At 42.3% G+C, this 72,089-nt stretch overlaps 1 protein-coding gene across 1 annotated transcript; it reads right to left on the bottom strand.

The window, feature by feature from the left end:
* Nucleotides 1-26,822: 26,822 nt before the first annotated feature.
* LOC115458170 (vomeronasal type-2 receptor 26-like) lies at nucleotides 26,823-61,876 on the bottom strand. Its single transcript, XM_030188028.1, has 5 exons — nucleotides 61,175-61,876; nucleotides 50,266-51,087; nucleotides 36,337-36,564; nucleotides 35,456-35,579; nucleotides 26,823-27,739 (listed from the first exon to the last, which is right to left on the bottom strand). The coding sequence occupies exons 1-5, from the start codon at nucleotides 61,874-61,876 to the stop codon at nucleotides 26,823-26,825; spliced, it is 2,793 nt and encodes a 930-aa protein (XP_030043888.1).
* Nucleotides 61,877-72,089: the final 10,213 nt, after the last annotated feature.

The following is a 72,089-nucleotide window of genomic DNA, read 5'->3' as shown; positions in this document are numbered from 1 at the left end:
GAGAGCCAGAAAGAGATGGGGAGACAAAGAGGGGCCATGGAAAGGAGCAGGGGAGAGCCAGGGACATGGAAAAAAGCAGGGGAGAGCCAGGAAGAGATGGGGAGACAAAGAGGGGCCATGGAAAGGAGCAGGGGAGAGCCAGGGACATGGAAAAAAGCAGGGGAGAGCCAGAAAGAGATGGGGAGACAAAGAGGGGCCATGGAAAAACGCAGGGGAGAGCCAGGGACATGGAAAAAAGCAGGGGAGAGCCAGGAAGAGATGGGGAGAGAAAGAGGGGCCATGGAAAGGAGCAGGGGAGAGCCAGGGACATGGAAAAAAGCAGGGGAGAGCCAGAAAGAGATGGGGAGACAAAGAGGGGCCATGGAAAGGAGCAGGGGAGAGCCAGGGACATGGAAAAACGCAGGGGAGAGCCAGGGACATGGAAAAAAGCAGGGGAGAGCCAGAAAGAGATGGGGAGACCAAAGAGGGGCCATGGAAAGGAGCAGGGGAGAGCCAGGGACATGGAAAAAAGCAGGGGAGAGCCAGCAAGAGATGGGGAGAGAAGAGGGGCCATGGAAAGGAGCAGGGGAGAGCCAGGGACATGGAAAAAAGCAGGGGAGAGCCAGAAAGAGATGGGGAGACAAAGAGGGGCCATGGAAAGGAGCAGGGAGAGCCAAGGACATGGAAAAAGCAGGGGAGAGCCAGGAAAAGATGGGGAGAGAAAGAGGGGCCATGGAAAGGAGCAGGGGAGAGCCAGGGACATGGAAAAACGCAGGGGAGAGCCAGGGACGTGGAAAAACGCAGGGGAGAGCCAGAGACATGGAAAAAAGCAGGGGAGAGCCAGAAAGAGATGGGGAGACAAAGAGGGGCCATGGAAAGGAGCAGGGGAGAGCCAGGGACATGGAAAAAAGCAGGGGAGAGCCAGGAAGAGATGGGGAGAGAAAGAGGGACCATGGAAAGGAGCAGGGGAGAGCCAGGGACATGGAATAAAGCAGGGGAGAGCCAGGAAGAGATGGGGAGACAAAGAGGGGCCATGGAAAGGAGCAGGGGAGAGCCAGGGACATGGAAAAAAGCAGGGGAGAGCCAGAAAGAGATGGGGAGACAAAGAGGGGCCATGGAAAAACGCAGGGGAGAGCCAGGGACATGGAAGAAAGCAGGGGAGAGCCAGGGACATGGAAAAAAGCAGGGGAGAGCCAGCAAGAGATGGGGAGAGAAAGAGGGGCCATGGAAAGGAGCAGGGGAGAGCCAGGGACATGGAAAAAAGCAGGGGAGAGCCAGAAAGAGATGGGGAGACAAAGAGGGGCCATGGAAAGGAGCAGGGGAGAGCCAAGGACATGGAAAAAGCAGGGGAGAGCCAGGAAAAGATGGGGAGAGAAAGAGGGGCCATGGAAGGAGCAGGGGAGAGCCAGGGACATGGAAAAACGCAGGGGAGAGCCAGGGACGTGGAAAAACGCAGGGGAGAGCCAGAGACATGGAAAAAAGCAGGGGAGAGCCAGAAAGAGATGGGGAGACAAAGAGGGGCCATGGAAAGGAGCAGGGGAGAGCCAGGGACATGGAAAAACGCAGGGGAGAGCCAGGAAGAGATGGGGAGACAAAGAGGGGCCATGGAAAGGAGCAGGGGAGAGCCAGGGACATGGAAAAACGCAGGGGAGAGCCAGGGACATGGAAAAAAGCAGGGGAGAGCCAGAAAGAGATGGGGAGACAAAGAGGGGCCATGGAAAGGAGCAGGGGAGAGCCAGGGACATGGAAAAAAGAAGGGGAGAGCCAGGAAGAGATGGGGAGAGAAAGAGGGGCCATGGAAAGGAGCAGGGGAGAGCCAGGGACATGGAAAAAAGCAGGGGAGAGCCAGAAAGAGATGGGGGAGACAAAGAGGGGCCATGGAAAGGAGCAGGGGAAAGCCAGGGACATGGAAAAACGCAGGGGAGAGCCAGAAAGAGATGGGGAGACAAAGAGGGGCCATGGAAAGGAGCAGGGGAGAGCCAGGGACATGGAAAAAAGCAGGGGAGAGCCAGGAAGAGATGGGGAGAGAAAGAGGGGCCATGGAAAGGAGCAGGGGAGAGCCAGGGACATGGAAAAACGCAGGGGAGATCCAGGGACATGGAAAAACGCAGGGGAGAGCCAGAGACATGGAAAAAAGCAGGGGAGAGCCAGAAAGAGATGGGGAGACAAAGAGGGGCCATGGAAAGGAGCAGGGGAGAGCCAGGGACATGGAAAAAAGCAGGGGAGAGCCAGGAAGAGATGGGGAGAGAAAGAGGGGCCATGGAAAGGAGCAGGGGAGAGCCAGGGACATGGAAAAAAAGCAGGGGAGAGCCAGAAAGAGATGGGAAGAGAAAGAGGGACCATGGAAAGGAGCAGGGGAGAGCCAGGGACATGGAATAAAGCAGGAGAGAGCCAGAAAGAGATGGGGAGAGAAAGAGGGGACATGGGCAGGAGAGAGAGAGAGAGAAGCTGCTGGGGAGAAACTGGGGGAGACCCTAGCTGTCAGACTGAGAAATGCTGGCTGGATGAAAGGAGGGAGAAAGAGGAAAAATGCTGGAAGGAGGGGGCAGAATGAGGGAAGACGCTGGTAGGGAGGGAAAGAGGAAAGACACTGGAAGGATGGGGTGAGAGAGGACATGCTGAATGGAAAAGGGTCAAGAGAGAGAACTGTCTAGAAGGAAGGGGAGCTAGAGGGAGACAATGGACGGAAGGATTGGGGGAGGGTAATGGGTGGAAGGATGGAGATAGAAAGAGGGATGACACTGGATGGAAGGGTAGGAGAGAAAGAAGGAAGGTGCTGGACATGGATGGAGGGGAGGGAAGTATATGCACATGGATGGAGGGGAGTGAGGAGAAATGCTGGATATGGATGGAGGGAAAACTGTTGAATTTAAGAGCTGGATCAGGATACTGAAGGATAGGGACAGGGCTACAGATGGTAGACAGGACGCATAAGGACACAGGAGGATGGTGGACATGGTGAGAGAAAAAAATATCAAATGGAAAGAAGACGCTGCATAAAACAGAAGACACTGGGACCAAAGCGAATAGAAAAACTAAATGATCAGACAACAAAGGTAGAAAAAAGTATTTTATTCAGAATTTATTAACTGGAATATGTCAGCTTTTGGAAATGTGCATCTGTGATGTTTTGCATGTAAGTTTCAATTTTTCTAGTATTGCTACATGCTGAGTCTGACTTCTTGAGGTAACTTTCCAGTTCAGTATTTTGCCTTCATATCTGTTGTGTCATGTGTTTTTCATGTGATCAAGGTGCAGTATTCTGCTAGCGTGTAGTATTTTCAGCCCTTTTTGGGTTTTTTTTTGTTTCACTAGGTTGTGCACTGGTGTTTTAGAGCCCGGTGTAATTACAGTGCTACCTTTCCATGCATAAGGTTGTAGCTTGTCCCTGTCCTTGGAATTAGTACTGTTATGGTTTGGTAAGGTTATGAGTGTGCTTTTGCACAAGTTTGTGTATAGTGTTTTGCAGTGGAGAGATTGTGTATTGGCCTTACTGAGATGGCACCAAATCATCAGAAAGGGTTTTAGAGCCAAAATCATGACACACTACCTCTTGAAGGATCTACATATAGTCATTCATAAAAGGAGCTAATTGTGAACACTTTCCACCCTAAAAGGGTGTTTTGTGGCTCTACATGATGATATTATGATCCCTTGTTTCATATTGTTGACAGTCTGCATTTTCCGTATGGGTGGTATATTGGTTTATTAGGGTCTGCCCAGTGTTATGGTACAGTAAGGTTTATGAGTGTGTTTTTGCACAAATTTGTGCATAGTGTTTTGCAGTTGAGCAATTGTGGTTAGTACATGCTTTGAGCAACCACTTTATTCTTTGACATACGATACATATTTAATATCTAAATTTAATAAAAGGTATTAATTGTGACTTATTTTTTACTTTTTTTTTCTATGTTGTCAGACAATTATGGATGTAAGCCCCACCCCTGGCCCCACCCCTAACCCCGCCCCCTTTAGCCTCCCCAAACAGTTGGGCCACCGACCGCCTATGTGTTTGGATGAGGTAAGTTCACATGTATGTTACATTATAATTTTTGTGTCCTTAGTAGTCATTGCTCATGTCAGATATTGATGTTGATTCTGCTTTAGCAGGCAGAAATAAGGTCCCAAAATATCCTTGGCTGAATGCAGCAGTTTATTATACAAAGTACCATATTGCTTAGGGATGTGTTACAGAGACAACGATGACAAAATCCTGAGGTCTGCTCTCTTCCCAGAGGTTATTTCAGGTCCCAAAACTATATAGGAATTATATAATTGCTAAAAGATTCAGAGGGCAATTAATACGGCCTGCGTGTCCAGGGATCAGATCTCAAATGGTGCCATAAACCAATATAACCCCTCTACACTCATCAGGCTCTTCCTAGCTTGGCAGAGTTTAAAAAGGGGTTGGACAAGTCCATATACTGCTACTAAATGGACTTGGGAAAAATCCACAATTTCGAGGAATAACTTCTATAAAATGTTTGTACGTTTGGGTAGCTTGCCAGGTGCCCTTGACCTGGATTGGCCGCTGTTGGGGACAGGATGCTGGGCTCGATGGACCTTTGGTTTTTCCCAGTATGGCATTACTTATGTACTTATTCTTTAACAGAACCTGGGCGCCCAAATGATGCCAGAGAATTGGTTCTCACTCAAAGCATTGAGGGATATAAAAGGAGGTGACCACATATAAAATTGCCCACTTAGAACTAACTAGATTCCATTTGGCTCAGAAAAAATATGCCTAGTCTTACTCTATAAACTGTAGTTAACTTTAGGTGTAGTTTATAGAATATACCTAGTGGCGACTAAATGTAGGCATGGACATTTACACCAAGTAAAACTTGTTTTAAATTCCCACTCCTAAGTTAGGCATGGAGCGGGTGTATTCTATAACACTGTCCAGCTTATTTTAGAAAGTGATTGCCGGCCATCTTCTGACATAAATCGAGAGATGGCCAGCGATCTCTCAAAAGCGGCCAAATCGGTATAATCGAAAGCTGCTTTTTTGACACCATTGCCGCTTTCCCGTCGCCGAGCTGGCGAAAGTTCAAGGGGGCGTGTTGGTGGCATAGCTAAGGCGGGAAATGGGCAGCCATGGGCGGGGCTACCAGATGGCCGGCTTCACCTGATAATGGAAAAAAGAAAGCCGGCCATAACGAGAATTTGGTCCACTTTATTTGCACTTTAAAAATGGCCGCCGAGACGTCCAGAGGCGGCCTCGCGAGACTTCTGCTGAAGTCTTGGAGGCCACTCTTGTAAGTCTCAGCAGCCATTTTGAAGCGCGATCCGGCAGCGGGGGAGAGTCAGCGCTGGCAGCGGGCAGGCAAGACTGCCTGCCCCGAAGAATTCGAAGGACAAGGCAGGGTGACTCAGAGTCAGGTCGGTGAGGGACCGGATCTGGAGGGAGGGAGGAGAATTCACTGAACAACTCAGCAGGGGGTGGCAGGGGAGAGAAGGGTCGCTGGGTATGGGTGCATGCAGGGCAGGGGAGAGGAGGGTCACTACTGGAATTGGGTGGATGGAGGGCAGGGGAAAGCAGGGTCACTGGGTATGGGTGCATGCAGGGCAGGGGAGAGGAGGGTCGCTGGGTATGGGTGCAAGCAGGGCATGGGAGATGAGGGTCACTGGACATGGGTGGATGGAGGGCAGGGCAGGGGAGAGGAGGGTCACTGGGTACAGGTGCATGCAGGGCAGGGGAGAGGAGGGTCGCTGGGTATGGGTGCATGGAGGGCAGGGGAGAGGAGGGTCACTGGGTATGGATGAATGGAGGGCAGGGGAGAGGAGGGTCACTGGACATGGGTGGATGGAGGGCAGGGGAGAGGAGGGTCACTGGGTATGGGTGCATGCAGGACAGGGGAGAAGAGGGTCATTGGACGGGTGGATGGAGGGCAGGGGAAAGGAGGGTCACTGGGTATGGGTGCATGCAGGGCAGGGGAGAGGAGGGTCGCTGGGTATGGGTGGATGGAGGGCAGGGTGAGGAGGGTCGCTGGGTATCGGTGCATGGAGGGCAGGGCAGGGGAGAGGAGGGTCACTGGGTACGGGTGCATGCAGGGCAGGGGAGAGGAGGGTCGCTGGGTATGGATGCATGGAGGGCAGGGGAGAGGAGGGTCGCTGGGTATGGGTGCATGCAGGGCAGGGTGAGAGAAGGGTCGCTGGACATGGGTGGTTGGAGGGCAGGGGGAGAGAAGGGTCTCTGGACATGGGTGGATGGAGGGCAGGGGAGTGGAGGGGAGAGAGAAGAAATGCTGGACATGGATGGAGGGTAGGGAAGAGTGAGGAAGGAGATGAGATGAGGGAAAAGGAAGAGAGGAGAAAAAGTGCACATGGATGAAGAAAATAGGCAGAAGCTGAGGACCAGAAATGAAGACGAAAGGAGGAAAGGAAAGAAATAAATGGAAAGGAAGCCCTGGGAACGGAGTTAAGAGGACAGATAGCAGCAGAATCGGATAATGGGCCAGCATGATCAGAAAAACAGTCACCAGACAACAAAGGTAGAAAAAAAATCATTTTATTTTCATTATAGTGTTTGGAATATGTTCACTTTGTGAATCAGGTGCTCAACATTAAAGGTTTATATTTATTTAGTTATTTATGGCATTTTATCGCACATTAAACATGAGATTGGAACCTGGGATCATTTAATTTTTTTTCCTGGAGTAATGCATTGACACCCCCCCCCCCCCCCAGGCTCTCTCCCCGGCTATAGCCAGCTCTGCAATTTGGGGGGGGGGGCGCAGAGGGGGACCGGGGGGGCACAGAGGGGAACTGGGGAGAGAGCCTGTTGTTAAACATTTACCAGCACACCATTGTGGGGGGGGGGGGGGGGGGGCTTGATTGGTCATTATGGGGTGGGAGGGAGAGGAATCATGACCAATATTCAGACTGGTGCCCAGTTAGTTTTGTGGTTAAAGTTAGGACAGCAATTAATTTTCTGGTTGCACACACACAAGGATTAACACCGACTGCACATACTGTAGCAGGACTTGCTTACCCATTCCTACCCCAGATGATATTATATTTATGCACCCTTCTGACTTCAAGTGCAACTTTCATTAAATTATACCCCCCTTTATTTCTAATTCCTGCTACTCTATTTTATCTATCTATATGCTCCAGCTTTGCTTACACCCTATGCTGTCTATTTAGATTTTTTATTGTGTATCATATTGACATTGTAAGTAGCTTACTATGTTATGTTATATATTGTTAAGGCCCCCCTCCCTCCCAGTTCCAAGGCCCCAGGCCCTCCCCAGCTCCCAAGGCCCCCTTCCCTCCCTCCCTCCCAGTTCCAAGGCTCCCTGCTCTCCCTCACAACTGTAAGGGCCCCCCTGCCCTCCCTCCCAGCTCCAAGGCTCCAGTCCTCCCCCCTTCCCAGCTGCAAGGCCCCCCTGCCTGCCCTCCCTCCCTCCCAGTTCCAAGGCCCCAGGCCCTCCCCCCAGCTCCCAAGGCCCCCTTCCCTCCCTCCCTCCCAGTTCCAAGGCCCCAGGCCCTCCCCCCCAGCTCCAACTGTAAGGGGCCCCATTCCCTCACAACTGTAAGTGCCCCCCTGCCCTCCCTCCCAGCTCCGGCTCCAGTCCTCCCCCTTCCCAGCTGCAAGGCCCCCTGCCCGCCCGCCCTCCCTCCCTCCCAGTTCCAAGGCCCCAGGCCCTCCCCCCAGCTCCCAAGGCCCCCTGCCCTCCCTCCCTCCCAGTTCCAAGGCCCCAGGCCCTCCCCCCCAGCTCCCAAGGCCCCCTTCCCTCCCTTCCTCCCAGTTCCAAGGCCCCCTGCTCTCCCTCACAACTGTAAGGGCCCCCCTGCCCTCCCTCCCAGCTCCAAGGCTCCAGTCCTCCCCCCTTCCCAGCTGCCAGGCCCCCCGCCCTCCCTCCCTCCCAGTTCCAAGGCCCCAGGCCCTCCCCCCAGCTCCCAAGGCCCCCCTCCCTCCCTCCCTCCCCCCCAGTTCCAAGGCCCCAGGCCCCCCCAGCTCCCAAGGCCCCCTTCCCTCCCTCCCTCCCAGTTCCAAGGCCCCCCCTGTGCCTTCTTCCCAGCCAGCTGGAAGGCCCCCTTCAGTCCAGCCCTCCCAGCTCCAAGGCCCCCCTCCTTCTGAGACCTCCCATGTCCCCTCCCCCCCCCCAAGGTAGCCGCTACCGCCCCCCCACCCCGGAGTCGCCACCACCCCCCCTTCACCCGGCCCGGGCCCTCTCTTTGTTATTCAACTTACAGCAGCGCCAAAACAGCAGCAAGCAGCAGCTCCCGTTGGCCTTCCTTCACTGCCTGTGCCTCGCCCTCATGTGACGTCACGTCGGCGAGGGCGGGGCACAGGCAGGGAAGGAAGGCCGACGGGAGCTGAAGCTGAGCTGCTTGCTGCTGTTTCGGCGCTGCTGTAAGTTGAATAACGAAGAGAGGGCCCGGGCCGGGTGAAGGGGGGGGTGGTGGCGACTCCGGGGGGGGGGGGCGGGTAGCGGCTACCTTGGTGGGGAGCGGTAGCGACGTCAGCGGTTCCCTCCCTCCCCTTCCACGCAGTTTCCCTCTCTGTCCCGCCCCCCTCCCCCCGTCATCACGTCTTGACGCGGGGGCAGGACAGAGAGGGAAGTCTCTACTGCGCATTTGCAGGTGAGTCGGTCACTTGCCATTATAGGTTTGATTTGAATATTTTTACCGCTGTAATTGTCTGTTGCCTATGTTCAACTTATTCTTGCTCTATACCAGCTTGGGTGAATTTCTTCAAAAAGGTGGTAAATAATTCCTAATAAATAAAACAATACATAAACAGACATTTTTTTTTTAGAGATGGGGAAGTGGTAGCACTAAAGGACATGAACTGAAGTTGCTGGGTGGCAAATTTTAGAGTACTCTTCATGTAGAGGTTGGTGGATACCTAGAACAGCCTCCAGGTAGAGGTGGTGGAGATAAAATTCAAAAATGCATATGATAAACACAGAGAATCTATATATAGAAAGTGAATGGAATCAAGCAAAATATAAATGTTCTTCCCAATTTAATTAGGGCATACAGGACTATAACCTGAACAGAGCAGCAGGTTAGGTTTACTGAACGGATCACACATGTTACTGTAAAATGTTATGGAACTTTTCCCCTTACCGAAGAAACTCGCAGAAATCTGGGCTGAATTATATAAAGATCTTTATTTGTAAATCAAACCTGCATGCAGGGAGACTACCAAATATAAGGAAACTGATTCAATGCAACCTTAAATAGCCAAGAATACTGTTATTCCACAATCACCAGGTGCTATAGTTCTGGTTAACGAATAAGAAGAAGAAATAAAATATAATGATTCCATTTCTTGCCCCTTCAGCTACTTTTTTAGATAAGGCACATACACTTCCTTCATTCTCTCAGTTAATTAAAACGCCTGCCTGAGGTGCACTGCACCCACTAAAGCTGCTCCAGGGACCTGCATACTGCTGTCATGGAGCTGGGTATGACATTTCAGGCTGGCATTGAGGCTGGCAAAAAATGTTTCTAATCTTTTTTTTAGGGTGGGAGGGGGGTGGTGACCACTGGGGGAGTACGGGGAGGTCATCCCCGATTCCCTCCGGTGGTTATCTGGTCAGTTTGGGCACCTTTTTGAGGCTTGGTCCTGAAAATAAATGGACCAAGTAAAGTCGGGCAAATGCTCGTCAGGGCCGCCCTTCTTTTTTCCATTATCGGCCCAGGGCACCCATCTCAACCACGCTCCAGTCCCGCCTTCGCTACGCCTCCGACACACCCCCTTAAACTTTGGCCGCTCCTGCAACGGACTGCAGTTGAGAGCGCCCAAAATCAGCTTTCCATTATGCCGATTTGGGCGGCTTCAGGAGAAGGGCGACCATCTCCCGATTTGTGTTGGAAGATGGGCGCTCTTCCCTTTCGAAAATGAGCAGGATTGCAGTCAAAAGAGGTAGGTGTGTATTAGGCATCATGAGGGTCGAAGGGAGTGAAGATTGTATATTGTCCAGTACTATCATTGGTTAGGATGTGTTGCTGGGAGTGGGGGTTTACGGTGTATCGGTGGGGTAGGCCTTTTTGAAGAGGTTGGTTTTTAATGATTTCCTAAAGTTTAGATGGTCATGGATTGTTTTCACAGCTTTTGGGAGTCCATTCCATAGTTGTACGCTTATGTAGGAGAAGCAGGATGCGTAAGTTGTTTTGTACTTAAGTCCTTTGCAATTTGGGTAATGTAGGTTTAGGTATGATTGTGCTGATCCAAATCTGTTTCTGATTGGTAGATCTATGAGGTCTGTCATATATCCAGTTAGTTACAAATTCAAAGACGGACATGTCTATGATAGTTCTTTTACTGGGCGATGTTAAAATTGGTTCTGATAAAGTTGTTGTGTCAATTAGAAAGTCTATGACAGATAAGTTGGTCATTTTGAGGAGTGTATGCAGCTGAAGTTTTTAGGAAAAAAGGAAGAATGGGGAACTTTATTGTTTATACGTTGAAACCCTCTGCTCAGTGTGCTGCAGCGGCTAAGAAAGCAAATAGAATGTTGGGTATTATTAGTAAAGGAATGCAAAACAAAAGTGAGAACATTATAATGCCTTTGTATAGGTCCATGGTGCGACCACACCTCAAATATTGAGTTCAATTCTGGTCGCCACATTTCAAAAAAGATATAGTGGAATTAGAAAAGGTACAGAGAAGAGCAACGAAAATGATAAAGGGAATGGAACGACTTGAGTCCTTTGACTAGCTATCAGTTTAATACTGTTTTGAAGTTAGCCTTGAAATTGGTTAGATTGGATTCATCAGGTTTTGGAACACATTCTTTTAGGCTTAGTGTGGCTTCATTTGCAGTGGTGCAAGGGATGCCAGTAGCTGATATTCAAAAGATTAGTTGGTAGTCTTTGTCCAGCTATAAGTGTTATATGCACTTGGATTTTGATTTTAGTCATTGTTTTGTAGTCTCCACTACAGTGCTTCAGAGTGAGGAGATTGCTGTTTGGATTTGTGGCCATTCCCATGTTTTCTAGGCTGAAAAGCATTTGAAGGAGTCATCAAATGGAATGCGTTTGTGATTGGATTATATGGGATTCTAGATTTATTGTCTTGGACTTTGAGGAATGTTCTAGGACCAGTTGCTGCCTTCCCTGTTGTAGGCTAGAAGATGGTTGACAGAACCTAATATTTTGTTGTTGCACGTGGGGGGTATCAATTAATATATTATTAAGGAAGTGTACCTTATTAGACAGAAAAGAACATAAGAGTAGCCATACTGGGTCAGACCAGTTGTCCTTCTAGCCCAGTATCCTGTTTCCAAACAGTAAACAAGCCAGGTCAGATGTACCTGGAAGAAACCCAAATAGAGGCAACACTCCATACTACAAATCACAGGGCAAGCAGTTGCTTCCCATGTCTATCTCAATAGCAGACTACGGACCTTTCCTCCAGGAATTTGTCCAAATCTTTTTTACACCTCATATATGCTAACCGCTGTTACCACATCCTCCAGCAAAGAGTTCCAAAAGATAACTATTCTTTGTGTGAAAAAATATTTCATCCTATTTGTTTTAAAAGTATTTTCATGTAACTTCCTCAAGTGTCCCCTAGTCTTTGTACTTTTGTAACGAATAAAAATTTGTTTTACTTCTACTCGTTCTACACCGCTCAGGATTTTGTAGACCTCAATCATATCTCCCCTCATCTGTCTCCTTTCCAAGCTGAAGAGTCCTAATCTCTTTAGCCTTTCCTCATATGAGAGGAGTTGCGTCCCCTATATCATTTTGGTTGCTCTTCTTTGAACCTTTTCTAATTCTGCTATATTTTCTTTGAGATACGGCAACCAGAACTGAACACAATACTTAAGGTGTGGACGCACCATGGAGCAATACAAAGGCATTATAGTATTTCCAGTCTTATTCACCATCCTTTTCCTAATACTTTCTAGCATCCTGTTTGCTTTTTTGGCTGACAATGCACACTGAGTGGAAAATTTCAGAGTATTATCTACAATGACACCCAGAGCTTTTTCTTCAGCGCTAACCCCCAAGGTGGACACTAGCATCAGGTAACTAGGATTCAAATTATTCTCTCCAATGTGCATCACCTTGCATTTGTCCACATTAAATTTCATCTGCCATTTGGATGCCCAGTCTTCTAATTTCCTAAGGTCTTCCTGCTATATTTCACATTCCGCACATGTTTTAACAACCTTGAATAGTTTTGAATCATCTTCAAATTTGATCACCTCGCTCATCATTCTGATTTCCATATAATTTATAAGTATGTTAAATAGTACCGGTCCCAGCACTCCACTATTCACCCTCCTCCATTGAGAGAAATGACCATTTAACCATACCCTCTGTTTTCTGTCCAATAACCAATTCCTAATCCACTCCAGAATCTTGCCTCCTATCCCATGACTATTTCATTTTCTCAGGACACAGACCATAGAAGTCTGAAGTGCACTGCAGCCACTAAAACTGCTCCCAATTAAATGCTCTCTTGAGTTCAGAAGAGGATTGAGCAGATTAATGTACCACTTGGGGGTGAATATACAGCCCAGCAGTCTGGCACTTGAAGCCAGGATGGCAATTACCAACACATCCACCATGTATTTGCCTTTGGTGCTCAGGTAGGCTAGCACGAAGAACACCCAGACACTGCAGAACACCAACATGCTGAAAGAGATAAACTGAGCCTCACTGAAACTGTCAGGCAACTGCTTTATTAGGAAAGCCACTGAGAAACTTAGAAGAGCCAAAAAGTCAATGTATCCAAAAAGCCCATGTATCCAATCACACTATAAAATGCAATGATGGATCCCTTAATGCATTGCAGAATCATCTTCCCAGTTTCAGACTGTATGTCATATTTAGGGAATGGAGGAAAGATGAGCAGCCAGACAGCACATATGTGCATCACAATTTTACCTGATGAGCAGACAATAGCAATATTGCTGGAGACTCTTGTCCAAACATATTTTCTTAGCTGCTGGACTTTATGGCACAAAAGGTAAAGATAACGGTAACAGTTTTTGCCAGCACAGAAGAAACAGCAGCACTAAATGTTATCCCAAAAGCAGTTTGTCTGAGAGGACAGGTCACTGCTCCAGGCTGGCCAATGACTAGCAAGGTGTAGAGAAAAGACAACATGAGGGAGATGAGGAGAATGTAGCTGAAATTCTGGTTATTGGCTTTCAGTACAGGTATGTCTCAGTATTTAATAAATATTCCCTGTATTAGGGCAGTGATGATGGATAAGAGAATAGAAATTGAAGACAAAGCTGCACCCAGGGGATCATCATAGGACAGGAAAACAATGACTCTTGGGAGGCACTCTTCCATCTTCTCACTGGGCCACTGATCGTCAGGGCACATCATGCAGTCTGCTGCGTCTATGGAATAAAACATATATTAAACATCAGAGATTTGAAGAAGAAGGAAATACTAGCTCACATATATGGGTCTGACTGATAGAGTATGGAGCTAATTTTCGAAAGAGAAAAACACTTGGCATAAGGCAGAATTTGGATATTTTGCTTGCCAAAACATTCAAGTCACCATTTTTGAAACCTATCATGTAAATGTTTATCTATGCAGTTCATCTGCACTGCATCCAAATCACAAGGGGGCATGTTGGGGGCAGGATTAGGGTGTTCCTAACCCTTGGACATTTTTCTGCCATAATGGAACAAAACCAAAACATAAAGAACTAAACCTATGACGTTTGAGCTAGACCTGTTTTAGTAATGACTAAGCCACAAAACGTGCTATAAATAACCAGATGACCACTGGAGGAATGAACTCCTTACTCCTGAAGGAATGAACTGACCCCCTCCTACATCCCCCCAAATGTGAAAGAAACAGTACAAATCAGCCTATATTACAGCCTCAGATGTTCTGGCCAGTCCTATCAGAGCAGCAAGCAGGTCCCTGAAGTAGCCTACTAGTTAGTGCAGTACACTGTAGAGAAGGGAATCCAGGCCCACAATCCATTCAAACTGTTCCACTTGTGGTGGAAAGTGTCATCTCCCCAAATCCACCAAAAATCTACTGTACCACATATAGGTGACACCAGGAGACATAAGGGCTATTGTAGTGGTGTATAGTTGAGTTCAGTAAGTTTCTGGTGGGTTTGGAAGGACCATATAAGTGGGTAAGGATGAGATGTATAACTGGGAGCTTTTATGTTAAATCCATTGCAGTACCCCTTAGGGTGCCCCACTGTTCTGCTGGGATGTCTGTGTGGTCAGTCTACTAAGAATTCTGGCTCCTCCTAAAAGCCAAATGCCTTGGGGCCCTCTTTATTGAGCCGCGCTTAGTAAACAGGAACATTATATAGGAATATAATAGGTGTCTCTATCATTAACGCACACTTATTTTTAGCGTGCGCTAAAATGTTAGTGCGTCTACAGCAGGGCTTAGCAAACAGGGCCCTTGATTTTGTGCATTTTTCCCATGGACTTTTTTTTTTTAATGGTCCTAAAAGATAAACGCACTGAGTACAGCAACATCTAGAAAAAGGCCATATGAATCAAAAATAGAAACATTTTTTATGTTTCAAAATGTTTATATTCGCCACTTGGATTTTAAACATTGAAAGTTGTACTTAGGCATCATATCAAAAATTACCCTCCATACATTGGGAAGGCTACAAGGATCTAAGTCACTGTTGGGATTAAGGATATTGGGGTGCTGGTGCCTGATTGGATTTGTGATTAGACATGGAAGAGAAGGAAAAGGTTCCTCAATGTGAAATAAATTGGTGATCCTATATGGTCGGCTATACCATGGCAAGACTGAAAAGGTATAAAATTAGCTGGGGCACGGCAGGAAAACAGAAGAACAGCAGCCCTTGTAGACACACAGAAGAAACAGTCACAACAAGGGTGACAAAGGAAAGGGCAGCAGACTCTTGAGAGTGTTTATTGGAAGAAAACAGCAAGATATCGAATATCACCAGTATCATTTTAGACGTTGCTTTATACCAACATACATCCAACTAAAGACTCCTGAGGAAGGCCTTTGTGGGCCGAAACACGACTCGTGTCGAGTGTTTGGATGTTTCAATAAAGGTGTTATTTTGGACATCGTCTGCTGCCCTTTCCTTTATCACCCTTGTTTTGACTGTTTCTTTTATAAAACTAGCCGGGACATTTTTGAAATTATGTGTACACACTTCTCCTATAGCATGTGGAGAAGAAAATTAAAGCTAATTAGTGTGCACATGCTAGTCTTATTTGCATGTGGAATTTCCTCATTTACATACGTATTGATTTTTTTCAGAAATAGAAAAAAATCTATGTATAAAGCTCAACTTGACAGTGAAGGAGCAAACGATCTCAGCAGTCATTATCAGACAAAACGTTTGTCACCACTTTGTACTATGTGGCTGACTATAGTTACTGCCATCTAGACTCTAATTTCATTCATTGACAAAAAAAACTCTCATTTTTTTGTTTTATGCTTATTTACTACTTCAACAAATTATTGTAGTGTCTACATACCATCTTTAATTATTGAAAACAATGTTGAAGAAATTGCAAATGAATGTCATTGAAAGCTCAGGTTTTTGTTCCTTTACAGTTAAGCTGATCCTTCTGCATAGTTTTCTTTTGTTTGTTTATAACAATTTTTGTAGCAGATCCCTGTGATACATCCTTAGTAAATTTACATTGTCCTGAAATCAGTTGATTTATTTTCACTTGAATAATTCTATCTATATATTGGTAGAGTGGCCCTCAGGCACAAGGATGTCCACAAAAATTGAAATTTTCTGATGCCAACAGGGAGTGTAGGTGTAGCGCAATACATATAGTGATAATTGTCTAGGTCTAAACATTTTGTACCACCATACAGGTAGAGCTATATGTTTTGTTAAGTTTTGTGCCAAAGCCAGAGAGAATGCTAGACATTTTTCCCTGCAGGCACTGACTGGACACCTGTAATACCATGGGGTCCTCAAAGATGCTATTTGCTTGCCCTATAAGGGCAGAACATGCTTGTCCCAATTTGACTGCCCCTATCGGACTGACTGTTCACGTGTCCATTAGATTGTAAGCTCTTTGAGCAGGGACTGTCTTTCTATGTTAAATTGTACAGCGCTGCGTAACCCTAGTAGCGCTTTAGAAATGTTAAGTAGTAGTAGTAGTAGTTGTATTGGCCCATGTTGGCCATTTTCTATCCTAAGAACACCTTCTTACCCTTTTCTATATCCATGTTTAACATGCCGCTATTTCAGGAGATCAAGGATTATCTCCTTGACACATTTGTGGGCTTTTAGACATCTTGGTGAAGGGATAGATATGTTGATTTTACAGTTGGGTTATATGTACAGCCCTGCACATGTAAAATGTGTCACAATCTCAAGATGTCTTCACTATGTATAATTATACTACAGCAAGAGGCCCTCACTGGATGCCCACCGGAAGGGTGGAAGACCAGATTTTAGGACTCAGGCTGTAAAAATACCAGCTAGGTTTAAAAATCTATGACTGGCTGAGCAAGGACGTGCTTTACCTGTAAGTTAATATTTGTCCCCGCTTGGGATCCATCCACTGGAATAGTGGTGGGTCAATTTACATACCTTAAACAGCTTAAACTGCTAAAAGGCACTGACTAGGCCTCATTAGAATTTGGTGTGACATTCAAAAGCAGTGCAAAAGCCAAGATCAAGGAATTGATGGCTAAAATGCTAAGTCAGATTACAAGATGATATGAACCTGAGATATCTATATTTAGATATCTTCATAAAAAAAGTTGTTTTGTTCATGTTTGGATGTCCGTATCTAGGGAGATGTCCATGTTTGGATGTTTGGATGTCCGTATCTATGGAAATGTTGACAAAAAGGGAAATTGCACAACAGGTTGCAATACTAAAACGGAAGAGCACCTGACCGGAGGTCATGACTCATAGATTAAGCAATATTAGAGAAAAAAATCTCTCTCCATAGACTTGTATAGTGACCAAATTGTATAAAAGCAGGGTGCATGCAAGCCCTCGGGGGAACTTTTCTTCAACGCCTCGAAAGCAGCAGAGCTCCGGTCAGCTGAATCCAGAATTTGTCTGATGAATGTACCTGATTAAAATCTGATATGCAAATAAACTCTTCATTCTAAATGATGGTTTGTGGGCTTCACTTAATGATGAAAGGCTGTAAGTACAAATGCTTTTGCTACATCAGATTGAGGTCACTCTAGCCTTCTTGGGGGGCTCGGGACCCCCCAATTCTCAACATTGGTGACCCCTCCGTTCGATTTAAACACGCCATGAGAATTTTTGTCAAAGTGGGGGTTGATTCTAGCTCTTGACTAAAATTCTGTTGTTTTATTTTTCCTTCCCACCACTACGCTCTGTCTTAATCCCTCCTTTTTGAATCCCTGTTCTCTTGTTCTATGTATTCTGTTCTTTCTTTCTGGCTCCCTACGGATGTTCTTTCTTCTTCTGCCAGGCTTACTCCCCTTCCCCATCCCTTTCTCTGTTCTCCTTCACCCTAACTTTTTCTGCCTCTACCTGTGTCCTTGATGAGCTGTCTTAGTCGTCCCGGAGTCCCTTCTTTCCCCCCCCCCCCCCGTACCCGTAACTGTGATTCACTGCAGTTCCCTGAAATCCTATATCTCTCCTTTAAAATCATTTTGGTTTCTCTGTTCTTCAAAACTGACAGCTCACCACTGACAGCCCCCACCTTTTCACTTCTGCTTTCACTTGCCTATTTTGTGTAGTTAGCGTTATGTATCATTACATATTCAGCACAGTAAATCTGCTTGTATTTTCACTGCTATTCCCCTAAAAGTCCATTTGGTGTCAGTGTTGTCACTACTGGCTGTGGTATTAAGGTGAAATCAGCCACCAATAGGAGAAAGGTACCTGCAAGTTATTCCAGCACTACCAAACCAGATGTGATCTTCACATACATTCTCCACTTTCAAACGGTCTCAACACCGGCTGTGTTTCAATCTCTTCATCAGGAGACCATTTGAAAGTGGAGAATGTAAGCGAAGATCACGTCTGGTTTGGTGAAGCCTTTGGTTATGCAGTGGAGGTGAAGATCCGTTTAAGTATTAGTGCTCCTGTGAAGGGTGACGGATCAAGTACCAAGTGGATTGGATTACACTTGTGAGATTTCGAGAGTGTGAATTTTTTTCACGTTCATCATTTATGGTGAGAACAAAGATCACATTCAACAGGAGGTGTAACAAGTTGAAAATTGTGGACTTTATCTCCTACATAACGGACTATTTTATGGGACTTGATGTGGGAAATGTGGGATTTTATGTGATGGTGATGTTTAATAATTTTGGTAATAAAGAATAATGTCGGGGATGCATCTACACTGGAATAATTAAGCTAAGTTATGCTTTATTCTAACAAAAGAAGCACAGCTTAAGTAAATATTTAAAGCTCGATCCCAGCAGAAGGGTGTACAGTACATGAAAAGTTAAGATTGAGTTTAAGATTATGTTCTTCCCATGTACTTACAATTGAGTTAAATGAATTAAGTAAAAGAAAAAAGAAAAGAAAAAATAAAGTAAAGAAGTTATAAGAAACAGAACAACACAGAAAAGGGAGGAGGAAGGGGAGGTCTATGATTATACCTGTCGTAATAGCGGGGCACGCCATCATTGGTGGTAAATAGGAAAAGAGGACCCCCACGACTATATGAGACCTTGCCTTTACTAAGTACTGATACACAAGACGATGTCCACTAATCTAAGTATTATATAGTAGATATAACCACATTGGAATTTTGCCATATAGTTTGATCAGGTATCCTAGAAATAAGCAGTGGATTTTCCCAAGTCAATTTTAATTATGGCTTACGGACTTTTCTTTTAGGAAGCTATCCAAACCTTTTTTAAACCCCACTAAGCTAACTGCTTTCACTACATTCTCTAGCAATGAATTCCAGAGTTTAATTACACATTAAGTGAAGAAATATTTTCTCCAATTTGTTTTAAATGTACTACTTTGTAGCTTCATTGCATGCACCCTAGTCCTAGTATTTTTGGAAAGAATAAATGATTCACGTCTACCTATTTCACTCCACTCATTATTTTATAGACCTCTGTCATATCTCCCCTCAGCCGTCTTTTCTCCAAGCTGAAGAGCCCTAGTCACTTTAGTCTTTCCTCATAGGGAAGTCATCCTATCCCCTTTATAATTTTTGTTGCCCTTCTCTGTACTTTCTCTAATTCCACTATATCTGCTTTGAGATGCAGTGACCAGAATTGCACAAAATATTTGAGGTATGGTTGCACATGGAGCAATACAAAGGCATTATAACGTCCTCATTTTTGTTTTCCATTCTTTTCCTAATAATACCTAATATTCTATTTGCTTTTTTAGCTGCCGCCACATACTGAGCATAGGGTTTCAATGTATCATCGGCGTTGACACCTAGATCCCTTTCCTGGTCGGTGACTCCTAATGTGGAACCTTGCATTATGTATCTATAGTTCAGGTTCCTCTTTCCCACATGTATCACTTTACACTTGCTTACATTAAACGTCATCTGCCATTTGGATGCCCAGTCTCCCATTCTCGTAAGGTCCTCTTATAATTTTTCACAATCCTCTTGCGATTAAACAACTTGGAATAAATTTGTGTCATCAACAAATTTAATTACCTCACTAGTTACTCCCGTCTCTAGATAATTTATAAATATGTTAAAAAGCAGCGGTCCCAGCACAGACCCCTGTGGAACCCCACTAGCTACCCTTCTCTATTGAGAATACTGACCATTTAACCCTATGTTTTCTATATTTTACCCTTGGAGGCAAGCCTTTGTTACTACTACTACTACTTGACATTTCTAAAGCGCTACTAGGGTTACGCAGCGCTGTACAATTTAACATAGGACAGTCCCTGCTCAAAGGAGTTTACAATCTAAAGGACAAATGTACAGTCAGTCAAATAGGGGCAGTCAAATTGGGGCAGTCTAGATTTCCTGAAAGGTATAAAGGTTAGGTGCCGAAAGCAACATTGAAGAGGTGGGCTTTGAGCAAAGATTTGAAGATGGGTAGGGAGGGGGCTTGGCGTAAGGGCTCAGGAAGTTTATTCCAAGCATAGGGTGAGGTGAGGCAGAATGAGCGGAGCCTGGAGTTGGCGGTGGTGGAGAAGGGTACTGAGAGGAGGGATTTGTCCTGTGAGCGGAGGTTACGGGCGGAAACGTAAGGGGAACATAAGGGGAAATGAGGGTAGAGAGGTAATGAGGGGCTGCAGACTGAGTGTTACTAGCAGAGGTGTGAAATGGTGGTTTAAATACAGCACTGGTTCACAGATAACACATTCGTCAGACTGTTGGTTGTTTAGGGCTTCCCACCCTATCCCTCAGCCCTCCCATCCCAAACATGGCACTTCCTTTATACTTTGCCTAGAACACCTCTTAGCTTCAGTCATTACTTCTACCCAATTCACAGCTGTTTTTTGAAAACAAATAATTTCTAATTGCAGCAACTCTCCAGCTTTCAGCTCTGTATCAGGTGCTTTTCCTGTTTTCTATTAAAAGAATCACTTAATATATGTACCGGTTTGTTAACTCTTTTAACTACCAGTGAAAGGATATTAATTTACCTTTTCTCCCTTTAATTTGTTCATCACCTTACTACAGGCCTTTCCTTTTCCTCCACTTCAAAAGGCAGCAGGAAGCCATACTCGTTATCTATACTCTATAGCGAGCTGTCCCTTCTGAAACTGTAAGCAGTAGAAGTATTGTGGAAGGATAATCAAGAAATTATTGTCACTTAACTGATACTTATAATTGAGATCAGTTTTATTCTTGGACTTTATAAAATTAATCCCTTGAACTAGGCCTACAACCAAACACTACCCGTCAGAAAAAAAATTCCTAAAACCTGGAAGGTTAAGCTAAATTACTGAATAATCTAAAAAGCTTCTACACTTGAAGTATGGCAAAGAAATATTGTTCTCATAACTTCTGCTTCTGTCCAGACTGAATGCTTAGACCAAAGCAAGATTATTGCTGCATGTGATAAATGCAAGCACATTGAATTCCTCATGAAACAGGTATAAGAACTAAGAGAAGAGGCTGCAAGATTAAGAAGCATCTGCGACAACTAGAAATTCATCCCAGAGATGTATGTTGAAACATTGGGAACCTCCAGCAAAGGGAGAGATGATATTGTGCAGGAAGAGAACAGCTGGACATAGGTCACCAGTTCCTGTAAAATCAATCCCCCAATTCCATCCTCTGTTGAACTGAAGAATCGGTTCACAGCCCTGGAGGCAGAAGAGCTGAAAACATCTAGAGAACAATCAAAAATCCCAAAGCCGCTGGAGTGGTGGCCATTAAGAAGCAAAAGGTAGTTGTGGTTGGTGATTCTCTTCTGAGGGGTACCGAGGTGCCCATCTGCCACCTGGACATAATGTCCATGGAGGTATGCTGTCTGCTTTGTGCAAAGATTCAAGATGTAGCAGAAAGACTGCCTAGACTCATCAAGCCTACTGACCACTACCCTATGTTGCTCATCCATGTTGCCTATGATGATACAGCTAGGTATCCTACTGACATGCACTGGTCCCCTCTCACATGCCAGACACCAACCGGGCACCCTAGGGGGCACTGCAGTGGACTTCACAAATTGATCCCAGGTGCATAGCTCCCTTACCTTGGGTGCTGAGCCCCCCAACCCCCCCCCCCCCAAAACCCACTACCCACAACTGTACAACACTACCATAGCCCTTAAAGGGTAATGGGGGGGAGGGCATCTAGATATGGGTACAGTGGGTTTCGGGTGGGTTTTGGAGGACTCCCATTTACCACCACAAGTGTAACAGGTGGGGGGGGGGGGATGGGCTGGTCCGCCTGCCTGAAGTGCACAGCAGTACCCACTAAAAACTGCTCCAGAGACCTGCATACTGCTGTGATGGAGCTGGGTATGACATTTGAGGCTGGCATAGAGGCTGGAAAAAATGTTTTTTAATTTGTTTTTTTGGGTGGGAGGGGGTTGGTGACCACTGAGGGAGTAAGGGGAGGTGATCCCCGATTCCCTCTGGTGGTCATCTGGTCAGTTCGGGTACCTTTTCGAGGCTTGGTTGTGAACAAAAAGGGACCAAGTAAAGTCAGCCAAATGCTCGTCAGAAATGCCCTTCTTTTTTCCATTATCGGCGAGGACACCCATGTGTTAACCACGCCCCTGTCCCGCCTTCGGTACACTACCGACACGCCCCCTTGAACTTTGGCCGTCCCTGGTGTAAAATTTTTACCTTCGCAGCTGCTCCTCTTAAGTTTTTTTTTTCACCATTCTTCTCATTTTATCATAGTCTCCTTTTTGAAAGTAAATCACTAACACATTAGATTTCCTGTGTGTATTTACTTCAAAGCCAATATTAAATCTGATCATATTATGATCACTGTTATCAAGCGGCCCCAGCACCATTACCTTCTGCACCAGATCATGAGCTCCACTAAGGACTAGGTCTTAAATTTTTCCTCCTCTTGTTGGCTTCTGTACCAGCTGATCCATAAAGCAGTCCTTGATTTCATCAAGGAATTTTACCTCCCTATTATTCCCTTATGTTACATTTACCCAGTCAATATTGGGCTAATTGAAATCACCCATTATTATTGTGTTCCCCAGTTTGTTAGCCTTCCTAATTTCTGATAACATTTTTACATCTGTCTGTTCATCCTGACCATGGAATTCCTTTACACATGGAATTTTAATCCATAGGGATTCCAAGATGTGTTTTGTTTCTTTCAGAATTTTCAATCTATTTCATTCAAAGTCCCTCCTTAACATTTATTTATTTATTTATTTATTGCATTTGTATCCCACATTTTCGCACCATATGGCAGGTTCAATGTGTCTTACATATTGCTAAAAAGGCGGTTACAAAATTTAGATTTGTAGAAGTCTAGTACATAATATAATACAATGCTACCCCTCCACCAATTTGATCCACTCTATCTCTACAATGTAATTTGTACCCTGGTTCACACAGAAAGACAGTGTGTGGAGTGATTTATGGAGTAAAGGTCTGGTGAGGCTTGCTGTAGCCTCCTCAGATAAACCCGGGTCCCACCCCTTGTCCCAAACTAACAGATTTGACATGTGCTCCTTCCACCCAGCTTCTTGGGCTTCTACCAGGCAGCCATCTAGATGTGCAGACAAGGGGGTTGCACCTACTTCTTTGACCTATCTAAAATGGTGCTGTATGTAGCCCAAGTCTCGCGGTACCCACCTGCTTCCTGAGGTCCCAAACACACATACACACACACACACACACACACACACACACACACACTAAAGGAAAGAAAGTGTGTGTGTGTCTCTCTCTCTCTCTCTCTCTCTCTCTCTCTCTCTCTCTCTCTCTCTCTCTCTCTCTCTCTCTCTCTCTCTCTCCTTCACTTTGCTCCTCAATGCCCCACGTTGGGTTCCATTTTTATATGGATCTTTATTTATTTGTTTTCTTCCTCTCTGGTCACTGTGTCACAGGGATTCACACACACAGAGCACTCAAGCTCCAATCCACTTGCAGTTGAACTTGAAAGTGGGTCAAATGTTCTAGAATAGAGATCCAGGTATTTAGGAGTTCAATCTAGACCTTGGGGTGCTATTTCTCTCAGTTCAAGAATACCGGCTCTCACTCTTTTGCCAGTAACCACTTCACTCCGGGAACTTGTAGAATGCAAAACAACTGGAGTATCTACAACCAGAAGTCAACATTCCAACTACTTATATACACAATTTCATTCAAGATCAATAGTGGTAACCTTGACCTCTCTTTTTCCTCTCCAGGAAACTCACATCTGTACATATTTATATCCCTCTTGTCTTTTACCCATACCTTCATGACGGGAATAAATCCAAGCCTGTTTCCACTCCTTCTGGTATCAACCGAAACTCTTGCAAATACAGACCCTTTAGGCTGTCTTCCTTCCAATAGTGCACCTCTGGGAGCTATAGTCCAGCTTTGGTTAGGCTCCACTGTCCCAACTCCCACTTGCAGGAAAGACTCCCCTTATCCACCTGAAGCTCAACTTCTTTTTCCATTGCCAATTAGAGGGGCAGCAACATCTCTATTAATCAGCCTGTATTTATTTCTCACACTCCAGGATCCCACAACACTCCCAAGGGTCCTGTCAGGGGTACAGGCAACAAAAGACCTCATGTACCGCCCTACAACTTCTTTATTAAACCCAAACTCCACTTTGCTGTCACTCTCCACAGGGACACACTTTCTTTCTGCAACTTATTACAATATCCCTCCCTCTTGGGTTGGGCTACTTCTCACCTAATGTCCCAACCCTCTGGCAGGGACCTCCCTCCCCCTAGGGCTTCTGGAAACAATTATCAACACTAACTCTAGTAATACCCATCTTGTGGGGTATTACATATGGCGTTATAACATCTGAAGGCAGATTCTAAGTATATTAACTACTATAATACATGTGTACAAATTGAGTGCTGTAGAAAAGGCAGTATCAAGTCACTTTCCCTAACCAGTTAGCAAACTGGATAATGTTATAATTGCATTTTTGCTTTACTAACATCATCAGGTTCACTATCAAGTTAGTTTTCTGGGTATGGAAGATTACTAGATAAACCTCTGATGCTATTCATGTGCCACCCACATACTGCTCTGGCACTGTCTGGATTCTGCTGATATGATCAGAAAAACTATTCAGCAGGACCATCTGTTTAGTGTTAGTGAAAATCCTTCTCACTGGCACATATCCAGTAACAAATCTGCAAAAAACAGATAAGTGCCTTTCAGTATCGGCACCTAGAACTATAACTTCCTATAATGTAAGCAGTGGGTAAAAGATGGTCTATATTAATATTTTCTCAAGATAATGTGTCAATAATCATAAGTAAATAAGTATTGACATACTGGGACAGACCGAAGGTCCATCAAGCCCAGCATCCTGTTTCCAACAGTAGCCAATCCAGGTTACAAGTAACTGGCAAGATCCCAAAACAGTACAATACATTTTATGCTGCTTATCCTAGAAATAAGCAGTGGATTTTCCCCAAATCCATTTTAATAATGGCTCATGGACTTTTCTTTTAGGAAGCTATCCAAACCTTTTTTAAGCACCACCAAGTTAACTGCATTTACTACATTCTCTGGCAATGAATTCCAGAGTTTAATTACACATTGAGAGAAGAAATATTTTCTGGGATCCATTTTAAATTTACTACTTTGCAGCTTTATTGCATGCCCACTAGTCCTAGTATTTTTGGAAAGAGTAAACAAGCGATTCATGTCTACCCGTTCCACTCCACTCAGTAGTTTATAGACCGCTATCATAAATCCCCTCAGCCGTCTTTTCTTCAAGCTGAAGAGCCGTACGCCACTTTAGACTTTCCTCATAGGGAAGTGGTCCCATCCCTTTTATCATTTCCAATGCTTTTCTCTATACATTTTCTAATTGCAGTATATCTTTTTGAGATGTGGTGACCAGAATTGCACCCAATATTCGAGGTGGAGTCACACCTAGAGTGATACAAAGGCACTATAACATGCTCATTTTTGTTTTCCATTCCTTTTCCAATAATATTTAACATTCTAGTTGCTTTCTTAGCCACTGTCACATACTGAGCAGAGAGTTTCAACGTATCATCAACAATGACACCTAGATCCTTTTCATGGTCGGTGACTCCTAAAGTGGAACCTTGCATTACGTTGCTATAGTTCGGGTTCCTCTTTCCCACATGGTATTACACTCATATCCTTTTCCCCTTTACACATGGAATTTCAATCCATAGGGATTCCAAGATGTGTTTTACATCCTGCAGAATTATCAATCTTTTTGATTCAATGCTCTCCTTATCATACAATGCTACCCCTCCACCAATTCGATCCACTCTATCACTACGGTATAATTTGTACCCTGGTATGACAGTGTTCCACTGGTTACATTCCTTCCACCAGGTCTTAGAGATGCATATTACATCTACATTTTTTTGTTTATTGCAATATATTGTAAGTCTCCCATCTTATTTCTTAGGCTTCTGGCATTTGCATATAGAGATTTCAAACTGTTTGCTAAGCAGTGTTTCAGGCACGTTAACATTTTTAATGCACGTTAACCATGTACGTGCCTACAATATCCCTATAGGCGCCTACATGGTTAGCACGCGTGCTAAGTGTAGGAATGCTAAAAACATTAGCTCACCTTAGTAAACAGGACCCTATGTTTGTTGTTCCTATTTACATCTTGCTCTGCAGTTGAGGGTGTTAATTTTCAATCTTTTGTCTGATTTTTTTTTTAAAGTACTTGGTATACCATGGTCTGTATTGCAATCTCACTATTGGGATATCATATCTTCCTGTTTTGGTGATATCTTTGAAATATACCTTGTTCCGAAACATGTGCTTTTGAATGACTGTCAGCCTTCCCCCAGTTTCTAGTTTAAAAGCTGCTCTATCTCCTTTTTAAATGCCGATGTCAGCAGCCTGGTCCCAATCTGGTTAAGGTGGAGCCCATCACTCAAGAATAGACGTCCCCTTTCCCAGACTGTTGCCCAGTTCCTTTCAAATCTAAACCCCCTCCTCCCTGCATCATTGCCTCATCCATGCATTGAGTCTCTGGAGCTCTGCCTGTCTCTTGTCCCTGTGCGTGGAATGGGGAGCAGTTCAGATAGTGCTACACACTAGAGGTTCTGGGTTTGAACCCACTTCTTTGACTGTCTTCAAGTGACACAATCACAGAAGATAATCAAAGGACTAAGAATGTCATATTTCTCAATGTATTAAGAGCTGTAACTGGTTGGGCAGATTCTACTGAGCCAATTAGATTATATTGAACCTTATACTATTTGTATAATGAATGAAAATGTATGGATAAAGAAGTCATAAGTATTCAGATTATAAAATTCAATCACTTTAAATAATATCAAAAGAAAAGTTCATCTTTCCACCAATGTAAAGTGGAAGAAATCCTCTCTCATGTGGTATTTGTTGGATGTGGTTTTCCAATTAAATGCCCCCTTGTGTTCAGGTCAGGCCTGAGCAGCATAATGTAGCACTTGGGGGTGAATATACAGCCCAGAAGCCCAGCACTAGAAGCCAGGATAGCAAATATCTCTACAGCCACCATGTATTTGCCTTTGGTGCTCAGATAGGCTGGAATGAAAGATACCCAGACACTGCAGAACACCAGCATGCTGAAAGTGATATGCTGAGCCTCATTAAAACAATCTGGCACCTTCCTTACAAGGAAAGCCACAGTGAAACTTAGAAGAGACAAAAAGCCCATGTACCCAATCACACTATAAAATGCAGTGGTAGACCCCTCATTACACTGCAGTATTATCTTCCCTTTTTCTGACTCTGTATTATATTCAGGGAATGGAGGAGAGATGAGCAGCCATACAATACATATCATTATTTCACCAGAGGTGGAGAGAAGGACTATATAGCTGGAGACTCTTGTCCCAACCCACTTTTTTAACCTACTGCTGGGCTTAGTGGCACTGAAGGCAATGACAACTGTAACAGTTTTTGCCAATACAGAAGAAACAGCAATGGTAAATAATATCCCAAATACAGATTGCCTGAGAAGACAGGTCACTGCTCCAGGCTGACCAATGAATAACAAAATACAGAGAAAAGACAACATTAGTGATATGAGGAGGATGTAGCTGAGATTCCTGTTATTGGCTTTCACCACAGCTGTGTCCTGATATTTGACAAAGATTCCCAACAATAGGGCAGTGATGATGAATAAGAGAATAGAAATGGATGACAAAGTTGCACCCAAGTAATCGTCATAGGACAAGAATTCAATGACTCGTGGGAGACATTCATTCTTCTTCTCATTAGGCCATTGATCTTCAGGGCATTTCATACAGTCATTGGCATCTATGGAATATAACATATCTTTATTATTACTTTGTAAATATTTTCATACCAAACAAACCAGGTTTTTTTAGAAGAAGGAAATAATAGCTTACATAGATGGGTCTGACTGGCAGGCTACATGTACCATCTGTGAAGGCTACAAGTACCTAGATCAGCTGTTGGTGTGAAAGGTAATGGATGCCAAATTTTTTTTAAGGCAAAAGGTCTGCCCTCAGAAAACAGAAAACAAACAAAGCAGATCAGCAATAATAAAAAAAAGTGATTTATTAACAGTTACCCAATGTGGTCATATTTCACCCACAGGCTATGTCATTGGTAAAACTAAAACTAAAAACATACATAAAATATAATTTCAATCATATAATATTAATGATAATAAATACACACATTTAAAAATCATATATTTAAAAAAAAAGTTAGAAAAGAAAAACTACTTACATATATAGGACATGTATGCTCAGGGTGAATGTATGTGCATAAGAAGAATGAAACAGTCAAGTTTAATCAATGATAACATGCATCTATGCTCATGTGAAAAATGCCAATCCATTTAAAATGCATAGGTATAGTGTGAAATAACAAAGCCTATTTTTGTGTAATCGTGCACAGTACAGAAGGAAACAACTTCATAAAATATCTCAAACTTGACTATAACAAAGCGTTATTTCAATGTGACTGTGCTCTGTGGAGGATGAGATTTAAAAAAAAAACTTCCATAAAAAAATTAAAAAGATGCCTACCTAAGAGGGGATAAAAATCAATATATCCCTAATAGTCAAACTATTTCAACCACCTGCAAATATAAAACATACTTCTTTTGAGAATTCCAAAGAAAAGGTGGCTTGATCAAAACATTTAAGACTTGATAGTTGCAAAAATGAATGCAAATGAAAAAGTAGGGATTACTTACATATAGCACTTCTCTCCAAAAGGCCAGACAAATCAATGTGGATTTGCCATACCTAGTACATTGGTCTTTCCAATGTATATTAGTTTATATGGACACATGACCATATACCGCCATTAACACACCAAATCTGAACCTTCCAATTTCGGATACCCTAAAAATCCTTGGAGTTACCATTGATCGACACCTAACACTTGAGAGCCACGCGAAAAACACAACCAAGAAGATGTTCCACTCAAAGTGGAAATTAGAAAGAGTAAGACCTTTCTTCCCAAGGACTGTTTTCCGTAACCTGGTACAATCAATGGTGCTCAGTCATCTAGACTATTGCAACGCACTCTACGCTGGCTGCAAAGAGCAAATAATCAAGAAACTTCAAACAGGCCAGAACACTGCAGCTAGACTCATATTCGGTAAAGCAAAATATGAAAGTGCTAAACCCCTACATGAAAAACTACATTGGCTCCCACTCAAAGAACGCATCACATTCAAAGTGTGCTCCCTAGTTCACAAAATCATTCACGGGGATGCACCAGCCTACATGTCAGACTTGATAGACTTACCACCCAGGAATGCCAAAAGATCATCCCGCACATTCCTCAATTTGCACTTCCCTAACTGCAAAGGTCTGAAATACAAACGAATGCACGCGTCAAACTTTACCTACTTGAGCACACAGTTATGGCATGCATTGCCACGCAAATTTAAAACGATTTACGAATTAACGAACTTCCGCAAACTACTGAAGACCCATCTGTTTAACAAGGCTTACCATAAAGATCAAGCAATGTGAATATACACAAGTCTTTCACACATATTCAGAACTGTCTTACAATATCTGCTTGTTATACTACTATTATGTTTCATCATTATCATGCTGCCTAAGATCCTTCTGTTACACTAAATGTCTATTTTCTAATATATTTCCACCATCCATGATGTACTGTAAGCCACATTGAGCCTGCAAAGAGGTGGGAAAATGTGGGATATAAATGCAATAAATAAATAAATACACCACATGTGTTATTCGACAGTTGGAGAATTGTCTCAGCTGATACCGATCTCCTGACTCAGGTTGTACAAAACATTTTGTCTTCAAATTTACATGACAAACAGAGCATTGTAAACAGAGTTCATGTCCTCAAATCCTTTTTTTGTGTGCGGTATGGGAAGTGCATGCAAATGTGGTATAAGCAGTCATTTGCCCCATGTAAGACCATGGAAAGACCACGAGAGCACTAAAAAAATGAATATTGAATATAGAAGTGCTATAAGAAGAAAAATGTATGAAAACCTACTAGTTGAGCACATAAATGAACAGTAGCAAAAATTTGATGATTATGTTTCATAGTGATATTAAAAATTCATCAAGACTGGAGAGGAGGGGATATCAATAGAGCATTATTGCAGGCTGAACAGAGATTCATTTCAGGTTTGACATTGTGAAACCCAAAGGATTGAACCAAGAGAGAGAGATTTGTCAGTGTTTATATGATATGTTCGGCCATTATTATTATTATTATTATTATTATTATTATTATTTGTAGCATTTGTATCCCACATTTTCCCACCAATTTGCAAGCTCAATGTGGCTTACATTTGCCGTAATGGCGGTTGCCATTTCCGGGTAACAGAATTACAATTTGTAATGCATATGTGGAAGAGATAACAGTATACCTACATACACGGTAACATACAAGTAGCATAGCATGCTTGGAACAGAGAGGTAACATGATAACATACAAGTAGCATAGCATATTTGGAACAGAGAGGTAATCAGTCAAGTGGTAAGATTCTATTTGTGTCTATGTCATGTAAAGTCTTGTTATTTAGTATTTAAGATGGATGTTTATGGTATGCCCTCTTGAACAGATCTGCTTTCAGATTTTTAATGGTTAAGAGATTTTTTTATGATTGTCTATGGGGCTCATTTTCAAAAGAGAAAAACCTCTAAAAAGTGGCATAAAGAAGCAATTGGATGTTTCTCTCACAAAAACATCTAAATCAGTATTTTCAAAACCTATTTTTACATGGTTTTCTATGAAGTCCATCAGAAGTACATTCAAATCACAAGTGGGTGTATCAGGGGTGTGATAAGGGCAGGATATGGCGGTTCCTAGCACTTGGACGTTTTTCAGAAATAATGGAATAAAATAAAAATTTCCAGTACTAAAACCAAGACGTTTTGGTCTAGATCTGTTTTCAGAACAAATAAGGCACAAAAAGGTGCCCTAACTGACCACATGACCACTGAAGGGAATCAGGGATAATCCTCAAATACCATCCCAGTGGTCACTGACCCCCTACCACCCCCCCCCCCAAAAAAAAAAAAATATGAATAAAAATATGACTTACCAGCCTCTATGACAGCTGCAGATGTTAAAGTCAGGTCTATTAGAGCAGCATTCAGGTCCCTGGAGTAGTGTTATGGTCGATGCAGTACACAGTGGAGGACCCAGGTCCTTATCTCCCTCTACGTGTCACACTTGTGGTGGAAACTGTGACCCCTCCCAAGGTCACCAAAACCCTACTGTATGTATATATAGGTGACCCCTTCACCCATAGGGGCTAATGTAATGGGGGACAGTGGATTTTGAGTGGGTGTTGGAGGGTTCAAATAAGGAATAAAATGAGATAAGATATGGGAGAAAAGGAGAGATGTGTACCTGGGAGCATTTCTATTAAGTGCACGGAAATGCTCTCTAGGGTCCTCCATTGCTCTCCTGGGATGTCTGTGAGACCAGTCTGCTAAAAATGCTAGCTCCTCCTACATCCCAATGACATGAATCTCTATGTTTCGCACCTATTCATTTTTTTTAAATGGACCAAAAAACAAAATGTTCAAATCACAAATCCTTGTTCAAAACAGTATTTTTAGAACAAAAAAGCCATAGTTGTTTGTCTTTTTTGAAAATGAACTTCTTTCCTATTCAGACTTAGATGCCATATCAAAAATGCCCCTCCACATCACTGTTTTGGGTGCAGTTAGGGACCCTTTTACGAAGCTGTGAAAAAAGGGGGCCTGTGCTGGCTTTGGCACGTGTTTCTGACATGTGCCTAGGCCCCCTTTTACAGAAGTGGGTAAAAGGTAGGTCTTTCTTTTTTTAAGACATTTTGGGGGGTGAGCCCTTACCATCACCCACTGAGATGGTAGTAAGGGCTCCCACACTAACCTGGCAGTAACCAGGCAGTGTGAGGCACTACCCAATTACCACTGGGTACACATCGGCGCTACAAAAATAAATATATTTTTGTAGCACTGGATATGACGTCGCGCTGGCATTGGGAACTACCGCCGAGCTATTGCTTTTTAGAGAGTGGTAAGTCTGCGTTGGGCTTACTGATGCTTTGTAAAAGGGGTCCCTATTGATTTGACTTGTATTAGTTGCTAGAACATTTTTGTGTTTCCAAGTATGTATGTTAAAGGACATCTTTTGTACAATTGTGTATATATACATAATTTGTATTTTTAAGTTTGAATATTTATTGATGCTTTATTTATGATAGTATCTATTTCCTCATTTATGAATTTCTTGTCCATATTTAATACTTACTCATTTGTTTTATATGAGCTTTAATGTGGGGTCTTGTAAGTTTTGAGATTAGTTTTAATGATTTTGGATGTTTGGGGTCTTGGACTAACATTTTAACCATGTTTTTACACATTAAGATACTCTGATGATGTTGCTGGAATGCATAAAAAGATGGCTACTGGAAAACATTGATTTTACAGTATTTTTAAAGCTCTTATCATGATCCAGCAGTAATTTCAGTCATTTTTTGTGATTATCGATTGTGCATTTGCCTACTTTTGGATTTTAGCATTTTTTAGCATTTCTGTAAGACTGACATTTTTAAGGACCCATTTTGAGCTTAGATGTTTGTCATAGTTTTGGGGGGATTTGGTTTACATTTCTTTTATTGCGTGGCAGTTTATTATGACCTTTGACCCAAGCAAATGGATATAAAAGCAGCTAATAGAAGTAAGTATGGGAAATCCACATTGCTTTGTCTATGGAGAAAGAATTCTACCCTTTTGGGGAGACAGTCTGTATGTAACTCCTTCTTTTTCATTTGTATTCATTTTTGCAACTATCGTATCTTAAATGTTTTGTCCAAGTCCCCTATTCTTTGGAATTCTCAATGGAAGCATGTTTTGTATTTATATGTGTCTGAAATAAGATCTTATGTATGAACTATATTTTTGTCCTGTCTAAATTTAGGTTAATGGTTTAGTTGTTATGTAATAAACCTTATTGTTATGCCTGTCTCTATTGTACTCCTCACAGAAGACTATGGATAGAGCAGAATATAAACTATTTAATAAATAAATAAATAAATAAATAGTTTAACTATTAGGGGTATATTGATTTTTAACCCCTTTTAGGTAATTGTCCTTTTAAGGTTTTTGATTGAATTTTTGAAATCTCCTCCTGCACTGAGCACAGTCACATTGAAATAATGCTTTGATATAGCCATGTTTGAGATTTTTTAATGAAGTTGTCATTTCCTTCTGAACTGTGCATGGTTACACTTTATACCTATAGGGGTCTTTTACAAAGGCACACTAGCTTTTTTAGCATGTGCTAAAGATTAGCATACATTAAATGCTAGAAATGCCCATAGGAATATATGCAACTTCCACGGTATCCTAGATATCTTTAAAGGAGGGGGTTCCTCACATACAAATTCTTCCTATTACCCAACTCCACTTGTATCTTAAACAGTACTTATACAATCTTTAAGGGACATAAAGATTAGGATCTATCAGATTCTCATGTCACCACCATTTTGGCTTTGATTGTGAGCCATGCACTATCTTATGGTGAGCATGTATTCGTCATTCGATCCATATTTTCAAACATTTTTTAGACTTTTTATAAAACTTCAATCAACTTAATTCAATCCAATATTCAGACTTGCAGAATCACTGAGAAAGCGACAGACATGTTTCCAGCTTTGATTGAGGAGACGGAACCTTGATACAGCACTATGTGCGAAACATGAATTCATGTCGGATTATATGTCTCCGAGATGAATGTTCGTTTGAAAATATGGATCGAATGACGAATACATGCCCACCATAAGATAGTGCATGGCTCACAATTAAAGCCAAAATGGTGGTGACATGAGAATCTGATAGATCCTAAACTTTATATCCCTTAAAGATTGTATAAGTACTGTTTAAGATACAAGTGGAGTTGGGTAATAGGAAGAATTTGCATAGGAATATATGGGCATCTCTAATGTTTAGGACACGCTTATTTTTAGCACATGCTAAAAACACTAGCGCGCCTTTGTGATAGGGGCACTAACCCCCAGATTCTATTTATGGCAGCTAGCTTTGCACAGAAATAAGCGCGTAACTTAATTGACAGAATAAGATAATCAGTGTTTTTAACAGCACTTATCAAGAAATGATGAGTAATAATTGGCAATAATTACAATTTATGTGTGAATTCGCTAAGGTATTCTATAAAGAACTGCACCTAAATTGCAAAGCACACAGTTTAAAATAAATGTGCATAGCTGAAAAGAGTCATGTTTATGTGTGTGTTTATGGGCATTTTGTGGGTGTTCTATAATTTCCACACATTATTACAGAATACGGGCCAGTGCGCCTAAGTCTACACACATGGATTTACAGCAGGTTTTTACTGGCGTAAATGAATGCACATAGATTTAGGTGCTGCAGTATTGATAAGGCATATTCTATATACCGTGCCTGAATTTTATAGAATATGCTTATTTCCGTGCAGATTTTTTAGGCGCCATATATAGAATCTAATCCTATCATGCTTATTTTTGAAAAAGAAGGGCGCCCATCTTCCGACACAAATCGGGAGATGGGCGTCCTTCTCTCAGGTCGCCCAAATCGACATATTCGAAAGCCAATTTTGGGCATCCCCAACTGCTTTCCGTCACAGAGACGACCAAAGTTCCCGGGGGCGTGTCGGCAGTGTACCGAATGTGGGACGGGGCGTGGTTAACAGATGGGCGCCCTCAGCCGATAATGTAAAAAAGATGGGCGTCCCTCACAAGCATTTGGACGACTTTACTTGGTCCAATTTTTTTCATGACCAAGTCTCGAAAAGGTGCCCAAACTGACCAAATGACCACCAAAGGGAATCAGGGATGACTTCCCCTTACTCCCCCAGTGGTCACCAACCCCCTCCCACCCAAAAAAAAAATTAAAAAACATTTTTTCCAGCCTCTATGCCAGCCTCAAATGTCATACCCAGCTCCATCACAGCAGTATGCAGGTCCCTGGAGCAGTTTTTAGTGGGTACTACAGTGCACTTCAGTTAGGCGGACCCAGGCCCATCACCTCCTACCTGTTAACACTTGTGGTAGTAAATGGGAACCCTCCAAAACCCACCCCAAACCCTCTTTACCCACATGTAGGTGCCCCCCTTCACCCATAAGGGCTATGGTAATGGTATACAGTTGTGGGTAGTGGGGTTGGGGGGCTCAGCACCCAAGGTAAGGGAGCTATGCACCTGGGAGCAATTTATGAAGTCCACTACAGTGCCCCCTAGGGCATGTGAGGGGGACCAGTACACTGGTCCTGGAATGTGAGGGGGGCCATGCTCATATGTGCCCATATTAAGGTGATGACTAGATGTTCCACAACTTTGTTGAGTCCAGTTGAAGCTTTTTGACATCATCCATTCTGTCTCCTTCGCTGTGACTTTGTTCTTTGATTTGATCAGTGCGGAGGATTGTTTTCTTCTGTGTTTGTCCGCTTCCCCCCCCCCCCCCCCCCCCCCCATCCACAGTTATAACATACCATTATGTGTTTTGTCTACCTGTTGTGTTAGAATATTCCCCTTCAGAACAAGGGACACAGTCAAAGCAGCAGACTGGCTTCTCACGCACAAGAACTTTCCTGTATCCAGGTACACAGCTCTCAGAACACACAGAAAGGGGGATCTGAGGAAAGGAAGAAATAGAGAAATAGAGTCACAGTCCTAAACAGCAATTGCTTGTGTCTTTAATAGTGATTGTCTGCTATACCTGCCTCCAAACCTTCTAGTGTTCTAATCAGAACATGCTTAAATTTTCTCCAGTAAAAAGAGCATTTCTGAGCTATCACAATACAGCTACATGAAAACTAGTTTAAACATTTATATTCTGAGGGGTCAATATTCTAAAGGCTTTAACCAGGCAGGAAAGGCTTCTGCTCAGTGAAACCATGCTGAGCAGACAATGCCTATATATTTAGCAGCACTTCTGAATAGTGGAAGTGAGTGCCAAAACAATAACTGGTTAGGTTAAGGGCGGTCTGGGATCAGAGCATGGGTGGAGCCAGTACTTAACTGGTTAACAGTGATATTCAGTCCACTAATTAGTTAACTGAAAGTGGTTAAAGTTAGACAGCTGAAAGGCTATGTTCTGGTTTCAAGATCAGCTGGTGCCTTATTAATATATGAGTTGTCATGCTAACCTGCCCCAGCATTGAATATTTGTGGTTAATTCTGCCGATGGCAGTGAGCAACTAAAAACTGCCTACTTGTCACAGGCTAAATATCCACCACTGAATATTTTCAACAAAGGACAGGAACATTTATTCTAGTTATCAAAAATGTGAATACAAACTTTGACAACTCCTTATCTTCCCCTGCTTGTTCTAAACTGCTCTGTTTCTACACTGTTTTCTCTACTATAAACAGATTAGAAAGTGTCAGGCCTGGTTAGAGGGAGTATTCCATATGATGGCAGTTTGGTTCACAAAGAGTTGCTTGTCCTTGGGAGCTGAGGGGTTGAAACTTCCAAAATAGATTATAGAGGACGACTGATTGGGGAACAGATGCAATTGTATGATGTCATAGTGAGTTGCAGCATGTCTTTTGTTATCAAAGAAGATCTCATTTCCATCTTGGGCTTTAAAACGAACCTCCTTAAGGTATTGGTTGAACTAGAAAGGAAAATAATGGTTAGATTTTGTTCTTTTTTACTTAGGTATAAATCGCTTATAATTTATCCTACAAGTGAGATTCAGACTTGTACTTGTTCCATCCCTTTCCATGTTTGTTACCTTCTGTCCTAGATACTTGTACAACCCACAGCAGAGTCATTCTGAAGTCCTTCTCACCGTTCCCCCACAACACACACCAAAACTAGGGATGGGAACATTGAAAATGTTTGTGTTATTTCTATTTGGAATTTTTCATGTTTCTGACAAATATTGTTAGTAGTACTTCTTAAAGAGGTTGCATTTCCTCAGATTCTACATATGCCCCTGGATTCTATATAGCGTGACTGAATTAGTTAACATGCCAATCAGCACTGATAATTGCCAATTAAAAATCAATTATAGACACTAATTGGCAATAATTAGAATTTACACGCACAATTGTCTAAGTGTATTCTATAACGTGATAAGCCTAAACTCTAAGTTGCATAGTTGAAAAGGGGTTGTGGTCATGGGAATAGAATGGGTGGGTCATGGGTGTTCCTAAAATCTATGCTCTTTGATGTAGATTGCACCTGATCCACTTAAAATTTAGGCTTCTGCATTTACATCAAGTAAAAATAAGTTCATTATGTGCACATAGAGGGGCATTTTCGATATGACGTCTAAGTCCGACTTTGGACATTTTGCAGAAAACGTCCAAAATCTGAATAGGAAAGAAGGCCATTTTCAAAAAAGAAAAACGTCTATCTTTTGTTTTCAAAAATAGAAGGTTTTGTGATTTGGATGTTTTATTTTTTGGTTCATTTTCGAAAAAAAAAAAAAACCTGTCCAATTACAAAACGCACAAAATCAAGCCATTGGGATGTAGGAGGATCTAGCGTTTTTGTACACTGGTCCCCCTGACATCCCAAGAAAGCAATAGGGCACCCTAGGAGGCAGGGCCTCTGAGGGGGGGGGGGTGGTGCTGGGGGGACAACATTCCCTGGGCCCGGGCCTCCAAGTGGGCCCTGGTGCCGGGGTCTCTCTCTCTTCCTGCTCCCAGGCCGCCGGCACTGCAGTCCCCGGTCTCACCTGCCCGCCCTCGTCTCCGTCAATAGCCCCCCTCTATCCACCACCATGACCGGACCCCTGCATTCAAATCAGCAGTACCTCACCTCCGTGTGAAGGCAGCATATCGCCTCCCTTCAGGCCCTCCCTCACTGTGCCCCGCCCTCGCAGAAACAGGAAGTGATGAGGGCAGGACACAGTGAGGGAAGGCCCGAAGGGAGGTGATCTGCTGCCTTCACACGGAGGTGAGGTGCTGCTGATTTGAATGCAGGGGGCCTGGTAATGGTGGCGGATGGAGGGGGCTATCGACAGAGCCAAGAGTGGGCAGGTGAGACCGGGGACTTCAACGCCAGTGGCCTGGGAGCAGGAGAGGGAGGCGACAGTGGTAGGGATTGGGGGAGGGGTTGCAGTGGCAGCGGCCCCGGGCCCAGCTCAGTCTCTTCGCGGCCCTGCTAGGGGGCACTGCAGTGGACTTCATAAATGCTCCCAGGTACACATCTCACCATTGCTCCTTACCTTGTCCGCTGAGCCCCCCAAAACCCACCCAAAACCCACTACCCTCAACTGTACACCACTATCATAGCCAATATGAGTGAAGGGGGCACCTATATGTGGGCACAGTGGGTTTTTGGTGAGCTTTGGAGGGCTCACAGTTTCCTCCACAAGTGTAACAGATAGCGGGAGGTAGAAGCCTGGGTCCACCTGTCTGCAGTGCACTGTACCCACCACTAGACTACTCCAGGGACCCGTATGCTGTTCTAATGGACCTGAGTATAACATATGAGGCTGGCAAGTAATGTTTTTCATCACATTTTTTGGAGATAGGAGGATGTTAGTGACCACTGGGGGAATAAGGGGAAGTCATCCCTGATTCCCTCCAGTGGTCATCTGGTTATTTAGGGCACCTTTTTGTGCCTTATTTGTTAGAAAAACAGGTCTAGCTCAAAATGTCTAAGTTTTAGTCCTGAACATTTTTGTTTTCTTCCATTATGGCTGAAAAACATCTAAGTCTCTGAAACTTCCAAGTCCCGCCGTGAGCACACTCCTGATACTATCCCTTGAGATTTGGACGCACCTCTAATGGACTTCAAAGAAAAATGTCTAAAAATGAGTTTTGAAAATACTGATTTGGATGTTTTTGTGAGAAAAACATCCAAAAGCAGACTTATGTCACTTTGTAGAATCTGAAGAGCAACGGAGTGGAATTGGCCATGAGGTGGTACAATTAAGGATGTTAATAAAACTGCTTACATTTCTCCCACCTTGTGAACCACTCTACTCTGTTACTTGGATGTATTGAACAAATCTCAGTGGGAAGATCCATTCCCCCCTGCTGACCCACAGAAGAGATTTTTTTTTGTTACATTTGTACCCCGCGCTTTCCCACTCATGGCAGGCAATCGCAACTGGTAACAACATACTCCTTCTACAATTCGACATGTCCAGTGCCTTTGACATGGTTAATCATGAAATACTATTGCATATACTAGAATACTTCGGAGTAGGAGGCACAGTTATCAAATGGTTCAAACGATTCCTGACTACAAGATCATACCAAGTAACAATGAACGTGGACAAATCACCCACATGGACACCTGAATGTGGAGTCCCCCAAAGATCCCCCCTTTTACCAACCTTATTCAACCTAATGATGATACCATTAGCCAAATTTCTAGCTAACCAAAACCTCAACCCTTACATATATGCAGATGATGTCACTATATACATCCCGTTCAAACATGATCTAAATGAAATCACCAACTAAATCAACCAAAGCTTTCACACAATGCACACATGGGCAGATGCTTTCCAACTAAAACTCAACCCAGAAAAAACACAATGCCTTGTACTCACCTCACAACACAATACAAAAAATTTCTCCACCATAATCACACCATATTGCTCTCTCCCTGTCTCACAAAACTTGAAAATTCTTGGAGTCACCATTGATCAAAATCTCACTCTTGATACCCACGTGAAAAACACGACGAAAAAGATGTTCTATTCCATGTGGAAACTCAAAACAGTTAAAACCGTTCTTCCCGTGATACATCTTCCCGCACCCTGGTACAATCAATGGTAATAAGTCATCTAGACTATTGCAACGCACTGTTCGCTGGTTGTAAAGAGCAAACTATCAAAAAACTCCAAACTGCCCAGAATACTGCCGCCAGACTCATATTTGGAAAAACTAAATATGAAAGTGCAAAACCCTTAAGAGAGAAACTTCACTGGCTCCCAATTAAGGAACGAATTGCGTTCAAGATCTGCACGATTGTACACAAAATCATTCACGCAGACGCCCCAATCTACATGCTAAACCTCGTAGACCTACCTCCCAGAAACGCCACAAGATCATCCCGCAAATACCTCAACCTGCACTTCCCCAGCTGTATAGGACTAAAATACAAGCCGATGCATGCCACTACCTTCTCCTACTTGAGCACGCAGTTATGGAATGCACTACCTACAGACTTGAAAACAATCAACGAAATAACTATCTTTCGCAAATCTCTGAAGACATACTTCTTTAACAAAGCCTACAGTGAGAACTGATAACCGACAGCCTCACTACAATTCCTTACCAACCCAATCAGTTATGAAAACCCACCCTCTATAACTACCCTAATCACTCCTTCCTTCTTCTATCCCCCCTTACTTAAACTAGGCACAATTCTACTGTATCTGATATCCTGATATGACAATGTCTACATAACCATGTAAGCCACTTTGAGCCTGCAAATAGGTGGGAAAATGTGGGATACAAATGCAATAAATAATAATAATACCCCGTGCTTTCCCACTCATGGCAGTCTCAATGTGGCTAACATATTATATACAGGTACTTATCCGTACCTGGGGTAATGGTGGGTTAAGTGACTTGCCCAGAGTCACAAGGAGCTGCCTGTGCCTGAAGTGGGAATTGAACTCAGTTCCTCAGTTCCCCAGGACCAGAGTCCACCACCCTAACCACTAGGCAACTCCTCCACGGGCATCACTGTGCCTATCAGACTTGCAATTATTAATGGATCTCACCTCCAGAAATTGTATAAACTGTTTTAAAACTTACATTACATTTAATATTATCCTTTACAACACCTTGTGGAAACACATTTCTTTTATATTCTATTCTAAACAAGAATGCCTAGGCATTTTCCAAACTAATATATATAAACGTTTTTTTTCCATGAAATTTTATTAAAGTTTAAAAGTTATATCAGAGAGAGAACCAAACATGAACAATGTATTAATACAATTCAAGGACAAAAACAAAAACACATCAGAGGCATATGTTAGCAACATAAATGAATATTATTAAGAGCTATCTACGTTTATTGTTAACAATTGAATAATCATATTATTTATGTAAGTCAAGTGACTTAAGATACTCATTTAAAGGGGACCAAATTAATTGTTTTTTTATGAAGAGACCCATTTAAGGTGGTGGCAGCTAATTCGTTATTTATGATATAATAAGACTGATTGCCACCAGAAATGTTAATTTAAAAGCTTGGAATTCTTCCAATTGGTCAATATGAGTTGTTGTGCAATGGTTATTAATATGTTAAAAAGTGGTTTGATTATCAGGGAGAGGGCCACGAGGAGAATAGGACTTGAAAACTACTATAGAGACAGTCAGCCTGATGGAGGGACAGTAGAGGAGGTCCTTGGTCTGGAGAGCCCGATGGTTGGAGCCGCGGAGGATGACCGTTTGTTCCACCATTTTGATTCCTGCACAGCTGACTCCGTTGCTGTGGATGCCTGCATGCTGTTGCTGTTTCTTCTGTGCTTCATGTGTTCCAGCAGGGCACTGTTGCAGCTCCCGTGTGAGGATCGCCTTGCTGTGTCAATCACCTCTGCCTGGATCTCCATCTTTCCATTGGCCTCCTGCCGTCCATCTTTGTCTCCCTTCCCATTCCCTCTCCCTTCTCACCCTGTCTTCCCGCCCCTCACTAATGTAATGTACCTGTAATTGTATTTATTTTATTAGCTCATTGTAAGCCGCTTTGGGGCTGCAAACATGTGGCAAAAGGCGGGGTATAAATGATCTGAAATAAATAAATAAATAAATAAATAAATACTGCGTAATTGAGTTTGAAACTCTTACTGATATTGTCCCAAATGAAGGTCCAGAAATGAAGGATTGACATGTGAATTAAGGTACCTATATTAGAATGGCAATGCCAACATAAATTAGAGGAGGCCAAACAAGCACTATGTAATTTCCTGGGGGTCCAGATAGCTCTATGGTAGAGAAAGAGCATGGAAGGTGAGAAGTTGGCTGCAGATAATAGCTTGAGAAGAGAAGACCATAGTGAAGTGTTGGAAAGGTCAGGGATATTTGTGTTAGTGTCAGTTTCCCATAGTGATATAGTAGAAATTTTATTTTTATATTTGTACGAGAGTATTAATTTGTAAATAGATGAGACAATGTGTCCATTGTTTAAAAGAGTATTGGTTAATTGATAAATTGAGGGTAAGGATAGGCTTAGATTGTTTAGTAATTTAGATTTATTTAGACAGTGTGTTAGCTGGAGCCATCAAAAATATTGTGTTGAGCTTATTGAGAATGTTGATTGTAGTTTAGAGAATGGTAAAATGGTCTTATGAGTGAGATCCAATATATCATTTAGAGACCATATTTTATTTTTTAACCATAATGGCCAATGACACACATTGTTATTAATTTGTATATTAGGGTTATACCATAGAGAGATATGGAAGGTTTTGGTATGTCTAAAGTACGATTAAGTTCTTGAAGGCAGAGTTTGGTGTTAACAAGAATTATATTATCTTTTAAATGATGGAGCATTGTGATCGTTAGTAGATGTATGGGTATAGTAAAAAAGAGGGATGATTCTAATTGTAGCCATAAAGAAAAGTATTCAGTTGGAGTGGAGAACCAATGGCAACCTTGTTGAGTTATAAATGCTTTGTGATATAAATAAAAGCCAGGGAATAGGACTCAAGTTTCTCTTTTGGAGCTTTAAGCTTTATCATGGCTATGCATGGGGATTTAGATTTCCAAAGGAAGAGAGAAAGGAGTTTGCTCATATGTTTATAAAAGTTGTAAAAGAGGCATGGGATCATGCTTAGTATGAAATTGATTTTAGGAGAAACCATCATTTTGATTGTTTCTAGTCTTCCCCACCAAGACAGATGTAAGGGGTGCCAATTAGATATTAGATGTTTTAGAAATTTTAGAATATTTTCACTATTGATATTTAAGGCGTTAGTTAGAGTGCTACTAAGTTCAATACCTAAATATCTAATTTTAAAAGGGAACCAAATTAACCTATATGGATGGATGGAGTCTGAAGTGGCATGCACATTAAGAGGGAGTACTTCTGTTTTAGATTGGTTTAATTTATAACCAGAGATTTTTTAATAAGATTCAATTAATGAGAAAAGAGTTGGGAGAGAAGAATTGGGATTAGTGATATATAATAAGATATCATCAGTATATGCTGATACTTAATAAATTGAGGAATTAAATTGGAGACCAGTTATTTTTTATTGGGAATTAATTGAGAGTAGAAGGGATTCAAGAGCTATATTGAAAAGATAATGAGAGAGAGGGCATCCCTGGCAAGTGCCTCTGTTTAAGTGGATATAATCAGAGAGATGATTGTTAGCTATAATGCATGCTATCAGGTTAGCATATAAGACTTTTGTTTTCTCTATGAACGCTGCACTAGCACCAAACCACTTCATAATATGAAAAAGTTATGACCATTCTACTCTGTCGAATGCCTTTTCGGCGTCTAGAGCAAGGGCCAGAGCTGGTTGTTTAAGGGATTTGGCAATATTCAGATGGAAAAAAATCTGGAGTTATCTGTGATGAGTATGCCAGGCATAAATCCTACTTGGTCAGGGGATATGATTTTACTGATAATCTTTTTTATTATTAGCAAGGATTTTTGCATAAATCTTGTAATCGGTATTCAAGAGGGAAATAGGCCTGTAGTTTTGAACTAGTTGTGAGTCTTTATTTGGTTTGGGAATAACTGTGATTATTACTTCAAAGAAGCGACTATTAGCTACTGTGGCTGGAAAAAGAAAATTAAATAAAGTGCTGAGAAAAGGGTTAAGAAGGGGTATGTAGGCTTTGTAAAATTCTACAGGAATACCATCAGAAACTGGAGCTTTATTTGAAGGTAAATCTCTGAGAGCTTGTGTAATGTCATCCAGCTCAATATTCTTCGTAAGACTTTCATTGTCAGATGCAGTCCATTGGGGACAAGAGAAAGTTATTTATATCAGAAAGGTCTCCACTAACATCTGATTGATAAAGAGAGGAATAAAATTTGTGAAAGGATTTTAATATATCAGATGATGAGGTAATGATATTGTTGTTTGTATTTTTTAATGAAGGTATTTGAATTTTGTTTTTTTTTTCCATTTTAAATAATTTGCTAGTAATTTACTACTTTGGTTGCCTTCAGAGTAGTATTTGGATTTTGAGATAAAGATTTCTTGATTTTTTGTTCAGTAACTAATTTGTTGTAAGAGAATTTTAATTGACATATAGTATTGAGAACTAATTTGTCATTAGTATGGAAATAAAGTTGTTCTTGTTCCTTAAATTTATTCTCTAAGTCTGCGAGTTTGCTGAGTTCTTCTTTTCTTTTGTATGAGCAAATGGATACGAGTTCACCTCTAAGTGAAGCTTTGAAAGCCTCCCATATTGTCAGAGATGAAATATCATCAGAGAGATTAAATTGGAAAAATTCAAGAATAAAATTTCTTAGTCGCTTTTGACCTTCCTCATCATCTAATAATTTCAAGTTAAGTTTCCAAATGGGAGATTTAAATGAGTTTTGAGTAGGATTAATGAATGAGAGTGTTATAGGAGTATGGTCAGATATGACAATTGGTTGAATTGTGGTCTCACAAACTGATGATATTTGAGAAGCAGAAATCAAAAAGTAATCTATATGTGAGAAACTAGAGTGGGGAGAAGAAAAATGAGTGTAATCTTTGGTAGTTGGGTGGCTAATTCTCCAGGTGTCGACTAAATGGTATTGAGTAATATTAGCTTTGGGAATGATTCTAGGACATAAGGTATGTTTGTCCATCCAGATATCTAGAGGAAGATTAAAGTCCCCAGCGATGTAAATAGGTAGAGGGGTAAAGGAGGCTATTATCTGGAAAAGGGAAATAAATAATTCTGGAGAGTCACAGTTAGGGACATATAAATTCATTAAGATGAGTTGTTCATTGGATATTGTGATTTTGGCAATTATCCATCTTCCCTCTGGATCACTAATATGTTCTGTTATTGTAATATTTAGGTCTTTATGAAAACCTGTTTACGACCAACTGAGGGAGCATCTATAATGTGAGATATCCAGGGAAAGGTAGATTTGAAGTTGGCTACATTAAGGATGTGTGTTTCTTGTAGGAAAATTATTGAAGGCTTTAATTTTTTAAGGTGAGTGAATATTTTTTCCGCTTAATTGGATGTTTTAAACCATTTATGTTCCAGGAAACTAATGTTAGTGCATTAGGCAAGTGGGTATTAGCCACTATGATGAGGAGAGCTGAAATAAGTGTTGTAATATAGGAACAGATACCACAGATTGATTGAATACAGTAAATATGATGTTAGAAATGTGTGCCTCTGATATGTATTAACAATGAACGACATAAAGAGCAAAAAAAGCTCAATAAACATGTGAAAAAAAGTATAATACAACCAGTGACTGTGACAGGGGATTCCAGCATGGATCAATTCCTCCTAAGAATTGAGGATATTTGAGGGATTCTGTAATCTATGTTACAGTTAAATATAATATGCAAGGATGGAAAAATGAGAGAGGAGTAAGAGTTCTCAACTATTAGTTTGAGGAAAATGTAGGATTAGCAAGTGCAATGGGAAGTAATAATATTAAATGCAAGAGAGAGGATTCCTTCATGTTAAAAATAAAATGCATTAACATTTGTCCATTAAGAAAATCCTCAGTGGCGATTTTGGCATAGAGTAATCAATTGTGTAGCATAACAATAACTGCAAGATTTGAAGGTGAACATATCTAAAACAAAAGTGTCCTTTCAAAATTCCTGAATCAATGAATCAATTTTTAAAAAATGACTTATATATTACTGAATACATTAGGAACATTGGAAACGGTCTAAAAGCAAGGTGTAGTAATATGTGAGTAAGTATGCAAGTAACAGAATCTTATAGTGTTATTATATCAATTAGGCATAATCAAACAAGGAATACAAGTTCTTATTAAACATGAAATGGAGGTAAATTAGGAAAAAAGAAAGAAAATATATTCATGTTAAGAATTCTACAGAAAATTGTTATATCTAGACAAAGTCATGCATCAAAGCAGGTAGGAGGTTAAAATGAATGGAAATGGGAAATCTTCATATAATAACGATGCAAACATTTGACAAACTAAAAAACAATAAATGATAAATGCAGTGATAGAGATGATAGAGACACACCAAACCAAAAACAAAAACCAAAACAATTAGCTATATCAAAGCATACAATTGCTGTGAGTCATTAAGCATGCTTGTTATGGAGATTTAGCATGATGCTCAAAGGTGAGCTTGAAAAGAAATAGTGATAATCAAGTCATTAACAGATAGACTGAATCAGTGTGACATGCCTCTAAAATTTAAACAGCGCTGTAAAAAAAGAAGGGAGAAAACACAGAGGATATATTATGCCTTGCCTTAACTTTTATATATAAACTTATATAAACTTATTACATACAGACATAAATATAACCAATAATTTTATGGGTATATATAAAACACTGGCTGTTGAAACTAAAATGTGCGGCAACATAGTATCAACCCCCAAAGATAATAATCACTGAGCAAGGCAGTGAAAAGATGGGTTAAAAAAAAGGCAACAATCTCTACAGTCCCAAGGTAGCTCTGTTTTATCAAAGTAGTTAGGAATTGCAGAATTACTCTTATGAACAGGACATGACCTTTAAAGCAAGAGGTCAAAGAAGACATGGAGGGGCATAATCGAACGGCCCGTCCCAGCGAAGGGGCAGGGAAACCCGTATTATCGAAACAAGATGGGTGTCCATCATTTGTTTCAATAATACGGTTGGGGACGCCCAAATCTCCACATTTAGGTGGACCTTAGAGATGGTCGTCCTTAGAGATGGTCGTCCCCGGTTTTCGGAGATAATGGAAACCGAGGACGCCCACATCAGATATGACCAAATCCAAGCCCTTTGGTCATGGGAGGAGCCAGCATTCGTAGTGCACTGGTCCCCCTCACATGCCAAGACATCAACTGTGCACCCTAGGGGGCACTGCAGTGAAGTTCAGAAATTGCTCCCAGGTGCATAGCTCCCTTACCTTGGGTGCCAAGCCCCCCAAAACCCACTACCCACAACTGTACACCATCTCTAAGGTTGACCTAAATGTTGTGATTTGGGCGTCCCCAACCATATTATCGAAACAAAAGATGGACGCCCATCTTGTTTCGATAATACAGGTTTCCCCGCCCCTTCACGGAGCCGTCATGCGAGGACAGCCCCAAGAAAACTTGGGCACCCTGTTCGAATATGCCCTTCCACGTCTACCCAGCCGGTCCTCTTTCTTTTTTGCAGCACCCACGTGGTTTCTCCTCGCTCTTTCTCTCCCCCGTTCAGGCCACACGACTCTCACTTCAGGGCTGGCATCGAGTCCTGCTGAGTGCTCCACTGCTCCATTAATCACTACGCTACCAGTAGTGATACTGTAGCGATTGATTCGATTAGCAATCTCATCTGCTTCAGTGCCTGCGCCTCAGCCTTCCCTATCAGGGCTCCTGTCATTTGATGCATCACGCAACTTCTTGTTCCGCAAAAGCAGGGAATGTGCGGGCGGAACCCATAACATCACTATCAGTAGGAAAGGCTCGCTAAGAGTGGCTGTAATACTTTCCCACACCTACTAAATTCAGAAGGAAATTGTGGCACACCGCATATACATTGGATTTTAGGAGGAGAGGTGCTGACTCTGAGGCAGGTTTAGTTTTATATTATAAGTCAAAATAAAAAATAAATATTTTGTTTCATGCAGATCTCTTTTGTTTAAACATAACTAAATAGGCTATAAGCCCCTAATGCAGTCCATTGGTTTTTTATATTTTGTTTGTGATGACTTATACTGTGCCAAAATTGAAATTTGAAAACACTTATCTCTATCTGGTTGTTAATAAAAGGAGTTCATTGTGGCTGTACTTGAGAATTGTGATATGATCCCTTGTTTCATATTGTTGACGGTCTGTAATGTTGTCCATATGGGTGGTATATTGGTGTATTAGGATCTGCCCAGTGTAATATTTATAGTACAGTAAGGTTCTCTGTATGTTTTTGCACAAGTTTGTACATAGTGTTTTGCAGTTGAGGGATTGTTGGCCTTATTGAGGTGACAAACATCAACACTTTAATTTTAGTTTGTCATAACACCAGACATGGTTTGGTTTTAGAATATTTTGGAGGATCTGGTGTTGAATTGAGTTTAAAATATGATATGTCATTTATGATATATATAAATTCATTTTTAGATGCACATAGAAGCATTACTTGTCAATAACCTGCAGCCCTTCCTTGGGACTCAGTCTCTTCTTCATCATGACAAATTTATATACTGAATACACTGCAAGAAAACTTTCACTTGCAATCCTTCAATCTCACTAATTAGAGTGGTACTTGTAACTTTTCACATTTGGGATGGGACGCCCTTCTCTCCCCTAGAGTAGATTTATGGCGATGCACAAGTAAATAAGGTAATTATGGATGTAAGCCCCACCCTTGGCCCCATCCCTAACCCCGCCCTCTTTAGTCTACCCAAACAGTTGGGCCACTGACCGCCTATGGGTTAAGTACTGCTGAATATCATGTGCTGGGATGCTCAGAAGGGTATAACTGGGCAGGAACCTCTTCTTCTGAGTATCAGTTGATATGGTTTTCTTGTTATTTAAGATTTAAAATGGCATGAGAAGACAAGGGAAATGTTGATAATTTCCTTGTCATTTTACAACTAATGCACATTCACAGACTAACCTCAAGTTGCATGCTGCTTTAGCATTCTGGGGGATGCACAACTCCAGAGTACCTACCTCTAGTGAGAAAATTTTACGGCTCCTCTGGAGGTGTTGGAAAGGAGGAAAGCACAAGCAAGCAGCTGCTTGTGCTTCAAATATCCCGCCACCCCCGCATGACCCCATTCAAGCAATTCCCTGGTGATCTGGTGAACTCCAAACCCCCCTGCACCCCTGACAAAATTCCCTGGTGGTCCAATGGACCCTGAACCTTGTACCTCCTGACCTTCTCCCACACCACACCCCCGACAAATTCCCTGATGGTCCAGTGGACCCTGGACCCCCCCCCCCCCTGTGCCTCCTGACCCCATGCACACCTGATAAAAATCTGGTGGTTCAGTAGACCCTGAACCCTCTCTGGATCTCCTGACTCCTCCCCCCCACCCCCCCTTACACACACACCCTGACACCTCTAAAAAACTCCATTGGTTGTTCAATGGACCACACCTAGGGCACCCTGGCAAATGACCCTAGTGGTCCAATGACCCCCCTCCCCTCTTGGGTACCATAAAAAAGTTGGGGCAAGAGGGCAGGAGCAACACCTTCTCCCTCATGCCTTGGGCCCCACCACTTTCAAACTGGAATCACCCAGCCCCTGCCAAGTTTTTCTCCTTATATGGTGTTTAGCTCCACCTGGTGCATCCCAGAATGCACCAGGCAGTAGGTGGTACCACCATTTTGAAAGCAGCAGGGCCCAAGGCAGGAGGGAGGATGTGTTGCTACTGCCCTCCTGCACAACATTTTAAAGGTACCAGTGAATAGAGGGGATCACTAGACAACCAGAGTAATTTGCCATGGTGCAGGAGAGTACAGTCTGCTGGACCACCAATAGGTTATTTGGAGGAGGGGGGTGATGAGATCCAGGGTCTACCCAGCCACCAGGAAATTTTGTCAAAGGATACAGGGAGGTTGGGAGGCATGAGGCAGGTACAGGGTCCACTGGACCACAAGAAAGTTTTGGCAAGGGGTGCAGGTAGGGATCGTGAAGCCCAGAGGGTGGAGTCCACTGGACCACCAGAGAATTTAGTCAGAGAAGTAGAGGGTTGGGGGGTCAGGAGGCAGTCCACTGTACCACCAGGGGTATTCGTGCAAGCTGTCTAATGCATTTGATAGCTTCAAGTCGTGAACAGTGACCAATGTATGAATGGGAATCTATGCATCTCATTTGCATAGAATCCCCTTTGTGCATTGGTCACTGTTTACAACTAGGTAAATTTTACTAAGGCAGCTGTATTGTATGGCTACCATTGTGCATTGGGCTGTTAGACATTTAGGCCAAGACCTCATAGCCCCAGACCCCTACCCCAATGCGGAGAAAGTCAACAGAAACATAGTTCCAGGCTACGTAGGGTTTCCCCTCTATCCAATAGGAATTTTTGCAGTTTTCCTACTATTGATTTTAGTCCATTCTACAACAGTTAGAAAGATTCTTGTATGCAATTTTCCTCAGAGATTTCGATTAATATAGTGTTTGTTGTTTTATATTATGTACATCAATAATCCACAATATTTAGTAACAATAAATTTTACTGTAAAGAAAAAGAACATTATACTTGCTAGAAAAATGAACTTGGAGGGTTTACCTGCCATGGCTGAAATTCCATGTTAAGACTCTCCCCAAATTGGGACTTGGTTGTGTACATGTTGTGTAAAGCATGAGCCAGGGCATAGACCATGTTATAAAGATTATAAGAAAACTGGAAATGATCCATATAAAACTTTGATGGAGGTAGGTTAGACAGTGTCTCCTGTCCTGTGCAATTGTTCTTATTCCTAAATGCATGTTTATAGGGCAACTCACAATCAAAGGCAGCTCTCCAGGTAGACTGTAAGAGAGATGGCTCCGAGAATGTGTAAGGGGTGAGATTTTGGAGGAAATGTTTGAAACCTGGAATGTCTCTTGCAGGGATGGTAAACATTAGGGAACGATTGGCTGTAATACAGAAAGAGCTATTGAGGGTATGTATCTTCAGAACGGATGACGACTCCACAGAGAAGATCAACAGTTTGCTGTCAGTAATTTTGAAGGCAGAAGAACACAGAAGAATTTTAATTGCACTACTGGTACTATGAATAATAATCACGTTGGCTTTTGAATTTTTAATCCTGTCAGAAATCTTATCCAATACTTTTTTAAACATTTTTGGTACAATTGGAATAAAGTTTGGCATTGTTTCCACAAACTCTACACAGCTTCCACTCCAGATAATTGCCCTCTTCAGTCTCTCACTGTGCATTTTATCATTCTTGTCATTGGAGGTGAGAATCCCCACCCAGTTCCATCCAAAGAGTTTCAGAAGCTGAATCATACCATGGTATTGAGAATAATCATTTGGAAAAGTGTGATAGAAGAATGGGAACTCAATGTGGCCATTCAGTGATGCTTCTGTAAATCCATAACTGATCTAGAATGACAAAGGTCAGAGGTCTTAACTCCTGCTTTGGAGATTTTCTACAAATCACACAATTTTTACAGTGAATCAACCAGATAATGTAATGAAATGTCATACAGAAAAAATTAACACCTGCATTTTATGACTTGGTACCCAAATTAATCCCTGCATAGGTAATAGAGTGCTCGCCCTTACAAGCATATGATACACACCTATGCATGCAATGTAGTTGAGCATTAAACAGCCTTATATAATTTACATGCACAACTTGCAAAGTACTAAAATGTAACAAACGTTCGAAGGATCAAGGCATGAGCAGGTCAAACATTTACAGAATAATGTAAGTTTCGTGCTAAAGTGCCACATTTAGGCATGAACATTTACACCTACCACTGACATGGGGTAAGTGGGTGCATCTAAATATAGATGCATAGATGACAGTAAATGATAACCGAAAACCATGTCTCTTTCACACATGCAAACACAGATAGCCCTCACCCAGTATATAATAGTGGCCTAGTGGTTAGGGTGGTGGACTTTGGTCCTGGGGAACTGAGTAACTGAGTTTGATTCCCACTTCAGGCACAGGCAGCTCCTTGTGACTCTGGGCAAGTCACTTAACCCTCCATTGCCCCATGCAAGCCGCGTTGAGCCTGCCATGAGTGGGAAAGAGCGGGATACAAATGTAACAAAAATAAAATAGATACTATTGGAGATTCTACATGGAATGTTGCTACTATTGGAGATTCTACATGGAATGTTGCTATTCCACTGGAGATTCTACATGGAATGTTGCTATTCCACTAAACATTCCATGTAGAAGGCTACGCAGGCTTCTGTTTCTGTGAGTCTGACGTCCTGCACGTACGTGCAGGACGTCAGACTCACAGAAGCAGAAACCTGCGCGGCAACATTGGTGATCTGCAAGGGTCAACTTCTACATGGAATGTTGCTAGTGGAATAGCAACATTCCATGTAGAATCTCAAATAATAGCAACAGTGGAGGAGTGGCCTACTGGTTAGGGTGGTGGACTTTGGTCCTGAGGAACTGAGTTCGATCCCCACTTCAGGCACAGGCAGCTCCTTGTGACTCTGGGCAAGTCACTTAACCCTCCATTGCCCCATTTAAGCTGCATTGAGCCTGCTATGAGTGGGAAAGCGTGGGGTACAAATGTAACAAAAAAAAATAATAATAAGTAATCACAAACTAAAAATAGAAATGCGTGGACAAAAATTAAACTGAACTCCCAAGAAGCCAAACTCTGCATACATTTAACACCAGTGAAAGAGAAACAGTGATGCATCTCCATCTGTTCTTTGCAAAATATAAAGATTGCAGATAATATAATGCCATCAATACATCACTACTACTACTACTATAAATCACTTCTATAGCGTTACCAGTCATACGCAGCGCTTTACAATTGAACATGAAGAAAGACAGTCCCTGCTCAAAAGAGCTTACAATCTAAATCAGGACAAACAGACAGGATCAATAAGGATAAGGGAAGGACAAACAGAAGGACACAAGGATAAGATAAAAGTGATGTCAGGAGTCGAAAGCAGCATCAAACAGGTAGGCCTTTAGCCCGGATTAACAAATACAATTAAATGGAAAATATAAGGATACCATTTTATTGAACTTATTAGATTTTTTTTATTTAGCTTTCAGGAGCCAAAATAACTTTTCTTAGGTCAGGACTGTATACTTCTGTTATGGTGTCCTGAAATGACCTGAGGAAGGAAGTTTTTTTTTTTATCTCCAAACGTTAGTTAAAAATGTATTAAAATTACTCCAATGAATAGATGTCACCTTATTTCAATTTTCTATTTCTATTTACTAATGTCTACTAAAACAACTACCATGCTACTTTATTCTAAAGTAAAAATAAAATTGTTTTTTTTCTACCTTGGTTGTCTGGTCATTCGGGATCCTTTTACCAAGCTACGGTAAAAAGGACCCTGTGCTAATGGTGGGGGGGCGATTTTTGCCGCACATTGTGGCCCTTTTTACCACAGCGGGTTAAAATAAAAAAAAAAAGAAAATGTTATGGCCACATGGTAGATTTCATCCACCATGTGGCCGTGCAGGAGGGAGCATTTAATGCCACCCATTGAGATGGTGGTAACCAGGTAGCACGTGTCGCTGCCTATTTACTGCCAGATTATAGAAAATAGCTAGCCATTTCCCCTAGTGCAGCAAATGGTGCACACTGGGGCTGGAACTACCACTGGTGGCCATGTTGGGCCGGCGGAAGTCCCAGATTAGTGTGTGGTTAATCCCGCATTGGGTTTACCATCACTCTGTAATGAGCCCCTTACTTTTTCTAATTCTGTTGCTCCCAGTCTCTAGTTTCTGCTTTCCTTGTCTTTTCTTCCATCTTGATTTCCAGTCCATTTTATTACTTTTCTCTCCTTTTCCTTCCAGCTTTCTTCCATTTATTCTTCTGTCTCTCTGTCCAGGCTTAATTCTTTATTACTATCTAGTTTCAATTTCTCTTTTTTTTTTTTTACTGTCTACCTACAGCTTTGTATCTCCCTAACCCCAGCTCTCCTATTCCACTTCTTTTTAGTCCCTAGTCTCTTAATAACTCTAACCTTTTCCTTCCTCCCTCCCATCCAGCATCTTATTTCCCCTCCTCCATTCAGCATCTGCCCTTTTTCTTGCCCTCTTTTCCATCCAGTATCTGCCCTTTCTCTGTGCCTCTTCCATTTTCTGTTCTCTTTTCCCCTAGCAGCTTCATTCTTTCTCTTCCCCTTGCATCTAGCATTTGCCCTCTCTCCCTCTTCCATCCAGCATCTGTCCTCCTCTTTCTCTCTCTCTCTCCTTCTATCTAGCTTTTGTGCTCTTGCTATCCCTCCTTCTTTCTAGCTTCTGCCCTCTTCCTTACCCTCCTTCTATGCAGCAGCTTCCTTCTTTCTCTTTCCCCTTCCTTTCAGTGTCTGCTCTTTCTCTCTCTCTCTTCTGTCTTCCATCCAGCATCTGTCCCCTACTCCCCCTTTCATCCAGTGTCTGCTCTCTTTCTCTTCCCCTTCCATTCTGTGTCTTCTCTCTCTCCCTCCAGCATCAATTATTTCTTCCCCATCCATGATTTGCTCCATATATGTTATGTTCCATGTATGTTACCATGTATGTATGCACCTTAAAGCAACACAGTTTGTAATTCTATTATCCGGAAATGGCAACCGCCATTACGGCAAATGTAAGCCACATTGAGCCTGCAAATAGGTGGGAAAATGTGGGATACAAATGCTACAAATAAATAAATAAATTCAGGGTCTGCCCTTTAACTTTTCTATCTTCAGTACAGTGTCTTATTTCTCTCTACATCTAGCATTTGCCCCCTTTCTCCCCTTCCATCATCTGCCCTTCTAGCATCTGTCCTCTTTCTTCCACCTTCCATTCAGCATTTGCTCTCTTTCTCTCCCCCTTCTATCCAGGTGTGCATTCTTTCTCTCCACCTTCCATCCACTGTCTTCTTTCTCTCCCTCCAGCATTTGTTCTTATTCCCCCTTCCATTCAGTGTCTTCCCTCTCATTTTCCATCCAGTGCCTTCCTTCTCCCTTCATTCAGCACCTGCCTGCTCTCTACCCACCTACCATCTAGTGTCTATTCTTTCTCTTCCCTTCCATCCATCACCTTCTCTCTCCCCCTCCATCATCTGTTTTCTTTCTTCTCCCTTCCATTCAGCATCTGCCCCCTCTCTCTTCCATCTTCCATCAATATCTTCCCCTCCTTCTTATATCCAGCACCTGCCCACTCTCTCCCACAACCTTCCATGCATTGTCTGTCTCCTCTCTGTCTCTGCCTTCCCACTGCCACCCCTGCCACTGCTTCTTTAAACCAGCAGTGGCAACAAAATACATCTACTTTGGTTGCCTTCAGAGTAGTATTTGGATTTTGAGATAAAGATTTCTTGATTGGCTTGTTCACTAACTAATTTGTTGTAAGAGTATTGTAATTGACATATAGTATTGAGAACTAATTTGTCATTAATATGGAAATAAAGTTGCTCTTGTTCCTACAGCTACTACAGAAAAGGTGGAGGAGTGGCCTAGTGGTTAGGATGGTGGACTTTGGTCCTGAGGAACTGAGTTCAATTCCCACTTCAGGCACAAGCAGTTCCTTGTGACCCTGGGTTAGTCACTTAACCCTCCATTGCCCCAGGTACAAATAAGTATACAATATGTAAGCCACATTGAGCCTGCCATGAGTGGGAAAGTGCAGGGTACAAATGTAACAAAAATAAAGTTCTATTGTGTAGTGCCACACTATGCACAGGCACAGCTGCCAACTTCATCCCCTCTGAAATCACTTCCTGTTCTGGGGCATAGTCAGCAGCCATGCTTGTACACAGTGTGGCCCAGTGCAATGGATGTTTTTTTTTTCCTCTGCTGGTTTAATGAGGCACAGCATCGGGGTGATGACAGTAGAGAGATGGGGAATGTCCAGGTGAAAATTTGTGGGATGTCAAAGCACCCATGGCTTCCTCCATTCTGATGCCTATGTTCACCAGCACTGCCCAATTTTAGTGCTGTTGAATATTAGGAGTTAAGCAGTCACAGGTGATTTGGCGAGTGGGGGGAGGGCAGGAGCTTCTCTTGCCTGCTACAATTGCTTTGAATATCGGGGGTATATGTTTATTTTTTAGGGCTGCCCTAATCCCACCCAGGATGCAACCAGATAATGCTCTCTTTCCAGATGCAAGGTTTTTTTTTTAGTTTTAGTTGAGTATATCCTGTTGTTTCAAAATTGGGATTTAGATGATTATATAAATCAGTTTATAGTGATTAGTGTTTCTAAAATAAGCCCCTTAATTAGCGAGACAACTTGTTTCTTATTTTTCTCTTTGCTAGTAGTTTGAAACTGAAAAGAAGATGAATCAAAGAAATTACAATATCGGTAAAAAGTGGAGATGTAACCTTTGAAGGCAGATCCTTTATTAATCTCCTTCAGTAAAGGTGTACAGATTCGGTGCTATTAAAAACAATGTTGTTTTTTTTCCCAACATACTGCTAGCTGGCTGATACTGAATTGAGCTTGCTAAAGTTGAAGCAAAACATGGAATTGGTTAAAATAAAGCCAGCAGTGAATATTACTAGTAGATGCAAGGTCACACTGTACCAGAAAAGAGCGTTCATCCCCTCCCCTGGCAGAATTTGTGCCGGCTCGGACAAGGACACTTAAAGAATATACAGTTTGAGAGAGAAGACGTGTTGAGTCAGAACAGTGATAAGACCCAGGTCCTAGGCAAATTCCTGTACGAGATGGCGACTAGAAGTCTTCAGTAAAAGAACTTTGGACTTATTTTAAGATGCTGCGCTTTGTAAACATTCAGATATCGTGTTCTGTGTTCCAGAACATTCAGATACTGTGTTTCATTCTAATTACCCTACCCAGCCTCAATTATATGCTGGTTTTACCATTGTAAGTGCTAGCATTCAAGGTATACAGTGTAGATGTAGTTACCATAATCACACCATACTGTTCTCTTCCTGTCTCACAAAACTTGAAAATTCTTGGAGTCACCATTGATCGAAACCTCACTCTTGATGCCCACGTGAAAAACACAACGAAAAAGATGTTCTACTCCATGTGGAAACTCAAAAGAATAAAACCGTTCTTCCCGAGACACATCTTCCGCACCCTGGTACAATCAATGGTAATAAGTCATCTAGACTATTGCAACGCACTGTTCGCTGGTTGTAAAGAGCAAACTATAAAAAAACTCCAAACTGCCCAGAATACTGCCGCCAGACTCATATTTGGAAAAAACAAATAAGAAAGTGCAAAATCCTTAAGAGAGAAACTTCACTGACTCCCAATTAAGGAACGAATTGCGTTCAAGATCTGCACGATTGTACACAAAATCATTCACGCAGACGCCCCAATATACATGTTAAACCTCATGGACCTACCTCCCAGAAACGCCACAAGATCATCCTGCAAATTTCTCAACCTGCACTTCCCCAGCTGTAAAGGACTAAAATACAAGCTGATGCATGCCACTACCTTCTCTTGCATGAGCATGCAGTTATGGAATGCACTACCTACAGACCTGAAAACAATCAACGAAATAACCATCCTTTGCAAAGCCCTGAATACATCCTTCTTCAACAAAGCCTACAACGAGAACCGATAACCTCACTATTCCACCTCACCAACCTACTCAGTTATGAAAACCCACCTTCTATTACTACCCTAATCACTCCCTTCCTCTTCTCTCTTCCCTACTTAATCTCGGCACAATACTAACTGTATCTGATACCCTAGTATGATAATGTTAATAAAACTGTGTAAGCCACATTGAGCCTGCAAATAGGTGGGAAACTGTGGGATACAAATGCAATAAATAATTAAATACCCTATCTAGCAGTCAGGTATGTTCTTAGCTGGTGAACCTAAAGTGACACCAAGTTGAACATCAAAGCCAATGGAGACTCTGTACTGATAGAAACGTAAGAACTGCTGTCATGAATTATGTTGCCGAAGCCCTTAGTCAATAGCCTCATGCTTGTCGCTAAGCATTGTCGACCTCTTGTCCTAAATACAATGTACTGAATACTGGTTTAACCACTGATTTCTTGATGTACATTCTAGTTAACCGCAGCAGGTTTCCCAGTGCAAAGCAAGTTAAGCTAGTTAAATGTGCACCACAGCGTATCAATGGAGGTGTAACACCAAGGATCTGAACTGGGGCCCAGAGTTACATGTGAGAGCGTGCATGTCAAAACTGAATTGTGAAGATGTAGTATGATCTGACTGCTATTCAGTGGCTAGTTGCTGGTGTGCGTGTGTAGAATGCCATCTGTCCCTCCCTCCTGCAGGCACCATACGGAAAAGGCTGTATATGTTGGTATGTAAAATATGTGTAGATGTACCGTGCCCCATGAGTCAGAATGCTATTAATATAGCATAGTAACATAGTGCCAGGAGATAATGTTCTGAACGGTCCATCCCGTCCACTCAGCAGTCACATTCATTATCTATTCAAGTTTAAGTCAACAATAAGCATGAGATAATATACTTACTGGGGGCGTGTCAAGATGGCGGCCTGAGCGGTTGTGGATCGAGTATGGGGGATTTGCTGGTAGCCTTGCTTTCCCTTTTTTCTTACCTTAGCTGGAAATGCCCCATACCAAAAGGAAGGGGATAGTTAAGGGCCTGATGCCAGCGGCCCGAACTTCCTCCCTGTCCCAACAAACACTGGACCGATTCACGACGCCTATCCCCGTTACAATGGCGAGCGATGCCGATTTGGGAGCCGTTAGAGGAGCCATGACTCCCTCGGAATGGGAAATATCACTCTTGCCGCCAGATAATCGACCTCTGCCACCAGCGATTCCGGGGCGGAGAGAGGAGGATGAGTCTACTACGGAAGGCGTGTTAGACCAAACCTCAGACGGCACTAACTCCCCCCCCCCCCCCCCCCCCCCCCGAACGCTGAGGAATCTTCTTTGGAGGGGAATCCTCCGGCGGAGATAAACCTGCAGATGATATGGAAGATATTGCAGGGTTTAAACCAGACGGTTACAAAATCTGCCCGGGAGACTTCTCAATTAGTAAGTAAAATTGATTTTTTGACTAATTCCCTTGAAAAAACCAAAGAGGAATCGATTATACAAACTGAAAAACTTCAGCAAGAAGTAAAATCCTTAAAATCTGTGACTGAATCCTTGGTAACAGACAAAATGGTAACACATAGGAAAATTGAACAATTTGAAAATTTTAATAGAAGGTTGAACCTTAGAATAATAAATTGTCCTTGGATTAAAGAATTGAGCCCTACTGAAATGTTCAAGAAGTATTTACAAGAAATTCTACTATACCCGGATTCAGCTATTCCTCCTTTCAATAGAATATACTATTTACCTATTCCTTCGCAAGCTGAACCAGGAGATGGTGGTAAGAAAACCAATTTGAGGAATATACCCCAGGATTCTCAAGCACAGTTGGACATTTCATTAATATTAGAGACATCTCTTTCTGAAATTGAACAACGTAGGACTCTTCTGATATCATTTGTTTTTGAGCAGGATTTGAATGCTGTGCTGAAGTTATACTTAAAAAATGCCTTAAACATTTTTTGTGGTCAAAGAGTGTGGATTTACCCGGATGTTTGTAAGACAACCCAAGATAGGAGAAAGATATTTCTTTCATATAGAAAAGAGACCCGAGCCTTGGGGGCAACGTATTTACTTGCCTACCCATGTAAATGTCTGGTTAAATATTTGAGTGTAAAATATACTTTTTTTGAACCGGAACATCTTAATGTGTTTCTAGAGATGAAAAAATTAGCCATTAAACATGCAGAGTAATTGATGTTATCTGATTATCAATAGATGCAAGAGTGGAAAGGCCAGGCCATATGCGTTTATTTTCTTTTTCTTCATTGAGATCTCCTATTATCTAAATCACTTCCCCCCTATTGTTAGAGTTGTGGTCTAATCAATTGTATAACCTGTTCTTACCTGGCTTTAATGAATGTTTATGTAAATTTACAATATTATAATTATTGTGTTTATTGATCAATTTATGCAATGTATTACAAATTGCATGTTTTACGTGTAAAAATTTAATTAAGTAAATAAAAAAAGGAGATAATATACTTACTGCTTATGAGTAGGAAAGCTAGGAATAACCATATGGTGTGCTACATGTCCCCCAAACGGTAAGCTGAATGTGTGAAGGTGCGGCAGTACCTGCTGACAAATTCTACATACCTATACTAAGGCAGATGTAGTGTGCCCTGGCAGGCCAGGAAAAGTTCACATCCATGCCATTATTCGCTGGCACCAAGCTGGTGTCGTCTCTCTGCCTGCTGCTTCTGAGTATTCTGTGAGTGGAGGCATACCTTCAAAACCATACTGAAGAGGATGTAAATTAGTGAGGGTAATACTCTCAATCATGTTAACAGGTAGCCTCTACCCTCAACACCAATACAGATATTCTAAAAGTTCTTAAGTAGAGGAACTAAGTGGATTCAAGTGGTCATAAGTTCAGTGCCAGGAGGGTAAATTTAGTGAAGAAGGGAATGGATACTGTGTTTTAATCCTATCCGGTATCCTGTTTATTCCTATATACGCATGTCCTTGGGATTTATTACCTCATCACCAAGCAATACATCCCGGGAAGTGTAGCACAGGTACTTGATAACTTTAAACTTACCAAAGGGTTACCAATAACACCATGATGCATCTGAATGGACATAATGCACATAAAATTGCATTGAACAAACTTGGAGCTAATAGTTACCCCTTAATAATGAAACAACAGGGAGCAGTATGATATATCCATTGACCAGCACAAACATTCCATAGGCATAGATATTGTATGATGTCAGCTTGACCTTAATGTGCCCTCTAATGAGCAGTCCTTTGTAACCTTACAATCATATGGTTCCTTGGCAGTGTTTTGCTTGGGTGGTGTAGCTTGGCCACCTGTAGGCTCCCTGTGTTCATTTGGAGTGCATATCTCACTGCCGCCCTGGTTTTGTCCTTTAGTATGTCTTTCAATTTATAGTAATGGAATAAGGCCTCTATAAAGTTGTGGGATGTTCTAAAGCCTATGTATAGACAGAGAGAGTACTATATATATGGGAAATGTTTATCCAATGTATCTTTCATAGCATAAGAAACTAAGAGTAGCCATACTGGGTCAGACCAATGGTCCATCTAGCCCAGTATCCTGTTTTCCAAACAGTGTCCAAGACAGGTCACAAGTACCTGGCAGAAACCCAAATCATGGCATCATACCATACAAGGAGGAGGTGATCCACCGAGGTGGATGAACACTAACTCCCACGAGAGAACAACAGTTAGAGAAAAGTGGGAAGTGGATCAGTGACTCCAGGGAGACGGGATACTGATGTATAGAGTACCACTTTAATCACAGACTCCTTTTTCAATTTTTCTGATTGTGTGTTGAAGTCATCAAAATCTGAACAGGTCCTACATAACCTGAGGTAAATTGCGCTTCAGTGATGGATTATGGTGACTAGTATAGTGTAAGAAAACATTCCTGTCGGTTTCCTATATATTGTGGTTTGAAAAAAGTATGTTTTTGTTTTTTGAAAATGTCCAAATCCAAAAAGTGTACATGATTTTCACTAAATTCCATTTTGAATTTAAGGTCTGGGTCCCTGGAGTTCAACCGTGTATGGAAGAGCCATAATGACTCAATATCGCCGTTCCACAGAATGAAAATATCATCAATATATCTTCTGTAAATCTTGATATTCTCCGAATAGACACATGTTGTCAGATGCAGTTGTTCAAAGTTGCCCACATATAGGTTAGCCAGATCGGGGGCCATGGTAGATCCCATGGCTGTCCCCTTAATTTGCTGATAAAAAGTATCTTGGAATAAGAAATAATTCTTGGTAAGAGCCAGAGTTGCAAAAGTTAAAATAAGGTGGTTAGGGATTCTTTTGTGTGTAGTCCTCTTCAGAAGGGTTGTTTCAATAATTTTGAGTGCTTCCATCTGGGGAATGTTGGTATACAGTGATTCTATGTCTAATGTAACCATAATTGTATCTGCCAGAGGTCCTTCATAATCTTGTAATATATTTATCATGTCTGTGGTATCCCGTACATAAGAGGGGATTTGAGGGACAAAAGGACGAATGAAAAAATCTACAAAAATAGACAGAGGCTCCAGCACAGATCCACTTCCAGATACGATGGGTCTGCCTGGAGGATTCTCTAACGATTTGTCAATCTTTGGAAGCATATAAATGGTGGGAATAACTGGATGCTTAACCTGTAGGAATTCTTTTTCTTTCTTGGTGAGGAAGCCCATACGTGATGATATGTCTATAAGTTCTTTAATGTCCTCCTGCAGCTCTGGAGTCGGATCTTTTTCCAGGGGGATATGAAATTCGAGGTCTGGGCAAATTCAAGATGGCGACCTAGCAGGATGTGCGACTAAGACGCTCCCGAAAATTTGCCTCTACAACGGACTTTTTCCTGTTCAACCATGCCGAAAAGGAAAGGGAAGCCGAGGGGCCCACCCCTCCCGAAGCAGATCCCTTCCTTGCCTGGGCAGCAGTCTCTGTCTGCATTTCTGGTTTCTACACCGGTATCAGGCGTTTCCACTAGCGGGGAAAGGAAGATCCCTGCTCAGGAGAGCGATCTATCGCTCAGCCCGTTGGGACCATTGACCCTGACGCCACCGCGTGCACTCGGAAGCGTTGTACCGACCGCCGAAGACAGTACGGGGTCGAAGGAGTGGCACGCTCTGGAGGCAATAGCGATGCCAAATTCGACTCTAGGACCGGCGCAGGGAGCCCAGCGATTGCCCGGGATAACGGTGGGGGAGACCATGGAGGAACCGCCGACAACAGCAACACAGGAGGAAATTACCTCTTTTGTCTTGGCGATGCAGCCCCTGGCAAAACCCCACGAGGACTCGCTGGAGACGATTTGGACGGCTTTAGAATCTCTCCACAAGGTTTGTACCTCATTCATTACTGTCTCCTTGAATAATTCAACGCAGATAAACTTCTTAAAAAGTCAGTCTGAAGGGTTGTTGAAAAAACAAACTGACTTGGAAGGACAATTAGAAAAAATTTCTCAACAACAATCATTGATTTCAGGGGACCGAATACTAACTCATAGGAAATTAGAGAATCTTGAAAATCAATCAAGAAACCTGAACTTAAGATTGTTAAATTTTCCAAAATCTAAGTTTGTCACTCCCAAGGATACGTTTGAAAAATTTTTGAAAGAGGTATTCAAATACCCCGAACAATCATTACCTCCACTTCAAAAAATCTATTATCTGGAAATGAAGATTTCCCCACAAAAAGATATTCCTAAACCTGATTTACCTGAGAAATTGGACTTAACAAATTTTCTAGAGCAATCAATGGACAATACACAGACTAGAGCAACCTTAATTGTAACATTTGTTTTCCTACAGGATAAAGAATCTTTAATGAGACTTTATTTTAAAAATATTCATCCGGATTTTAAAGGAAGCAAGGTCTCTATATTTCCAGATATTGCATGATGGACACAACAGAGGCGAAAAAAATTTCTGGACATAAAACAGGAATCTCTTACAATTGGGGCGATATTCCAGTTACTATTTCCATGTAAATGCATGTTGATATTTAAGGAGAAAAAACAATTGCGGTCTTTCCTTGATATGAAGAGGAACCAGGCCTTAACCCAAATATCAAGTCCCAAAAATATTTAAAGAACCGCTGCTAGTATACTTCAATTTACTTATTTGTTATGCTAACTTCCTTTGGTTTTATACCGTCTCGAATCCACCATTTTATATTAGTGGACTATAATTCCATTTTATAAGAAAATTTCTTCGTAATTATATTCTTTATATGTTATTTGAAGTTTGAAATGGATGTATCTATTCAAAGAGATGTATCTTTGTTTAATTTGAAATTAATAAAGAAATTTAAACTAAAAAAAAAAAATAAATTCGAGGTCTGAAAGTTGTCTTATGACCTCTTCTACATAGTCTTCACGATTCATAACCACAATTCCTCCTCCCTTATCTGCTGGTTTGATCACTATTTCTTGATTGCGGCTGAGATTGGCAATAGCTTCTTGTTCTTTTCTAGTTGTATTGTAGTAACGTAATCGTTTCTTCTTTTCTAGTTGGATAACATCATTTTTTACACATGCGGAGAATGCTTGTATAAGTGGATGAGCTGGACCTGGTGAAATCCAGGTAGATGGCTTCTTTACTATGGACATATCCATCATCGGAGTTGTAGTGTTGGAAAAGGTTTGGATGATCTGTAATTTCCAACTAAATTTAAAGAGGTCAATCCTGGTCTGAAAGACATTGTATTTGACCGTAGGTACAAATGACAACCCTTTTTGTAAAACATCCATTTCTAACTGCCCTCGAGGGCGGGACAATGAGAATGAACGCATCAGGAAGAGCTTCTGTTCTGCTAGAGACGTCGGGGGGACTCGAGAGGGGAGGAGCGCTTTCAGTGACGCTGCTGTGCTGGATTCCGGTGATGGAGGGTAAATTTAAAAGAAAAATTATGCTTCCTTGATTGGGGGGAGAAGAAGAGGGCAGGCAGGGTGGTGGTAAGCACGGCGCGGCTGCACCGTGCCATGCTTTCTTGGTTTACCGTCCGTGTCGGACCGGCCCTGAGCAGAGGCTGACTGAGGCGCGCCGCACGGGGCTCCCCTAAGCGCGGGGCCCTATGCGGCCGCCTCGGTCGCCTCGGCCTAAGACCAGCCCTGGGGGATAGGGGTGGGGCCAGGGGTGGAGCTTAAATCCATAATTGTCTGATAACACGCAGAAAAAATAAATAAATAAAAATAAAAGTCACAATTAATACCTTTTATTAAATTTAGATATTAGATATGTATCATATGTCAAAGAATAAAGTGGTTGCTCAAAGCATATTCTAACCACAATCGCTCAACTGCAAAACACTATGCACAACTTTGTCCAAAAACACACTCAGAACCTTACTGTACCATAAATATTACACTGGGCAGACCTAATACACCAATGAGTGGGAAAGTGCGAGGTACAAATGTAACTAAAATTAAAAAAAATAAATAAATACGGAAAATGCAGACCGTCAACAATATGAAGCAAGGGATCATATCATCACAATTCTCATGTAGAGCCACAAAACACCCTAATTCATGTTTAATGTGGGATAAAATGCCATAAATAAGTAAATAAATATAAACTTTTAATGTTGAGCACCTGATTCTCAAAGTGGACATATTCCAAACACTATAATGAAAATAAAATGATCTTTTCTACCTTTGTTGTCTGGTGACTTTTTCTGATCATGCTGGCCCAGTATCCGTTCTGCTGCTATCTGTCCTCAGTGCATGTCAGGAAGTCATCCTCCTTAAATATCTCCCTGGCAACCCAGGACACCTCCAGCCAACCCCCCCTGCTTTCCCAGCAGTAAGGTAAACAAACCATAAACCAATTTCTACAACTCCTAGAGGGCTTTCACTGCAGCTCCTGCTGTGAGGATGGAGGTAAATCAACAATTTAATCCCCTCAGAGCAGCTAGACTCCACAGCTGATCCATTCTGCTACAGCAGAGGGGGAGGCTTAGCCTCTCCAAGCCTCTTATACCGAGCGCCTATGGGCGCCGGCCAGATAGATGGCCGCACATATAGATGACTGGCGCCATTCAATTATGCCCCTCCACGTGTCCTAAGACCTCACCAGTATGGCTGCCACAATAACTGAATTGTGCGGTATTATAACCATAGGCAGTCAGTGGCCCAACTGTTTGGGGGGGCTAAAGGGGGCGGGGTTAGGGGTGGGGCCAGGGGTGGAGCTTATATCCATAATTGTCCGACAACACATAGAAAAAAATAAGTAAAAATAAAATAGTCACAACTAATACCTTTTATTAAATTTAGATATTAAATATGTATCATATGTGAAAGAATAAAATGGTTGTTCAAAGCATATACTAACCACAATCACTCAACTGGAAAACACTATGCACAAATTTGTGTAAAAACACACTCAGAACCTTACTGTACCATAAATATTACACTGGGCAGACCCTAATACACCAATATACCACCCATACGGAAAATGCAGACAGTCAACAATATGAAACAAGGGATCATAATATCACAATTCTCATGTAGAGCCACAAAACATCCTTTTAGGGTGGATAGTGTTCACAATGAGCTCCTTTTATGAACGACTATATGTAGATCCTTCAAGAGGTAGTGTGTCTGATGTTTTGGTGCCACCTCAGTAAGGCCAACACACAATCTCTCCACTGCAAAACACTATACACAAACTTGTCCAAAAACACACTCATAACCTTACCAAACCATAACAGCACTAATTCCAAGAACAGGACGAGCTACAAACTTATGCATGGAAAGGCAGCACTATAATTACACCGGGCTCTAAAATACCAGTACACAACCTAGTGAAAAACAAAACAGAAAGGTCTGCAAATACTACATGCTAGCAAAATACTGCACCTTGATCACACATGAAAAACACATGACACAACAGATATGAAGGCAAAATACTGAACCGGAAAGTTACCTCAAGAAGTCAGACTCAGCATGCAGCAATACTAGAAAAATTGAAACTTTCATGCAAAATATCACAGATGCACATTTCTAAAAGCTGACACATTCCAATTAATAAATTCTGAATAAAATACTTTTTTCTACCTTTGTTGTCTGATCATTCGCTTTGGTCCCAATGTCTTCTGTTTTATGCAGTGTCTTCTTTACATTTGATATTTTTTCTCTCACCATGTCCACCAACTTCCTGCATCCTTATGCGTCCTATTTACCATCTGTATCGCTGTCCCTATCTTTCCTCAAGTTTCAGTATCTGCCCTCAAAGTGTTCCGAACCAGCCCTTAAATTCAGCAGTTTCCCCTCCATCCATATCCAACATCTCTCCTCATTCCCCTCCCCTCCATCTATGTGCATCTACCTCCTCTGTCTTTCCTCCTTTCCTACCATGTCCAGCATTTCTCCTCTCTCCCTTCCCCTCCTTCCGTGTGCATCTCCTTCCGTTGTCTTTCCTTCTCTCCATTCTTGTCCAACATTTCTCCTCTCTTCCCTCCCCTCCATCCATGTGCATCTCCTTCCTGACTTCCCTCCCCTCCATCCATCCATGTCCAGCAGCTCTCTATTCTCCCCTGCCCTCTCATCCATCCACCCATATCCAGCAAATTTCCTCTCTCCCCTTCCCCCTCCATTCATCCATCCATGTTCAGCAATTCCTCTCTCTTCCCTTCCCTCCCCTCCATCCATGTCCAGGAACTCTCCATTCTCCCCTGCCCTCTCCATCCAACCATATCTAGAAAATTTCCTCTCTCCCCTGCCCCCATTCATCCATCCATGTCTAGCAACTCTCCATTCTCCCCTGCCCTCTCCTCCATCCATCCATATCCAGCAAATTTCCTCTCTCCCCTGCCCCTTCCATCCATTCTTGTCCAGCATTTCTCCTCTCTCCCCGGCCCTCCCCTCTGTCCATCCATGTCCAGCAATTCTCCTCTCTCCCATGCCCTCCCCTCCTCTCCATGTCCAGCAATCTCCTCTCTCCCCCTGCCCTTCCCTCCCATCCATGTCCAGCAATCTCTTCTCTCCCCCTGCCCTTCCCTCCCATCCATGTCCAGCGATCTCTTCCCTCCCCCTACTCTACCCTCCTCTCCTGTCCAATGATCTCTTCTCTCCCCATGCCCTCCCCTCCTCTCCTGTCCAGCGATCTCTTCTCTCCCCTGCCCTCCCCTCCCATCCATGTCCAGCGATTCTCCCTGTCCTTCCTCAGCTTCCTGACAGCCCTGCTCTCCATTCCTTCCCCCCGTGAGTTTAACCCTTTTAGTTTCAGTCACAGTGAAGTCAGGAAAGAAGTGTGTGGATTTGCTTCGGGTGGGGCCCTTGAACTGGGAGGGAGGGGGGTCTGCAACTCGGGAGGGAGGGAGTTCTGCAACTCAGCAAGGAAGGAAGGGAGGGAGAGGGGTATGGAACTCGGGATGGAGGGGGGAGGGATGTGGAACTCGGGAGGGAAGGAAGGGAGGATGGGTGGGAATTTACCTTGCTAGCGCCCGTTTCATAGCGTTTCGAAATGGGCCTTTTTTACTAGTATAACAAGAACAAAAAAGCAACACTGGGCATTCAAGAAAGAGATAAGTGCCGTCTTTTATTGTGAGAAAGACCCGACACAGGCCGTGTTTCAGCGCACAAACGCCTGCCTCAGGGGTCAGAGTGTATCTTCACAATCTGTATGAATAGAGCTAGTCAGACAGTCTAGATAAATGGCCAGCAACCGTTAAATGCACGCTGTGTCTAGCCAGACGCTGTCTGTTTGAAAACAATCAAAGCTTTGTGATTGTTTGTGAAGATACACTCTGACCCCTGAGGCAGGCGTTTGTGCGCCGAAATACAGTCCTTGTCGGGTCTTTCTCACAATAAAGGACGGCACTTATCTCTTTCTTGAAGGCCCAGTGTTGCTATAACCAAGACTCCACCACATTTGGCTGTCTATATTGTTGGCATGGTGAAAACTTGACAACCAGTGTTGCAGGTTTTTATCTGTTGTCATTTATTGTGTTACTGCCTTAGGGGGTTGTGTACTAAAGCGTAGCTCGACTTATCTGCATCAGGGCCCATAGGAATAAAATAGGCCCTGCTGCAGATAACTCGAGCTAAGCTTTAGTAAACGGGGGGGGAGGGGGGGTTATTGTGTTACTGTGAAATAAGGGTGCACTGAGGACACTTTTTACTCAGTGGCGTTCCTAGCTTCGATGACACCCGGGGCGGATCGCTGATGCGTCCCCCCCACGGGTGCAGCGCGCCCCCCCGACTGCAAAATGACACCTCTCCTCCCCCCGGCAAAATGACACCCCCCCCCCCCCCCCGGGTGCACGCTGCTGGGGGGGTGCGGCGTGCGCCTGTGGGCTCCGAGTTCGCTACACTAACTTCGCTGGTTCGCTGCAGCTCCCTCTGCCCGGAACAGGAAGTAACCTGTTCCGGGGCAGAGGTAGGGAGCTGCAGTGAACCAGCGAAGTTAGCATAGCAAACTCGGAGTCCGCAGGCGCGCGCCGCGGCACCCTCCAGCGGCGTGCACCCGGGGCGGCCTGCCCCCACCGCCCCCCCTTGGTACGCCACTCTTTTTACTGCAGTTTAGCAAAGGATCCCTATTTTATTCCAGCAAGCTATCAAACCAATAAACCACCATCTATAATCCAGGTCAGCACAATATGGAAAGGAGAAACAAATACAACAACATTTTAGAGAATATATATTGAGACTGGCTCTTTCAGTACCTGTGGATATCTATAGACCCCTGTGAGTATGGAAATTTCATGTGATATCTCTGAAGAGAGGCTTCCAATGAAACCTGCAACATGGCCCTGACGATGACATGTATAGCCAGGAACTGCTTCTTCTTTTCCAGATAATATACTCAAAACACCAGACAGTGAAAAACAAGCATCAGAGCAGGAGTCATAGATATGAAAACCCAGCGTGATATTGGGTAAGATGTCCGCATTTTGGTTGATCTCCTCAATGGCAAAAAAAAAGGCCAAGAGATGCTGAAAGTATTGTAGGGTGGTATGTCTGTGAGAAATCAAGCATATATTTAAAACATATTAATTCAATATAATCCTTATCTGCAGGAACCCATCCTTCTCCACTATCAAAACCTACCAGTCAGTTTTGTCACTGAATCTTAGCTACACCCTGCAGTACTTTATGTTTTTGTGCTTCTGAGAGCCCCCAAAGATCTGCTGAGGCAAATTCATTCTGAAAAATGTATCTGAATTCAGAAAAGCTTAGAACAGGTATATCACCCTTCAATTTCAACAATCCCAGGTCTTATTCTTCCAACCTCCTTTCTTCACACATTACAATTTTTCAATAAATCTTCAAGACTTTTAAATTCTTGCCTCAGTAGTGCAAAATTGCCCAAACTTAATTTTATGGCAATTCTAAACTGCACTTGAATCTTCATCGGCTTCTATTGTTCATATATCATCTTAAGACACTTATCTTAAATACATTCGGACTGGGGGCTCAAGTGTGTCCGACATGCATGTTTCGCCTCCCGGCTGTATCAAAGACCTTCCCCTTACGCCGATCTAGCGCCAGCTTGACCCATTTATCAAAGGAACAATTGTTTGGGCAATTTTGCACTACTGAGGCAAGAATTTAAACGTCTTGAAGATTTATTGAAAAATTGTAATGTGTGAAGAAAGGAGGTTGGAAGAATAAGACCTGGGATTGTTGAAATTGAAGGGTGATATATTAATTTTCCCAGTAAGTGACTGATTTAGAATACTGCCGTTATTTGGTATAGAACAGGTATATAACATCTCTAAGAAAGAGGAAGAGATAGTAGATGGCATGGATTGGAAAACTGGATAGGCCATATGATCTTGATCTGCCTTCATTTTTCTATGGGGTTGTTATTGAGACCACAGGAGGGAACCAGGCTAACCCACGCAGTCGGCAGCAAACCTGGAAATTCAATGCCGGGGCTGTATGATCCAGTGGTGTGCTGGAGCAGGCTTTCACAGGCTCTCGAGAGCCGTTTGTTAAGTTTTTAAGAATTTTGGGAGCCGGTTCTCCATGGCTACTTTAACAAATGAATCCCAAAATGTGGGCTTGGGCCCCTCCTGAATTCTCTTTTACTTTGCTGGCGAGAGAGAGCCCCCTGTTAACAATTTACCAGCACACCCCTGGCTGTATCCGACCACATGCATTGAATTTCTGTTTGTTTGGTGGGGGGGAGGGGTTGGCTGCTAAAAAAATAACCTGTTAAACTGATATTCATCATCTGACTGGCTAAGTCAAAGATAGACCTGCTATTTATGGGGGTCTATCTCGCCACTAAACTCAGCCAGTCAGCAAGAGAATGTTGATATTAACCAGCAATGCCGTGTGACATCAGCGGTGACCAGGCTAGCTGCTAAGCGGTAATATTCAGCCAAGAAAATAGGCTATCTCATGCTGAATATTAGTGCTTAGCAGGCTTTAGGCTATTTAACCAGCCAGGAGCCGCTCTTGGCCAGTTAAATAGTTTTAAATATTGGCCAGTACGTTTTTTAAATATTTGTACTGCTTTACTCCAGGTTATTCCATTATTGTAACGCAAGCATGTGCTGTCCTAACCTGCAACAATGTTTGCTGTTTCCATGATGGACCTTAAACAACTCTTTGTTTCATACTGTCAGTTCCATTGCCTTCAGTAGGACATCAGAAACCAGGCTGTGTTGGGAACTGAGGTTTACAAACAAAGCTAGATCTCATGAAAGCTGAAATTCAGATTGACAATCAGCCCAAGTGTTCCAATATGATCGAAAGATGAATGCTCTGATTGGGACAGATATAGAGGACAATAATTACAACGACTTGAGAGTACAGGGATGTGATATGGGATAGAGGCCTTTAGGGTGCAATTTTATAAATTCATATTTCATGTTTGTGGCAACATATGTGAATAAATGGCATGCTGGAGTATCAAAATGTGCATTTACATGATGGTTTGTCCCTTTCTGGTGGCTGTGTGCAGAGGTGGAGTTTTGGCAGAGTGTGATCAGAATTTCCAAGTTTACATGTTGATCATAAAACGTGCTATGTGCTAGGGGTAGACATTTATACTAGCACTCAAACAGGTATAAATGCTTGCACCTCCAATGCAGATGTGATTTCTGCTACATAAAAGCTTCATCAACCTTTAACTTCTTGTGAGGAGAACAGTTTTTATTCAGGCCACTTTGACCATACTAAAAAAAAAAAAAATAACCAAGGTCACTGTTTTCCTAGAACAATATATCACCCAGTTCTTTTGGTATCTTGTTTCTTGTTTTATTTCTTTTTGACCAGTTGATATATTGCTCTAATTAGCTACTAACCAGTGATTCACAAGTACAGTCTTGCAGAATAATCATATCAGAATAATTTGGACTTTCATACACTAGTTAGAACTTGGTTATTTTCAATTGCATGTTTGTAATATTTTTGGGAGAAACATGTAGAGTTTGTCTTTGCATGAGTCCTAAATATAGAATGCTAATTACTTTGGAGGAGTGGACTAGAAACCAAAATGAATATATTTCTAACCAATTTGGATTTGAAGAGGTTGTCTGGAGATCACTATCGCTACCACCAGTTGCCATCAGGATAATATTTTCCAAGTTTATTTATTTTTTAATTATTTATTTATAACTTTACATATATAATATCCAAGTAACACTAAAATATTGGAATATAAATGAAATCAGAAAACATAAAGGAAAAAAGGAAGTGTTAGAAATAATTATGATCTAAGAGTAAGAAAACATAACAAACAAAAATAAAACTATAAGAAAACCCATCCAAAAGAACTACTAACCAAAGATTGCTTCTCAGCCCACCGTAAGAAGTGAACATGTGGGTTACATGGTTACATTTATCTCCTCTTTAGGTTTCAGAAAATCATCTAGTTGTTTGGGATCAAAAAAATTGAAGTTGATTACTTTTCCCAAGTTTATTTAGCACTTATGGGTCATTTTAATAAA

The sequence above is a fragment of the Microcaecilia unicolor genome, chromosome 14 (assembly GCF_901765095.1).
Source record: "Microcaecilia unicolor chromosome 14, aMicUni1.1, whole genome shotgun sequence".
Lineage (NCBI taxonomy): Eukaryota > Metazoa > Chordata > Amphibia > Gymnophiona > Siphonopidae > Microcaecilia > Microcaecilia unicolor.
The sequence above is the reverse complement of the archived record's forward strand: the minus strand, read 5'-3'. Positions and strand labels throughout refer to the sequence as shown.

Coding starts and splice junctions, on each gene's coding strand:
- LOC115458170 (XM_030188028.1), bottom strand. CDS start 61,876: ATGGGCTTCCTCACCAAGAAAGAAAAAGAATTCCTACAGGTTAAGCAT. Junction 51,088..61,174: donor TGGAATTTAGTGAAAATCAT/GTACACTTTTTG, acceptor TTGTCATTCTAG/ATCAGTTATGGATTTACAGA. Junction 36,565..50,265: donor TGGAATTTCAGCCATGGCAG/GTAAACCCTCCA, acceptor TTTCCTTTCTAG/TTCAACCAATACCTTAAGGA.